Source organism: Zea mays, chromosome 1, assembly GCF_902167145.1.
Source record: "Zea mays cultivar B73 chromosome 1, Zm-B73-REFERENCE-NAM-5.0, whole genome shotgun sequence".
Taxonomy (NCBI): domain Eukaryota; kingdom Viridiplantae; phylum Streptophyta; class Magnoliopsida; order Poales; family Poaceae; genus Zea; species Zea mays.
The window spans coordinates 194929189-194998778 of NC_050096.1; the positions used below are offsets into that span (position 1 = coordinate 194929189).

At 46.1% G+C, this 69590-nt stretch overlaps 5 protein-coding genes and 1 long non-coding RNA gene across 23 annotated transcripts; 3 read left to right on the forward strand and 3 right to left on the reverse strand.

Annotated features, from left to right (window-relative positions):
* Positions 1–8534: 8534 nt before the first annotated feature.
* On the forward strand, positions 8535–13130 carry LOC103642440 (probable mitochondrial adenine nucleotide transporter BTL1). The gene is made up of 5 exons (XM_008665715.3): positions 8535–9006; positions 10752–10846; positions 11586–11919; positions 12132–12369; positions 12518–13130. Exons 1-5 carry the CDS (start codon positions 8782–8784, stop codon positions 12766–12768), a joined length of 1143 nt encoding a protein of 380 aa, XP_008663937.1. The 5' UTR covers positions 8535–8781; the 3' UTR covers positions 12769–13130.
* A 112-nt stretch (positions 13131–13242) lies between these two features.
* Positions 13243–16160, forward strand: LOC118476096 (exocyst complex component EXO70I). The gene is made up of 2 exons (XM_035964206.1): positions 13243–14619; positions 14717–16160. Exons 1-2 carry the CDS (start codon positions 13720–13722, stop codon positions 16016–16018), a joined length of 2202 nt encoding a protein of 733 aa, XP_035820099.1. The 5' UTR covers positions 13243–13719; the 3' UTR covers positions 16019–16160.
* A 1365-nt stretch (positions 16161–17525) lies between these two features.
* On the reverse strand, positions 17526–28857 carry LOC100193145 (uncharacterized). Of its 16 annotated transcripts, none has more exons than XM_035960590.1 (11): positions 28288–28806; positions 27648–27788; positions 25145–25760; positions 22088–23496; positions 21841–21982; positions 21599–21706; positions 18946–19158; positions 18758–18868; positions 18441–18635; positions 17993–18164; positions 17526–17900 (listed from the first exon to the last, which is right to left on the reverse strand). In XM_035960590.1, exons 3-11 carry the CDS (start codon positions 25754–25756, stop codon positions 17878–17880), a joined length of 2985 nt encoding a protein of 994 aa, XP_035816483.1. In that variant the 5' UTR covers positions 25757–25760; positions 27648–27788; positions 28288–28806; the 3' UTR covers positions 17526–17877. The 16 variants fall into 16 exon arrangements, 15 of the variants coding, with proteins under 15 accessions (XP_035816483.1, XP_035816461.1, XP_035816412.1 ...); XM_035960568.1 differs by having other exon boundaries at positions 17526–17915; XM_035960519.1 differs by having other exon boundaries at positions 17526–17915; positions 18432–18635.
* A 1302-nt stretch (positions 28858–30159) lies between these two features.
* LOC103642450 (uncharacterized) lies at positions 30160–31289 on the forward strand. The gene is made up of 2 exons (XR_560735.3): positions 30160–30705; positions 30807–31289. It is a non-coding gene; the product is annotated as an uncharacterized lncRNA (long non-coding RNA).
* A 1852-nt stretch (positions 31290–33141) lies between these two features.
* LOC103642456 (protein ROLLING AND ERECT LEAF 2) lies at positions 33142–39229 on the reverse strand. Of its 3 annotated transcripts, XM_020546613.2 has the most exons (7): positions 37493–38389; positions 37214–37389; positions 36508–36590; positions 35035–36414; positions 34729–34946; positions 34431–34654; positions 33142–34035 (listed from the first exon to the last, which is right to left on the reverse strand). In XM_020546613.2, the coding sequence occupies exons 4-7, from the start codon at positions 36353–36355 to the stop codon at positions 33432–33434; spliced, it is 2367 nt and encodes a 788-aa protein (XP_020402202.1). In that variant the 5' UTR covers positions 36356–36414; positions 36508–36590; positions 37214–37389; positions 37493–38389; the 3' UTR covers positions 33142–33431. The 3 variants fall into 3 exon arrangements, with proteins under 3 accessions (XP_020402202.1, XP_020402201.1, XP_020402203.1); XM_020546612.3 differs by lacking the exons at positions 37214–37389; positions 37493–38389 and adding an exon at positions 38934–39229; XM_020546614.2 differs by lacking the exons at positions 37214–37389; positions 37493–38389 and adding an exon at positions 38654–38838.
* A 9616-nt stretch (positions 39230–48845) lies between these two features.
* Positions 48846–53472, reverse strand: LOC100276101 (uncharacterized). The gene is made up of 5 exons (NM_001374096.1): positions 53108–53472; positions 52397–53018; positions 51239–51646; positions 49595–49794; positions 48846–49300 (listed from the first exon to the last, which is right to left on the reverse strand). Exons 2-5 carry the CDS (start codon positions 52881–52883, stop codon positions 49055–49057), a joined length of 1341 nt encoding a protein of 446 aa, NP_001361025.1. The 5' UTR covers positions 52884–53018; positions 53108–53472; the 3' UTR covers positions 48846–49054.
* Between the last annotated feature and the right edge of the window lie 16118 nt (positions 53473–69590).

Below are 69590 nucleotides of genomic sequence, written 5' to 3' on the forward strand. Positions count from 1 at the left end.
AACTGTATTCCGAAGCTATACAATTTCAATGTCACTTTTTCAAAGCATCCCTTCGAAGGTTGAGAGTGTCCCCTTCTCTTGCCAAATGCGATATGATGTATGATGCTTATGCTATGCAAAATGATGTGATGATGTTATGTTATGCATGTGACATTTGTTCCGAAGATACACATAAAATATATTCGTAAGCTCTGCATTCCCTTAGGAACGTCTTTGGAGCTTCTTCGTCTTTTACTTAGACGGCATCAGCGTTGACTTTTCGCTGTAAGCCTCCCTTAGGAGCTTCTTCGTCTTTTACTTAGACGGTATCAGCGTTGACTTTTCGCTGTAAGCCTCCCTTAGGAGCTTCTTCGTCTTTTACTTAGACGGTATCAGCGTTGATTTTTCGCTGTAGGCTCTGCATTCCTTTAGGAACGACTTCTGAGCAGAAAACTTACGCTGCGCTCCCTTTGGAACGACTTTTTGTGACTTTATAAACTTACTCTGCGTTCCTTAGAACGACTTTTTGTTACTCCGAAGGATTTTTAGTCCGAAGGTCCTTCTTGGTAACGGAAGAAATTTTAGGCTTCGGCAACTTAGGCCTGTGAATCAAATAAATTTTTCTCGTGGAAACAACGAAATTATTACATGGAAACTATCAATGTTTTTTGCTTCACAGAAAATAAAACTGAATAGAAAAGACTGCTATCAAAGGTAGGATATGTCAATAAATGTGCTTCGACTCTGGCACAGTGCTGTTGACTGTGCGAGCTTCGGACTGTTCTCTGAAGTCCCTCTGCTGTGGAGCGTATTGACTCCCTTCTGGCTGTTGACCTTGCTGCAATGGAGGTGGAGGCGGAAGCTGCTGCCAGGAAGCTTGAGGTTGACTTGCCGAAGCTACAGAAGCCGCAGGGTGGTTGTCTATGTATTGTGGGACATAAGGCGGATGAAACGAAGCAGTATGCATAACCTGCTTCGACTGAGCTTGTTGAGATGCAGCTTCGGCTAGTTCCTTTTGCTTCTGGATTGTAACATGGCACGTCCTAGTGGTGTGGCCCTTGCCCTCTCCACAGAATAGGCAAAACAGTCTCCTTGGCTGATCTCCGAATCTTCCGCCGAAGCCCCTGGCGCCTCTGCCTCTTGGAGCTGGTGGCCGAAAGGAAGTTTGTTGTTGCCCCGAAGCCTGTGAGGAGCACTGCGGCCTGTTTTGCTGACTCCCCTTATCATCATTCTGAGTGCTGTGAATGGAACGGACATGCCTCGGGTAGTATCTTCCTCCGAAGCCCCTGGTCATCTCAGAAAATCTGAAGGCCTCCTCCCTTCTTTGGCGAAAGTCATTGTCAGCACGAATGTACTCATCCATCTTTTGGAGCAATTTCTCCAAGGTCTGAGGAGGCTTCCGAGCAAAGTATTGAGCTGCAGGTCCAGGACGAAGCCCTTTGATCATGGCTTCGATAACGATTTCATTGGGCACCGTTGGTGCCTGCGCCCTCAATCGTAAGAACCTTCGGACATACGCCTGAAGGTATTCTTCGTGATCCTGAATACACTGGAAGAGGGCTTGAGCTGTAACCGGCTTCGTTTGAAATCCTTGAAAGCTGGTCAGTAACATATCCTTCAGCTTCTGCCATGAAGTGATTGTTCCTGGCCGAAGGGAGGAATACCAGGTCTGAGCAACATTCCTGACGGCCATGACGAAAGACTTCGCCATGATTGCAGCGTTGCCCCCGTACGAAGACACTGTTGCTTCGTAGCTCATCAAGAATTGCTTCGGGTCGGAGTGGCCGTCAAACATGGGGAGCTGGGGTGGCTTATAGGATGGAGGCCAAGGAGTAGCCTGCAGCTCAGCAGACAGAGGAGAAGCATCATCAAAAACAAAATTTCCCTGATGGAAATTATCATACCAGTCGTCTTCGTTGACGAAGCCCTCCTGATGAAGGTCTTTCTGATGAGGCCTTCTGTTCTGCTCATCGTGAGTGAGATGGCGAACTTCCTCAGAAGCTTCGTCAATTTGCCTTTGCAACTCAGCTAGGCGGGCCATCTTCTCCTTCTTCCTCTGCACTTGTTGATGTAGCATCTCCATCTCTCTGATTTCTTGGTCTAGCTCTTCTTCCTCAAGCGTCGGGCTAACAGCTTTTCTCTTCTGGCTTCTGGCCTCCCGAAGAGAGACGGTCTCCTGGTTGTGGTCCAGCGGTTGTAGTGCTGCAGCCCCAGCCGCTGAAGCTTTCTTCGGCGCCATAGCGAAGGTCTATAGCTTCCGAAGGTGTTCACGAAGACTCGAAGTGGAAGTGAGTTCACCGGAGGTGGGCGCCAATGTTGGGGACTTGTTCTCAAATGCTATGAGTTAAGAACAAGGCAACACAGAAAATGTTAAACATTAAGATCCTTCGTCCTTCGAAGCATTATTTCCCTTAGGATATAACGATCTCCGGACGAAGGTCATGAAGGATTAACCTTCATCCCTACAATATACATTAGTAAAAGACGAAGCATATGAAACATAAAAGATAACGTGAATAATCATATAACATTATTCATTTAACTTTATTAACTCATCATAAAGAAATAGAAACAATATTGAATTATAAATGTACCTTCGGCTTGGAAGGAGATGAAAATACAAGTGTGACACAAAAGCAAATGCCAAGTCAGCGTGAACAGTACGGGGGTACTGTTCACCTATTTATAGGCACGGGGTACAACCCATACAAAATTACATACATGCCCTTTACATTTGGTGATAATTCTATATCATTCTATCGAGGTCTAAATGGCCTTTTCATCTTTAAGTCGGTTCCCCTTTCTGCGAACATGCCGAAGCTTTCCTGCTTCACAGCTTCGGCACTGTGTCAACCTTCGTATCTTTTGAGCTTCTCCCTTTCTGATTCAAGTCCGAAGATACCTGTTCACACATTATACTCCAGAAACATTGTTAAATCATGTTTTTGAGGACCTTCGGAAGCCGAAGGCCCCCAACAAGTGCCAAAAGTAAAGGCGAAGAAGCTCCAAAGTCGTTCCTAAGGGAATGCAGAGCTTACAGCGAAAAGTCAACGCTGATTCCGCCAAAAGTAAAGGCGAAGAAGCTCCAAAGTCGTTCCTAAGGGAATGCAGAGCTTACAGCGAAAAGTCAACGCTGATTCCGCCAAAAGTAAAGGCGAAGAAGCTCCAAAGTCGTTCCTAAGGGGATGCAGAGCTGAGGTGTGATTAAGGAAATAATGGCTATGAGTATGGCTTGAGGTGTGATTGTTTGGCCATTCATTTGCACATCGCATTACATCATAACATTTGCATTCATAAACATTCATCCAGGCATATGTAGGATAATCATCTTCATGGCATAAGCGGTTGCTTCGGCAAATAAAAAAAAGAGAGAGAAAAAAAGGAGGGGAAGAAAGAGCTTCGTGTATAAAAAGGAGAGCTTCGGAAAGAAGGAAAATGTTGTTTTCTATGCTTCGTTGCGTACGAAAAGAAGGGAAGGTGTTTTTTCGCTTTCGGCTCAAAAAAGAAAATTTCGTCCACATCAAAGCATTTCTCATACATCAATGGAAGGATAAGGATATATTACAAGGTATGAACAGAATTCATTAAAGACAAGTTTTAGTTACATTTACAAAAGTTATCTCAAAAGTTTCTCAAGTACTGCCTACAGTCTACTGTTTAATCTCCAAAGAGTTTCAGCTTCGGCGTCATTTTTTAATCATCGGCTTCGGCTTCGTCATCCTACATGAATAAGGTCGTTGTAAGTCAAAATTGAGCTTGCAAGAAAAGGTAAGCACAAGGTATGGTTTCTTACAGGTTCAAGGTGGCTACGAGCTTCGTCTCCAGCCTTTTCTCGCCCACCTTTTGTCCATATCATTTTTACAAATCTATTAGAGATACTTCGGGCGAGATCAGGAATGTCATCCAGGATTGATGGTGATAAAGTGAAATTTGGCCTATTGACATTTTTTTCATGATCGCAGCCAGCTTTCAGGAAGGCTGCAGCAGTGCCTCGAGAAGCCACCCAGGCACAGAAGTCACCGTGCCCAGCTATGACTTCGTCGAGCTCGTCAATCTCACCCTCAATATGTTCGAAGGTCTTCGGTAAATCTTCAGCTGAGGGGACGAATTTTTCACTGCTGGCTCCAACTGAGTGAAAATTTTTCTTAATCGATGAATGCATTTGTTGCTAAATTCCAGACATTTTTCTTGAAGGCCTGTCAATAGTTTTCTCAAATCCGAATTTTGTTGAGCTTCGGCTTCAAGTTTTGCATTAAGATCTTGCTTTTCTCGTTCGAACTGTTCAGACTGGCGGAGAAGCTTCGTGTTCAGTTCTGTTATTTTTGCTTCAGCTTCCGCCAATGAACCTTCGGTTGCCTGGAGCTCAAAGTTCTTTTTCTCGATAACATCTGATTGCTCCTTTATTTTGCTTTCCAAATTTTCAATTATAACTTCGTGTTTCTTGTCTTCAAAATCTTGCTGCATTTTCAAGGCTTTGCTCAATAGCATACTCTGCACGGAAACAACCTTCGTCAGACATGTTCTCATTATTAGAAACAATAAAAGTTAAGGGAAAAATAGTTCACCTTGAAATTGGAATAAAATAAGCTACCAACGATATGCTGTCGTCGGTAGCGGCTGATGTCTGTTTCTAGCTTCGGAAATCCGATACTCTTTGACAGAGTACCGATAACTTTAGCCCCAGTTTGATCTCGAATACAATCTAATTTTTCGTCATCAATGCCTCCGAAGAGGAGTGCTCCAGGTTTGTATCCGCAGGATTTTGCATATTCTCTAAGCTCTTCTCTTTCAGCTTTTGACAGTTTTTCTCCAACTAAATTCTGGAATATGAACGCTTCGTTCTCTGAAGCTTCATCAGCAATTTCTTTCCCTTTCTCCGACGCTGCGGTCGCGGCCTCTTCGGCGGCGGTGGTAGCTTCTTCTGCAGCCATGTCTAGCGGTATTTTGTCAATGTGTGCGATTGTGCTCTCCAGGTTCAAATCTTCAGCTGAGGCAGCTTCGGCAGCTGCGACCTCCGAAGGTACAATTTCAATATCTGTCCCTTCCGCAGCCGCTGGTGTTTTCTGAGCTGAAGCTCTTGGCGGTGTCTTGTCAATTACTTCTGTCACAGTGATAATTCTTTGTCTTTTCGCTTTGATTATTTTCTTCGATTTTTCGGGCTCCTTGTCCTTCTGAAAAAACTTTGTCAGTCGGGGCCTCAGTGGACTTAGCTTCGCAGGTAAGGATTCAGTCATTACCTTCAAAATTTCCTCAACGTCAGCGACAGAGGGTGATGCGGGGGTTTCTTCGTCAGATATTTTATGCTTCGGAGAAGATGCTTTCTTCCTCTTCGGAATTTTCTTCTTTAATAGTTCTTTTTCGTCTTCATTTAAGGCTTCAGTTATCCTCTTCCTTTTTTGGCCTCCGGCACCTTTGTTCAGATTTTCGTAATCAGGGTATTCGAAACCCAGGGCGTCCAGCACTCGGTTTAGTCTTCGCTTCGGACGGGTGCCGAAGGCTGCGGTCATCAACTGATCTTCTTTTTTAGAATAATTGCCAAGTATTTCATTGCACATCGCTTCAATCGTTTCCAGCCACTCTTGGCAAGGTGTTTTAAAGTATTTCTTAAACTTGAAGTAGTAAGGTAAACGTACAAGTTCACCTTCTTTCTTTTCCCCCTGTAGCTTCGGCATTTCCCATTCTTTTAAACTGGGAAAAATTTTGAAAGCCAAAAACTCTTAAACCAGGTCCCTTGTGCTGATATGCTCTGCAATAATTCTGAATTCATTCATTGCTTGTTGCGTTGGACCTTCGGGTGTCATATTGCAGCGAGGTCGGGTTTCTCCGAAGATTAATTCGAGTGGACTTTGCACAAGTTTTTCCTTGTCGTCATCAACCTTAACATAGAACCACTCTGATTTCCAGCCTGCTGCCCATTTGCTTCGGTAGCTAATTACAGGAAACTTTGTAGATTTCCGATAGGCGAAGTTATAGCAACCAAAATTGTCGTGCAATCCATCATTTCTAGCCTTCGTTTGATAATGCAACTCGTGAACCCGGCAAAAGCTGTCCGCAAATGGTTCCACTGCTTGGCTTCGGAGTGCCCAGATATAAACAATAAGTCTGACGATAGCGTTAGGGGTCAGCTGGTGAAAATAGATACCGAACCTCTTCAGTACCTCTGCAATAATCCCATGTAGGGGGAATCTTAATCCAGCTTTTAGAAAGCTTTTGAAAATAACAATTTCATCCTTCTCCGGCTTTGGGGTAGTCTCTTCTCCCCCGAAGCGCAATAGCTTCTTCTGATTTTCAGTAAAAAAGCCCGATTTTACCATCTTGGACAGATCAGCCTTCGAAACAGTAGATTTCCCGAAGTCCAAATGGCTGGGTTTGCTTGGCATAGCAATGCGATAATCATCTTCGGGATCAGTTTCCTCAATATCTTCTTCCTCTGCTTCAGCGATTACTTGTTCTGCATCTTCACTAGGAATCTTTTCCGAAGTCACTAGCCCGGATCGTTGCATGGCTTCGGAAATGGGGACAGTCTCCGAAGCTTCAGTTTCGTCCCCCTCACGTTCAACCCTGGCGGTAGAGCGCACTCTGGCCATTTAATTATGAACTTGTGGAACTTTAATACTTTCTTCCTCCGAAGCAGGTTTCAAACAGGAGCTTCGTTCGATTCCGACAGACAAGCTTCGGCGACGGTTAAAAATTTTGGCAGCAAAACAGTGCAAATAGCAATGAATGCTGTGGTAACTTCACACCTACTCGTCTGTTTATATAGTGCTGCAGGTAAGAAGGCGAAGCGCCAGGATTTTTACACCAGGCGGACACCCGCTCGCACTCGCTGCGTGGTGGACCGCAGAGACCGAACAGTAACTCTGAAAGGTGGGGCCGCTACACGCTGAGAAATTGAATCGTTTCTCGACAACGAGCTCAGGGAAGGTGTTTTTTAGACCTTCGGCGCTCCGAAGTTTAAGAGACTTTTTTCACGGATCAAGCTCGTTACGAAAAACGATCTAGCACCGCGAAAGGGGCTACTGTTGGGCCTGTGCTTCGTCGCCGAAGGTCTTCTAGGAAGAAGCGGCCTTCGGCTGAAGCTGTTTGTATAAGATGGCCGAAGGTCCCTCTTCATGAAGCTTCAGTATTACAAACCGACTTAAAGATAGAATGACCTTTTAGTCCATAAAGGTCTGAGTCAATGTTGTAAACTTTTATAAGGGGCATACTTGTAATCCCTCACAGGCTGCGCCCTGTGCCTATAAATAGTGAACAATATTCCCTTACTGTTCACGGATTTCTAGTAACTGCAATCGCATATTCTGGAATTCAGCCTTTTGTCAAGGCAGAGGTATTATTGTATTCAATGATTGGATATATTAAGAAAATATAATATAATTCGTCCATGACTTGTTTATCTCTTTTGTACCTTTTATTTTATGTCATCTTGCAATATCTATTGAAATCTTAGTACGAAGATCTAAACTTCGTAATTTTACTCTCATCAACCTTCGTCCAAGACCCATTATCCTCAAGGGAATAATGTTTCAGGGACGAAGGACGTTGACATTTAACATTTTATGTTGCCTTGTTCTTAATTCATAGCACTTGAGAACGAGTCTCCAACAGTACTATTGTTCATAATTTGCTTGTAATATGATTTTTATCAACTATAAATCCATCGATAAAACGAATTAATACTTGTTATGATGCTATATTCCAAATCAAGTAAGTATCTGAATGTGAATCTGAATTCGAACTATCCGTTTTGTATTCGTATCCGGTAGTATTCGTATTCAAATTAAAATATAGTAAATAGTGATATTCGGATTTGTTTTCATGCATATCCGATCCGAATCCATCCCTACACTCGGGTCAGGTTAAATGTCAGATCCTGCATCGTTTGGTATGACTCGTGCCTTCTGATTGGATGGGCCGGGTCGGAGGCTTTTTCAGAATTGGATCGGGTTTTTTTGATTTTCGATCATATTGAGTAAAAAAATCATGGGTCATTCCTGATACATAGATTTTTACTAGTAAAAAAAATATGGTTCATATCTGACCGTCGCATTGTTAGGTCGAACTAGATCGGGTTTTTTAGGTGTATCGATCGGATGACCATGACTAGGTCTATCCTCACCTTCTCGCCTCTTGCTCCCGTCTCTGTGAGTATGACCAAGAATATGAACCACGTCACCGCCGGTCCTTCTCAAGGAAAGAAAAAGGCCACGACCAAGGCAATACGTGTTTTTTTTTTCAAGCGTGCTAAACACGCACCGGAAACTCCCAAAGCTCCGGGAAAGCAAATGTCCGCCGTTTATTTACGCACACCAACAGCGCGTGAGAAAACACAAACAGCATGAATCAAAGTGCAAAATCCTCAAAGAAAGCAGATTTCGAAACCGTTTCAAATTATACACAAGAAAATGAGGCAAAAAATAAAGAGAGATAAGTATCGAATAAATACCCCCAGGGCCCCACCCAGCCTCCCCTCTCTCTCCTCCCTCTCCTACGTTACAGATTTACACGTGCGCTGTCGTTGTATAGTACGCTACGCCCCGTGAAGCCGTTGGCGTCGCATCTGAGCGCTTTTACGCAGAGAATCCCTTCTTCGGCGCCCGTCACCACCCTTTTTCTCCTCCTCCCTCGCTCCTGCCTTCCCTACAAAAGCCGCGACAACCGGCGGGGACGAGGAGGAGACCGCCCGACCCCGACCCCCCCCGATTGCGCTTGCCCCCCCCCCCCCCCCCCCCCCCCCCCATCCCGTTCGGCGCATTCGCGTTCCGCCGCACCCGCGTGGAGGCCGGGCCGGAGCAGCCAGCCATGGGCGTGGATGAGGCGGGGCGCGCCGCCGGCAGGAATCTCACGCTGGCAAGCATCGGCTTCGCGGACGTCCGCGTGGGCGCTGCCGTGCCCGGGGGCGCCGGGTACAAGGACGGCCTGCTCGTCGTGGGGCTGCCCGTGCCCAAGGACGACGGCCTCGACGCCGCCGCCCGGGTCGTCCGGGACCTCGCCACCAGGCTGCCCGACGTAGGCGCCGCCGCTAGGGTGAGTAACTGCTCTGCTCTGGTCTGCAGATCTCGGCTTCGTGCTTGGTATTATGATCTGGAATCTGGATGGATGGGGCGTGTTATGAGTGTGACGGTGGCTTAGTCAGTTTTAACTGACCATGTGGGTGTGGATTGGATTGGTTTGGGCACACCGCAGACGGGGCACAGACGCGGGACCTTTGCTTTGCCGTTCAGAGCGTGGGTGCCTGTTTGCTGAATTGCTCGCATGAGGATAGGATTTGTGGGCGATTGGGATTTTTTGAAATCAGCCTTGCTGTAAAGGCAATACTTTTATTGTTATTATTATTCATTCATTCATTCATTGTTGTGACCTGATGCATATCTGTGGATGATTCAATCGGCAAACGGCCCCTCGTGCTTGAAGGTTGTTGTTGTTGCTCCGATCTAGTAACTGTTTGCTGCAGAGGTTTCAGACTACCACACTTATTAGATCTATTAAAATATTGCAACCAACATGTTGGTAGCTTACTTCGAATCCTTATCCAGGGATCTTCGTATACAGATATATCAAAGTCACCTCATTATCTATTTCAATAGTAGTTGATTAGCTGGCTGTTTAACAGTTGGTGGTTGTTGGCAAGTTCGGTACTGGCTTGCGGTCTAGGCGGGCATCCCAAACTGTTGCTTTGTAACTCGTTGAGATGAAATGTATAGTTAATTCAGATCGGTGTTTTCTTTTTGTCCATATAGATCAGATGAGGTCAAGGAATTCTACTGGTAAGATTATGTTGGTGTGTGCATGGGTCCCATTGCCATCTGCCTCGTGTCCCATGCCTGCTGGATGTTTTTTTGTACTTATCTTAGGTAGATATTTCTTCAGAAATAGACCTGGTGCTGACTGCTGACCGGTTGAAAGCTATAGATGCACTGTAGGCGTAGGAAGCTTCCGACAGATGCTGCCGTTTTGTATCATTAGCTATTTTTCAATTTCATTGAAGCAAGTAGCTGTTTTGGGTGCTGATTGCTTCCACAATTTTATTTCCACCACGTTTGTGTGATATGTTCCTTCCAAAAAAGACAATATATTTTGTCCTTCAGAAGTCAGAACTCAGTATTTTTCCTTGTTTTAAACTTTTTATGCATCTACCATGTATACCTGTCTTTTAGTTAAGTCACCTTGTTTTTCCTTTCCCTGTCCACTTCCAACTTCCAAGTTGGACTAATATTGATAAGCAACTACAATCCAACCTTCCCAGCTTTTTGTGATGTTGCCTAGGAACTTTCATGCCACCAGCTAGGCAACCGCAACCCAATGAGCTGCAGTGTAAATGTGTAATCATTAGTCATTCACAGTTTTGTTCACTTGGTCAGAGTTACGGACTGAGGATGTTTCCTAAAGAAAGAAAATAGTGCAATTTGGATTAGGTTTTGACAAAATGCATGAAGTAATAGGTTCATAATAGCTTTGGTCAGCATTCACCAAGTTACCTGGGAATGCACAAGTGCCTATGTCTTACTAATAAAACGACAAGTGATGTTCATTAGCTTTGTTGCTTTCATTGTAAATCAAAAGGAATAATAATGATGATAGCTGTATATTGTATGTGAGTTTATTTTTTCCATCTTCTCTATTGCATTTTCTACCCCGATAAACACTTGCAGATGCTTAGGATTATTTCAGAGTTGGAACTTCTTGAAAATAGAGTTCCTTATGAGTTTTCAAATATTGCTAATTGCTGAAGGAGTTATGAGACATTGATCTAAGACTTGTATCTAATGCAGACTTTTCTGAGGAATAGAGAAGTTGCAGAATTCGTGAGTGGAGCATTGGCTGGTGCAATGACTAAGGCTGTTCTTGCTCCCTTAGAAACTATCAGGTAGTTGTCATATTTTGCTCTCCAGATTTGTCTATTCATAATCCTAAGTTTGGTGTCTTGCTATTTCAAAATATATTAGTTTGGATGCATGAGAAAGTTCCTAGAAGGGCAAGCCCGGTGCAGTTGTGAGAGCTGTCTCACTAAGTTACTAGGTCACGGATTTGAAGTAGCTTCTCCGTATTTGCAAGGGGAGGGTTGTCTTGGTTTATCCTTTCCCCCACACGACACTCATGTGGGAACCTCTGGCACTGGGTCTGCATGATAAAGTTCGTCGCCCACACTAGGAAATGAGTTTGTTTACAATTTTTAATGATCTGGCAAAGCCCCTACTGAAATTTATTGACAAAAGAAAAGAGAGAAATCGAGTTTGAACCAACAACAAAAACAATGAGGTCCCAGACCTCATAGCACCGAGTATCAGGAGGCAAAGAAAGAAAGAGAGACACTCCAGAGGAAGGAACAAAAACAACAGGAGGAACTAAAGAAACTACAGAGGAGGGTTCTGATCTTCTTTTAACTCTGCCGATTATATTATGATGGTACTAATATATATCTTTCAATGAAGTGATACCCACTTGCTATTCTAACTGCAGTAATTTACTACACCAAGCACACTTAGCTAAATAATATACAATTATTTTGCTGTATGTTGCCATTGATTCAGATAAATATCAAAAGTGCTCTTTCTACTTATAAAAGAGTATCTACAAGTAATCTGATATGCTTTGATCAATTTCAGGACAAGAATGGTTGTAGGGGTAGGATCAAAACATATTTTTGGTAGCTTTGTGGAGATTGTTGAACATAATGGCTGGCAAGGACTCTGGGCAGGTAATACAATAAATATGCTCCGGATTATCCCAACTCAAGCAATTGAGCTCGGGACATTTGAATGTGTCAAAAGGAGTATGGCCTCGGCACAAGAGAAATGGAAAGAGGAAGGATGCCCAAAGATACAACTCGGCGATTTGAAAATTCAGTTGCCATTTCACTTACTATCGCCGATTGCGATTGGAGGTGCGGCAGCTGGAATAGCTAGCACTTTGGTGTGTCATCCTCTTGAGGTTCTTAAGGTACTTCAGAGCTAAATCCGCATCTTGAATATCTGTGGGCACTATTCATGGAATGTTAGGTTCATTTTCCTTACTTTCTTTTTGGGGTCTGGTTTATATTTCTGACTTCTATTGCCTATTCCAAATAAATGGCAAACCAGCAAACTTCACAGAAATTTGTGAGGCCTCTTATTTAGTTAATCGATTACTTTTTGCTGTTCTTCGTGTCGCAGGATCGCATGACTGTCAACCGTGAGGCTTATCCTAGTATTGCCATTGCCTTCAGCAAGATCTACCGAACTGATGGCATTGGTGGTCTTTATGCTGGCCTCTGCCCAACGTTGGTTGGCATGCTTCCATATAGCACATGCTACTATTTCATGTACGAGACCATCAAGACTAACTACTGCCGTGCGCACAAAAAGAAATCTTTGAGCCGTCCTGAGCTGCTGGTTATCGGGGCTCTTTCAGGTTAGATTCAGTTGCACGTAAAGTGTTACTTCGTTTCAATTTGTTAGCCAATATGCAATTCACCAAACTTCTTGAAACAGACTAGGAAGTGTGTTATATTCCACGTCGGCTGTCCTGTCTCACAGTTGTTTGAATTTGAACCTTCTAGGTCTAACTGCAAGCACGATCAGCTTCCCTCTTGAAGTGGCAAGGAAGCGCCTTATGGTAGGATCCCTGCAAGGGAAGTGCCCACCCCACATGATCGCGGCGTTAGCCGAGGTGATCCAAGAGGAGGGTGCCAAGGGGCTTTTCCGAGGATGGGCGGCGAGCTCCCTGAAGGTCATGCCAACGTCCGGTGTCACCTGGATGTTTTACGAGGCATGGAAGGACCTTCTTTTGAGTTCACGGCTCCATGCGTAGCAGGAGCTTGAAGAAGTCGGGCTCTTGCATTGTCACAGAATAAATTTGTTGCGCTGTGTCGGATTTTCAACATTTTTTTCTTCTTAAAAAGTCGCACACATGCCAACCATTTAGGAGAGAAGAAGGCCATCTTGTGCTGGTTGCACCCTTGATTAGCAGCACTAGCCAATTGGCCTTCGCTGACCTGGGATTATCTAACTACTAGCAACTCTGAGCAGACTCAACCTGGACTGGGTATGCATTGGCCCCAGGCATCGTTGTTGCGAAATTTGTCTACTAATGAAAAACAAGGACTATTCATGAACCTTTTGTCACTGAATGTTGCATGTTTTGTATGTGTGGGGCATTTATCCGGTTCTTAATGAGTCTCAATGTTACACAATATTATACATCTACTGGTCCAAAAACGAGTGTTGTTGTGGGAAATGTGCAAATAGACTTTGTTCTAATTTCTCATACGAGAACTATATTAGCATTTGTGTATGCTACACCCTCAGTGTTCCAATTATAGTTCAGTTATGTTTTGTACTAAGTCAAACTTATCAAGAGTTAGTCAAGTTTTAGAAAAATATGTGCCAGCATCTACAAGTTTGAAAAGATGCACTAGCAGGACATATTTCATGGAGTGGTTAACAAAAAAGGTATTGTAGACGTTGAAGCATTTCATGGAGAGGTATTGTTTGACTACTAAGACACATGTTACTGTTACTCTATAATACAAGAAGTCCTGGCTGTCAAGTAAATCAGACCAAATTTGCTTTGGTTGCATTATTTTCGTGCCAGCTATTTGCTGCAAAATTCCAGAACCTTGTGTATCGAACCACAGTTGTACATCTCCAAATTACTACTAGTACTCTGCAACAACGCGGTGCAATCTCCAAAGATGGGCATTTGTCCTAAGTGGCCGCTAAGCTCCAAGATTTTTGCTTTTACAAAGCTTCGTCGCAACCAATGGTGAGAGAGACATGCAGTGGCTACACAAGGCAGGCGCGCGACAGTCGTGAGAGAGGCATCGTCACACGCGTGTTTACCTCAGGCTCAAACACCGGCCGGCCGCCGGCCATGTGCCCCGACGCGTCAACGCCGGCGACCAAAGATGCCGATGCCGGCACCGACACCACTATTGTTCTTGCGAAGCTTCATGCTTCGCGAGCCGCCATCGTCTCGGTGCTTTCCGCCGCGGCTGAGGCTGAGGTCGAAATCGACGCCATCGGTGACCGCCTTGATGAGCTCCTGTCCAGCGCCTCGCCGTCGTCCTCCCACCACCTCCAGTCCCAAGCCGTGGCGGCACGCGCGCTGAGCGCGCGCATCGACCGCGCCGTCGCGCCGGCCGATCCCCTCCTCGCGGAGTTCCGCCGCGTGTCCGCGCTCGCCGAGGACGCCGCGCCACCGGCCAACCCGGGCGACGCCGAAAGCGCGGTGGCGTTCGTCGACCGCGTGGACCAGCTGCGGGACGCCATCGAGGAGGTGGTGGCGCGCGGCGAAGAGGCCGTCCGGAGGGTGGAGGAGGCGGTCGGCTTCCTAGGCAGGACCAAGGCAGCCGGCCGAGGCCGCGTCCGGAGGCTGACCGAGGCCGCCGCGGCGCTGCGCGCGGTGTACGAGACGGAAGCCGAGGAGATGCGCTTCGAGGGCCCGCTGGACGATGCTCTCCTCGGCCTCCAGGAGCTCTTCGAGGCGCTGCTCCTCAGGCTGAAGCACCCGGCGCCCGTGGACGACGACGTCGCCGGCGCCGAGGATGACACGGCCGGGCACGAGCTGGGCACTGACGACGAAGTGGAGGCCGCCGCAAGGATGGCCAAAACGCTCGCCGCCAACGACTGTTTGGACATCTGCCTTGACATCTACGTCAAGGTGATTCGTTTTCTCTAACCTCTACTACAGCTAGCCTTGTCGTGACAGACAGTTGCGATGTGAGTAACCGAAATAACTGTGGGGTGACGTCACTCAGACGAGGTACAGGAGAGCAGCCAAGGCGATGATGCGGCTCAACCCGGCGTACCTCAAGTCGTACACGCCGGAGGAGATCGACGCAATGGAGTGGGAGTCGCTGGAGTCGGCCATGGCGCTATGGAGCCCGCATTTCCACGTGGCTATCGCCTCCGTGCTCGCCGCGGAGAGCCGGCTCTGCGAGCGCGTGCTCGAGCCCCTGCCGCCGGCGGTCTGGCCCGAGTGCTTTGCGAAGATCGCCGCCCGCATCGTCGCGGCGTTCTTCCGCTTCGCGGACGGCGTGGCCGCCGCGGCGCGCGAGCCGCAGAGGCTGTTCAAGCTGCTCGACATGCTCGACGCGGTGGTCCGGGAGCGGGAGCGCCTGGACGAGCTCTTCTCCAGCGGGTCGGCCACGCTGGTCGCCATCCGCGAGCGCACGCGCGAGGTGGAGCGCGCGCTGGGGCGCACCGCGGCCGGCGTGTTCTTCGAGTTCGGTCTCCGCATCGAGACGCTTTACGTCACCGGCGCCGGTGCCGACGCCGGGCACGTGCCCAAGGTCGTGCGGTACGCCGTGAACTACCTCAAGTGCCTAGCGTCCGACGACTACCGCGCGCTCATGGACACCGCGCTGCGCGCGGATCTAGAGCGCGGCGACGAGGAGGACGCGGGCGAAGGCGGCGACCGCGCCCCGCTCGCCGAGGCGGCGGCGAGCGTGCTGGAGGCGCTGCACCGGCACGTCGAGGCGGCGCGCCGGGTATGCCCGGACACGGTGGCGTCGCACGTCATGGCCATGAACGCGTACTGGTACATCTACATGCGCGCCCGGGGCACGGAGCTGGCGAAGCTGGTGGGCGAGGACACCATGCGGCGCCGGTACAAGGCGGCGGCCGAGGAGGCGGCGTGGGAGTACCAGGACGCGGTGTGGACCCCGCTGGTCCGGCTCATCAGCGGCAGCAGCTCCGGGGCGCCGAAGACCTGGCCGCCGGACGATGCGCAGGAGAAGGCGGCGGCGTTCGCTGGCAAGCTCGAGGAGCGGGTGAGGCGGCACGGGGCCGAGTACAAGATACCGGACGGCGACCTCCGGGGACAGATCAAGATCGCGGCGGCCAAGGCGGTGCGCGGCGCGTACGCCGGGTTCTTGAAGGCAAACGACAAGGCCCTGGCTGGCTGCCGGAAACAACTGCTGCCGCTGGACATCATCGAGGGAATGGTTGGGCGCGTGTTCGACGAAATGAGCGATGGAACCGCCGGCAGCGTCGGCCGGGCGAGGAGCCGGCGGGAGTCCAGGAGCAGCGGCAATCTGGAGGGCTTCTTCGGCGTCTAAAAATAGCGAAATGCATGCTTCAGTTCTGTTATTGCAAAAAACGTTGTGTTAAATCTTCAAAGCCAATTGGATCTATCAAAATCTATTTTATCGCAGTATGTACTTGAAACTAGATAAATTTAAAAGGTTGGAAATATATTTCTGAAATTTGTATTACTATTATATTTATTGTTGGCCGAAGTTAAACTAGGGGCTAAATTTGTATGGATCCACCCAACTATAGAGATAATTAAAAAATGACAAAGAGAAAGAGTCTTCTACCAAAAGGAGGCTCTCTAATAAGCTCTTACTAAAAAAGAGGGAGGAGCTCCTAAAAAAACAGCAGCCAGGAGACAAAAAAAATGAGCTTCTACCGACTCATCTCCCATATTTTTCTCTTCGTCGACGATGAAAGCTACAAGAAAAGCTATATTTCCAATCAAATATGTTGTTTTTTTCTAGAGCTATTTCTAAAAATAAAGAGGGAGTTGTTTTCTTAGAGAATCAAGAGAGGGCTGAAACTGGCAGAGGAAGAGTCTTACCAATTGGGACCTAATTTTCACTCTCTAAATTATCATTTGGAGCACCGTTTGCATAAAAATCACTTTTTATATATTTTCAATCTCCAATAGTCTTTTTATATCTGGAGAGTCATTCATATTTTCTATATATAGCTAGCGAGAAATCCGGAATAGAAGGTGTCTATATTTAGATAGCTATTTAGATAAGCTATTTTAAGTTTTTTTACAAAAAAACTCTATTCATATAGAATAGGAAGAATATAAAAGCGACTCTTGGAGTTACTCTAATTAGGTATAACATAAAAATATAATTAATGAAAAATGATAATCTAAAATTATCATAAAAAGTTAGAATATTATTTTATTATCATAAACAATATTATTTTATTATATAAATTTGATTGAATTTGAGATATTTTGACTTTCTAAAAAAGTTAGAATAATATAATTTATGGTAGAGATGGTAGCTAATAACTATCCGCTAAAAGCTGAATAGTAGGTAACACGTTAGCCAGCTAACTATTGATTGTGTATCTAATATTATGACATATAAGTAGATTTCATACTATGACACATCAGTTTTATCTGTATCCAATTTTATGACACGTTAGTAGATTTCATAATTTGTAATATTGTGATACATCAATAGATTTGTTGATTTGGCAGTTTATTATAAAAGGAGAGATAAGGAGACTTTTTATAAAGGTTCATCGGCATAAAATCTACTTTCAGAATTAACAATGAAAAGACTGACATAACATCAACTGACAAAGCATCGTAACACTCACTGGCCTTAGCTACATGGGATCCATACACAGTCCGTAATTTTTCTGTTGACATTAAAAGAAAATATGATATTTTTATAAAATAGACAGTTCAATCCCAGCAGACATTTTGTAAAAAAAAAAAATAGCGCAGCTCATCTCCATGCCCGCTTACAAAGGTGCACAACCTTTCCTTTTTCATCAAATCGGCAGATGGTCCCATGGCCATGTAGAAAACGCAACTTGAACTGAACGAGAGATATCACACGTAATCAGGACAACATATGAACATTCCAAGGCATAGTTAATATGTATCACATACAAAGCATAGCACTAAACTTTTTCTGCACACACCTAACCAACCACTATTATCCAGTAAACAGATACACTGATGCACACCACTACCCTTCTGTTCTAGAACCTGAAGACTATCCCTGAACAGAGTCACACCTATACAATCTTCGACGACAGCTTTGTTAGTCTGTTCTGAAGCGCCAGAGTTAGACTTGATCCGTTTTGCTTTCTTCGTCACTGACGGAATGAGCAAAAGAGCAGGACACCCTCCAGCCTATGAAGAATTAGGCGGCGGTTCGTTTCAAGAACCTGACTCGGCAGTTCCTGAAAGGGTGACAACTGAAGATTGGTCATGGCTGTGTGGCCAACAGCTTCGGAGAATCTTGGTGCAACTGCTGGTGGATGATGGAACTTACCGTCGCCACAGAGCTGCTCGACTCGGCTTACGATGTGCTTGCCGTATGTGTACTTCCTCAATGCTTGCATATGATCCTTTACGCGGCTGAGCAGAAGCTCCCGCTGATCCTCGTTGCAAGTTTCAAGTATCTTCTGGACCACGTAATTAGCATACTGGTCCTTCATCATTGCCTGATTGAATATAAAAGGTGATTAGGAAATATAAACTAACATCAACACAGGAAGAAATAAGTTTACAGAGATCCCATGTCTTGGTAATCCATAGGATTCGCAGCTCCCAGAAAGCTGGAATAGCAGAACTGAGATACTCATGGTGTTATCTGATTGGCTGTACCGAACTGAGATCAGGTCCCCATGTCCTAGCCCTACCTTCCAGAACCCCGACCCGTTTGGCAAAGAGAGGAAGGGATAATGGAGGGAACACTTTTACTACACTACCAAACAGACCAATAAATTGTTGTTGCCCTCTGTCTGCTCCACAATCCGTCTGATCAGAAGATCCCGCTCCGCAATATCACCATGTTGAAAACACTTCTCTATCACATTTGATGCATATTTATTTTGGCTCATGGTAACAACCTGCCCGGCCAATTTAGTAATAATTTGGCTCCTCTCATGAGCTTTTCCTCTTTCTAGAACATGCTGCAAAAAGAAACAGAGAACAGTAAGCTGCCAAGCGAGGCAGAGACAAATCAAGCATTGGAAGGGTCGTGGGAGAAACGGTGTCAAAGGATCCACTACATCAATTTACAAAGAAATTTTACCTGTGTAACATAGTTGCCATACTGATCCTGCGCAAGGATGCACACCCACTGTAATATCTCGTCTATTATGCACTGGCCTTGTGAGTTACCACCGCAGTGCTCCAAGATTCTCTGCACCGAATGATATTCATTGAAGAATGCACCATAATCCATCATGAAATTCTAACAGATTTTTACTGTAAAATCACCTGAATTACACGGCAGCCATATGGATGCATTGAAAGGCTAGTAACTTGTCCCTGAAAAGCAGACACTACAAAACCAATATGTTCTGTGGGGACACACTCAATGCACTTCTGTATAACGTGATTTCCATTTTGATCACGGACACATCGCATAATATGACCATCAAGCTCATGAACTAGATCTATTTTCTGGTCAAGTTCCATAACTTCCAGAGCCTACATGTTTGGAGAGAGAAGTTACTGGAAGCAATAATCAATAATGATAGATGTAGTTGCTCACATTAAGCTAGATGATATCAAGAATCACACGAGAAACTAAGTTTTAAGTTGCTTGCGCTGCATCACCAGCCCCACAGTATCATTAGCAGACTAACAGAAATGACTAAGTACATAAAAGAGGTCACTGTTTCATATCATAGCTACTTTCCCCCTCGGAATGACATAGCGATTACGAAAATATACCCCTCTAAGGCTATGACCACCAAATCGTGCATATGGCTGTGCAAAACACTGTTTTGTATTGTTTACAGAGTGGAGTTTGAAATAAGAGACAGGGATGAGTAACTAACAATGACATGAAGTGAATGGTGGATATTGTGATAGAACTCTGATGCTTTTTTGCAATAATAGAAGGGAAAAAAGTTATGTATGGAGACAGAGACTAGCAATGAAAAATATTGATCAGTAGAATATAAACTAAAAGGAATGGATCCCACAGATACTTGTGACAGTACTAAACACTACATGTTTCAAATGCTCACTCTAGTACTGCAGGTGTTTTCATAACTGTAATACTAACACTGCACATGCACTCAAATCAGAAGGACATCTCACAAATGGCACTCATTTTACAAAGACTGAAGCCATCAACAACTGGCACATGTAATTAGTACCACTGAAGACATCTAACACTTTATTCATCAGCTAATCTTAAAGCCAAGCAGCTTTTGAAGTAATTGGAGACTTCCAACTTCCAAGCATCACATGTTGATGAAAAACAAAATGATATGTACAAACAGAACTGAGAAATAGAAAGTCTTGCATAACATATTCTGTATTTCCATAATCATTACAAAAGATGTGCCTGTTACATTAAAAAAACAACAAAAGATGCGCTTGGGTCCTAACTTACCTTAGATTCTCATCTAGGTTCATAAACTCTCGAAGTGAGAATCTGGGTCCTTCAACTTTAAAATGCTTCACTTCAGGTCCAAATAGGGACCTATAGATGTCCAAACGGGCCACCCGGCACGGACCCGGTCCGAACCCGTTTCGGCCCGGTACGGATAGGGCCGGGCCAGGCACGGCCCGTTGATGCTTCGGGCCGGGTCGTGCTGGCCCACGTGCCTAGCGACATGCCCAAACCCGGCACGCACAGGGATAAATCGTGCCGGGCCGGCCCGTTCGCCCGGTGGGCCTGAACGTACCGGGCCGGCCACTGGCCCGAACCAACAGTTTAACGGGGAGTACAATCCTTGACGTAAGACATGCATGAACCCAACTTGTAACTGTTTTTTTGGGTGATTAATTCCTGCTGAGCCACCAAGACCATGTCTGCTTGTTTTGTCAAACTTGCCAGCAACTCATTTCTGTCGCCGCCTCTAGGACGTGCTTGGGCTGATGATGGTGAAAAGAACATAAACGTTGGCCGGATTTCAGAGTACAAACAGACATCACAGCGCTTGCAGAACAAATAGCCGAGTGCTCGAAACGGTCCTGCTATTATTTAGACGAACACAAACGGCGAGGACAAAAGAAAACCACCTATTGATCGGCGCAGATAGAGTCAAGCAGCTGGGCCGTCCCCTCCCCGACCTCCACGTTCTCGATCTTCAGCCGCTGCCACATCCCAGGGAACTTCCCGACGGCGGCGTACGCCTGCACCAGCGGCTCGAACACCGACGCGCCCAGATCCTTCTGCACCTTCTTCAGAGCCCCCACATACCGGTCGGGAGGCGCAGATCCTGATGTCGAGGTCGGGAGTCCAGAGCCGGACAGCCGGACACCAGAGACGGACGCTACTGCGACGGGTTGTCGAAGGAGGAGGAGTGTAAAACGGCGGTGCCGCCGCCAGAGACCGAGGCAAGACCGCGAGAGGGATAGGCGATAGGGTTTGCGAGGCTGGTCACGACGGGTTGGCGGCTGTGTGTTTGTTTGTGACTTTGTGGCCGGGGTCACGCAAATTGGGCTGGGCCTGCGCGGCAGTGCGGCCTATGGGAGTGCGAGTGGGCTGGACCTGGACGCCTAGTGAATTTGGCTTGTTAAATACGCGGGCCGTCGTCGTGCCGACCCATATATCGTGCCGGGCCGGGCCAAAGCACGTGGGCCGTCGTAGCTGCCCATACCCGGCACGCTAAACGGGCCGTGCCGGCCCGGGCCCGTAACCAACCGTGCCGGGCCGTGTTTGGACCGGGCTAAATTCGTGCCGTGCCACGGGCCAAATGGGCGGCCCGCACTGTTTGGACATCTATATAGGGACCTGGTTTCACACTTGGAGTGAACAACTTAAAATGTTCAAAGAACCTAGAGCCTCACTTCAAAAGTTTGTGAACTTAGGTGAGAATCCTGAAAAGTTTTAAGAACCTAGGTGTGCTTTGCTCTTATTACGAATTAGTCACATCTGATTTAATTATATTAAACAAAGATTGAAGAGTACCTTCTGGATTACACGGCAGCCATACATCTGAAGACTCAAAGGCAAAACGTGACCAACAAGCTTGGTGGCAAGATCCCTCCTTTGCTCACGAGTTCCATGTTCAAAAAACTGCAGTGATTATGAACTCATGTTTACTGATTACAAGTTACAACGCATAACAATGTGAGATAAAATTACTAGACATGGTATGCAACATACAAACAATACTATGGGCCATGAGATTCACCCTTGCAACAACATACCTTTTGGATCACATAATTCCCAAAAACGTCAGTCATTAATGCTGAAGCATGAGGAAGAATCTCGGCAAACACAGATGTCTTCTCTTCGGCGGTGCAGTTTTCCAACTTCTGCTGGATGAATCGGCTACCATGTTGGTCAGCACTGAGATCAAGATCCATCCAAAATTAGCATACAAACTTTTGTTTCTAAACACGGATGTTAAGACAGGATATGGACTAAACCAACAATCAACACCAAAGAACTAACCTGTATTCAACTACACGGCCTGTGATGTCAGAAAGCTCAACCATGCGCGCTCTGTTGGACTTCAACTCTTCTAAGAAAGAGCAGGTCTTTGATTCATCAAACTTCTGTCTTGCTCGCTGCCCTTGAATTCCAGGGCTACCAGTGATGTTTCTTGAGGGGGGCAGAAATCCAGCAGAGTCGTTTCTCCTAACAGGAGGCAATACTCCAGGCAATGTTTGTCCCTGAAACACTGGACTAGTAGGATAAGTCATTGGCACTCCAATGTAGGATGAAATGCCTTGATAATTTGGAACAGTCCCTCCTCTTCTGGCTGTAGGAGAATTAGGAAAGCCAGTTATTGGCAGTGGAAGCCTCTGATCAGATGGATATGCAGATGCAGCTTGAGGTATCGTGTTTTGTGAATCAAAGCTTTCAGCTAAATTCCCAACAACAGTAAATCTTGGACCCATTGTATTGTATTGATTTCCTCCAGTATACTGAAATAAAGAGGGATGCTGAAAGAAATGAATGAAGTTCGGATCGGGAATGGATGGCTGCATACCAGGCTCAAATTGTCCGTATACTTTACATGACTGCATAAAATCTGTTCCCCCTGTAAGATTCCCTGCTGGAAGAAATCCAGATGGCCTGCCACTAAAGCTTGGAGTCATAGAACTGTCAAGAGGTGTAGCAAGAGGACCTTGGGGAGCATAGCCAGCCATAAACGGTGGCAAAATAGAACCACTTACAGCATAACCCCCAGTTCCAATTGAGGTTGGAAAAGCATTAGCAGGGTGCAAATTCTGATAATAAGGGTTCCCAAAAGAATTTGGTGTATAGAAAGGTGTTGTCATACTAGGTTGTGGTAAATTTTGGTGGATGTCAGGCAACTTGAGCTGAGCATGAGACAAGTTATCAACAAAAGGTACATGAGGAGGATGGGGTCCTTGAGTAGTCAATTGAATAGGATCACCTTGGGCTGGTAAAAAGGAACCATACTGCTGCAAGACATTGTCCTGCCACCTCTGCTTGGCAGGTGAGGATGTATGGACATCCAAACTTAACTTCAAATTCTTCATAATGGAGTCCACATTATCAACTTCAGTAACAGCTGCGCCACTGCCAAGCACAACATTTCCATGTTTGGTGTCAGCAGCAGCCTTTTCTTGCTCAAAAGTTTGCGTACCAGTTTTGCTACCAGGATATGATGAACTGGAAAGGGGTGGCGATGAAAGGTCATTGTTAACATTACTTTTCAGTGGGCCTTTTGGTGTCCAAGAGTTCAAATCCGATTGCTTCAAAGCATCAAATGACAAACTCTTTAACAAATTTATGTCAGAATATACAGGCATAGAATCACCAGTGTTGCTATTTGAAGGATTAGAAGATGAACTATCAGGCGAAGAAGCAACACTCTGTTGAAACCTCTCCTAAGAAAATATTAAAAAGATTATGAGACCATTTGTGACAGTCAATAGAAAACCAAAAACATCAATTCAAACTTCATTTGTAAGTGCAAAAGGTAAAAGAATGAAGTAAGAATCAAGAAGGAACAAGCAAATACAGTAAGACTAAATCACATACTACACAAAGCTTTTTGCTAGGAGTGTGTTTTTGCTAGGAGTTTTTGGTTTCAGCTGCTGGGACAGGTCAACTTGTCTGCCTTTGCTCCTATGGTGGGAGAAGCTAAAACGACGGAATGGTGGAGCGGAATCAGTGAGCAGTTGCAGGGGATTGCTAAAAAAGGGCTCAATTCCTTGATTACCCTTGGGCTTTGGACTCTCTGGAACCATAGAAATGGGTGTGTTTTTGACAGAGTTACACCCAGTCTGGAGGGTGCTATTAGAAGAGCTGAAGAAGAAATTATTATATGGAAATTTGCGGGGGCCATACATCTTGCCCTTATTACAGCTCCCATTCCAGGTGTCCTTTAGGGCTCTAGTAGAGAGTTCAGTAGCTAACTTCATAAGGGAAGGATGTTTTTTGAGTCTAGGCTGTGGGGGCAGGTTGGCCTTGATTATTTTCTTTCTTCTCCTTTTTCTTCTTTATTTATTTTTTCTGTTGTGTTTGTATTTGTTCTAATTTTAGACCCTTCTTAATTCAATGATACGCAGCTCTCCTGCGTGTTCGAAAAAAAACATACTACACAAAGCACAAATGTTGCAACACTCCAGATCTCTTTCAAAAGTTAAACACTAATAATCTGTAGCAATTGCTTTTGGAAAGCAATTTTGTTGTACAGTTTTTACTTTTCACATAGGTTTACTAATTATAATAGCTGTTATAGTAGAATGTAAAACTAGACAATTTGATACAACAAATTCAGTGGCTTCATAATAAGGTAACCATCACACAAGTATATTGAAAAATGAAAAGTTAGGCCCTGTTTGGAACCTCTAGAGCTAATTGTTAGCTGGGTTAAGCCAGCTAATCTGCTAATGAACTAATTGTTGGCTGTGAGTTAGCTAACAATTAGCTGGGGGTGTTTAGAACCCCTACAGGTAATTCAGAGCCTTAATATCTTATTTCAAGTTCAAGCAAGTAAGGCCATAGCATTCCTGCTCATTCATATACCCCTAAAGCAAATCATAAGTTGGATATGATCAAAATATAATCCACGTCACTATGCCAATATTTTTTATAAGGTGTCAACATACCGCATGTTTCAGAACCACAATTTCTGAATTTTCTCTGGCACATATAACTACAGATTGAATTCATGCAAAAGTCCAAAGCAAAAAAAAATCGGTACATATAACAACTCTATCCGTTCTTTTTTACATGTCACATTAGTTTTGTCCTAAGTCAAACGTTGCTACCTTTGACCATCCATTTCAAAACATCCTTACAGTTTCACAATACATGAATTATATAATGTGAAAGTATTTCCTAAAGTGGATCTAAAAACATAAATCTTATGTCATGAACCTACATAGTTTTTTAAAATTAATGGACAAAGATATAAATGTTTGACTTGAGACAACTAATATGACATGTAAACAAAAACAGAGGGAGTATGAAGGTAGGATGCAATGGCTCTGACAAAAAAGGATTAAGTAATCCGTGTCGAGCACTCACCAGCATAAAATCCTGGCTCTGAAAGTTGGATGCACTGGAGACAATCTGGGCATCCTCCACTGAACTTGAATCCAATCTTGGAGATTTATCATCCTCAGGTTCTTCTTTGTGAGTTGACAACATAGATCGAGGAACGTATATTGAGCCTTTGCTGCTGTTATCTTGGGAGACCATCCTCCACTCTTTAGCCTTGCCAACACGGTTCATTAATCGGCGACTCTCCCTTGAAATAAGTGGCGGAGGGAGCCTTGGATTCAGATTCACCTTGGAGCCATAATACTCAAAATATGCTGGATCAGCACGTAGTTGCTCCTCAGATTTGGAACTGTCAGTTATGTTATCCAAGGTTGTCAAACTAGCTTCAAAGCTCCCACTCTGCTGATCAATGAGATGGCCAAGAGCAGCAAGAGATCCTTCCATGCTAGGCGGTGCGCTTCCACTACGATTTGGAACAGATTTGTTCCAGCCCCCATAAACCCCAGTGTCATTATCCACAAATCCCAAGTCTTCCCCTGATAAGGCACCTGCTGAAGAGCCAAATGCACCAAATCCCTTACTCCAGTCCCTAGCCCCCGTCCCACCAATCAATCGGAAAGCACTCTCAGTAGCCATTAGACTGCAGAGAAAGAAATTTGGTTAGTAAGTGTTCATCAAATGATAAGATATAAAAAGAGCACATTCTCTGTTACTTCCTCAAGAAGAATATTGAAGCTTAAATGTTTGCCAATGTAACAAGTAAAAAGAATCAGTGTAAAGTAAATGCTTTCTAGATTTAATGCTAGTGGTCCATGTATTCGATAAAGAGACAAGCTAACAGAAAAATATACAAGGGTAACAAAATATGCTGCTTTGTCCAGATAGTACCATACATGCAGAACTTTGACAGTATGGGGTGTCAATTTAAATATAGAAACATAGCAGTAAATCTCAATGTAAATGGCAAGTTGCAAAGTGAGCCAGTGATTTGGTCAGGCATTTGCTAGCATCTAGCGCCACAACTACAGTTGCAACAATGACTCAGATAAGGCACAAAAAGATAAGACTTTGGGTGTAATCAATTAATCATGCTCATATCCATCGAGCAGCACAAAGCCGATGTCACTGCATACCTCAGCAATTTGACACCTCCTAGTTGGTCACCTGATCTAATGGGGAAAAAATAAAAATCCAATGCAAGATCAAATGATTTAGCAATTGGACTGATTCCCCAAGAGAAAGAACACTTTTTTCCACAAACAAACCAACAATACAGTCCAAAAGCAGAAGAAAATCAGAAGAGTAAGTAAATTCAGGAACACGCACAAGCCCAATCGAAAAGCTGGAACTCAATCCTACGATTCCACCAATGGGAACCCTTAAAATTGCAACAATGCATGCATCCCTCTCGCGCGATGGCAATTTGCCAACACTCAAGTAGTCAAAATTCTCCCCCAAAAATCAAGCAAACACAAGCAAGCCAAGCATTACACCTCTGCACCGGCCAACAGAGGAGATACGAAGCACGGAGAGGGAAAGGTGTAACCTTGGCGCGTCCAAGCCAGCCGGCTGGCCCGAAACCCTAGGCGACCAAGCACCAGTGACACCTCCACCTGCAGTCATCGTGCTGAAGCTCTCCCCACAAAAAAACATCATCCCTTTCTCCATGGGCACCAACCACCTTGGCCTTATCCGCCATCTCTCTGCCAGGAGGTTTCCTTTGCTCCACCGCCACCACCGCTTTACTTTTTTTCCCTTTTTTCTACTTGCTGCAGACGACGATGGACCAGAGGGCGGATCGGTCACTTATAGAAGCCTCAAAATGGCTGTGCAGGCATGTTTGACTGGATATGACCACAGCAGCGTGCTTTGGGGATTTGGTGCAAGAGGCGATGTGCGGCAGGGATGGAATAGACAGGATCATAAAGCGTCAGTTGCGTATGCAGAGATTGGGGTGCAATTTAACCTTTCCTTTGAAAAATAAAAAGTGTTCCGGTGTTTTCTTAAGGAAGGAATAGACCTTTGAGATGGCAAAGGTCTTGCTAAAGGTCAATATAATCCATAATAAGGTCCTGTTTGGAAGCAACCTAGTTTTTAAGAAACTAGTTTTTATGATAACAGAAGGGGGAAAGAATTATGTCATTTTTGTTCTTTCATCTAGACATGCTTGTTTAGTACTGCAGATTTTATTGTTTGTAATGAGCCAAAATGAATGTTCTTCATAATAATAAGACACTGGTTATCTATTGACTAATATGCTAGTAAAACACCCTCTATTGCTTTCTCAGCTGATTATTGCAGTCTACTTTTTAGTGCAACAACAATAAGTTTATCAAGCAAATGCACTATAGATTCACTTCAAACAGTTCATGTCAGATAAGCATACAGAAAAAGAAATGTACAGAAAGGGTAATGTTACTTGGGCCTCGTAAGTAAATACTCTCCGTTCTTTTTTATTTGTCGCAGTTTAGTTCAAAAATAAACTAACGGACAAACAAATATAAATATTCGAGAAAAGAGGTAGTACCATATTCGCCAAATTTTAATGGCTCAGGACCTCAGAACAATGTAGAAACATAGCAGTAGAATCTCAATTGGTGTATGCAACTGACAAATGGACAAGCTGCCAAAGTGAGCCAGCCATTTGACATAGCATCTAGCGCCACAACTGCAGTTACATCTGAGATAAGGCAGTAAAACAACAAGATTTTGGAGTGTAATCAATCATGCACATATCCATCGAATTGAACACCGGCCTCGTCCCCTGCCTACCTCAGCAATACAACACCTCTCATTCCCCTCCACACAATATAGTGGAGGGAAAAACATTTTTTTCATACGAGTTGAAACACGAGCTAGCCGGTGGACTGGTCCCCAAGCACAAAACCAGATGAAACACCGTGAGAAAGACCAAATTGAGGAAGCCCGTAAACATTCCCGCGAGGAAGCCCCTCGCCCCCAACTCTAGAATCACAGCAACGCACGCATTCCTCTCGCGCAAAGCCAAAGGTGACTTGCCAGCACTCGAGCAGCCAAGGTTCCCGCCACAGCCCAAAATACCACCCCAAAAAAATGCAGCAGACGCAAGCGCGCAAGCAGCTCGCCGCGACACAGGTCAACCGGGGAAGTGACGCAACAGGGAGAAAGAGAGAAGGGAAAGGCGCGACCTTGCGGCCTCCGAGCAAGCCGGCCGGCAGCCCAAAACCCTAGGCGGGCGAGCAAGTCCACCAGCAGGCCTCGTCCTCCTCCGCCGGAGCTAGGCCCGCGACAAAGCCCCCCACTTTCTCGGGAGCCGGAGCCTCCAACCGCGTCGGGCGTCGGCCTTATCCACACCTTTGGGAAACACTTCTTCACTCGGGAAGCTTTTCCTTCGCTCCCACCTCTCTTCCACCTCTCCCCCGCGGACGTTTTTCCCTTTTTCTTTTGGCGAATGGCGACTCGGTGGAGAAGACGATGGCGACGGACGGTTGAATGGGTGCGTGCGGCCGTACCGATCGGGTGGTGGTTTCTAAAACCCTCGGCCTCGGACCGCCCTGCTGCCTGCTGCTGGGCTGTGGGCGACCGCCGCGGCGTGCTTTGGGGTTCGTGCCGGGTGGCGATGTGCGGCGGGGATGGAGGCGAGGCGGCGTCGCTCTGCCGTTCTGCGTGCGGGGACCTAGGCCGGCAGGGGTTCTGCGCCACTTTTGCTACGCGTACACCGGAGATTGTGGACGCGCCGCTTTAAGCCTTCCTTTGGCAAAGAGAGGTGGGGTCGTGGGGAATGTCATGAACAGTGCTGGGAATTGGGCTGGGCCGGCCAGCCCGGCCCAAGCCCATCGTGGTTCGTACCAAACGGGTTCGGGGTTAGGAAAGTCCAAATAACTTTTGGGTCATAACGTATCAGTCCGAAATGTAAAAACGGTGGCCCAGTCTAGCCCTAAACCAAGTCGTGCCTTTGTTGGGTCGTGCCGGTCCAAGCCTAGCGCGTATATCTGACCACATAAAATCAAAATATTACAACCATATAAAGTTCATAGCTTACTAAATTAAACATATTAAACAATTTTAGCATCATTTAACCATTTAAACTCTAAATATAACACCAATATAAAGTCGATATCTTATTAAATTCAAGAAATTAAACAGATTGGGCTTAATTGGGCCGTGCCGGCCCAAGCCCGGTCCATCTATGCGGACCGTGCCAGGGGGCCGACGGGCCGGAATTTGAGGCCCGACCCAGGCTCATCTTCGGGCCATGCTAGCCTGACTCATATTATTTTGTGTCGGGCCATGCTTTGGGCTCATATTTTCGGACCATGCTCGTGCTAACCCAAAAAACCCGGCCCATATTCCCATCACTAGTCATGAACCCAGATTTATGCATATGTTTTTGCTTTATATCTCATATTTATTTTTGCTTCATATCTCATAGAATTTTCGTATATGTTATCTCATTCAATTTTTTTATTTTCTTTTATTTTTCATCGATGGACCAATTTTAGATTTTTGTGGCATAGTTTCTTCTAGTATTTTCAACCACTTTTGTGCTGACTGAAAATTCTCGGTGGTAACTCATATCTCAGGCATTCATAATAGAATGAAAACAGTATACACTAAACCAATTTTTTGGCGTAATAATGTAGTAGAACCTGGCATAAGGAAAAGCATTTAGCCATAATCCACGGATGAAAAAAAAGTTTATGCCATGTATCGTGGTGTAGTTTTCATAGGTGAGCATGTATGGCTTAGGTCATGTTTGGAAGCAATCTAGTTTTTAAGAAACAATTTATATTTTTTAACTAGGATAGGTCAGCTTATTGGTTTTTAATAAACTGATAATCTAATTTCTATAAACTGAGTCATAAATCGGTATGTTTTGAACCACATCAATTTATATAAACCAGTTTTAAAAAAACTGGGTGCTTCCAAACTGGAACTTAGCTTACGTCTTTGACCATTATTTTGTCACGAATATATATGGAATCTTTGGTCTACTGATTAGAGGGTGTTTGTTTCTTTAGTCACTCTTATGAACTTTACCAAGTAGCAACTAAACTTTAGGCCATAAAATTTCTATTTGGAAGAACTCATTTACGCCTTGTTTATTTTCCTTCATGATTATATAATTTAGTTTATGAATTATATAAGCACCTAATGATATGTTCATAGATTATTATAATCTAGATATTTAGATTATATAATCCATTTATTAACATGTGTTATTTGTTTGTCTCTTAAATGTTAGATTATACTCTCTCTATGTTTTTTATTTGACGTTTTGTAGTTTGTTTTTGTACTTCAAATATAAATAATAGAGGTATTATCTCTACAACTATTAAGAACCAAATGTAGACTGCCCCCGCCCTGCAACCGCCGCTCCGCTGCCCGCCGCTTCTCCCACACGCCGCCCTGCAACTGCCTCCCGCTTCTCCCGCAAGCCACCTCCCGCATCCCCCGCCGCGAAACCCCCGCCGCCCACACGCACGCCAGCCGCCGCGATGCACGCACGCGCCAAACACTCCCCCCGCGCTCGCCCGTTTGGAAGACGCTTTATTGAATCATCATGATGCCGACGATGCAAGCGTAGCGATTGCCAAACTTATGAGGTGGGTACTCGCTTCAGATTAGAGCCGCAGCCACAGTTTGATTACTACGAAACGCAGCTTTTTACTCGCTTGCTGATATGAAACTCTTGTTTATTTCCCAGGTTGTCGTACTTACTGACTCGGCTGCATGTGTAAGGAAATTCAAACGTATCTTTGAGCAAACATGCTGAGTTCGATTGGAGTTCGTTGACCAAGCAGGCAACCTTGGATTTCGCTTTGTAATGGATATTATAAAAAAACATCCAAAAAAAGAGGGCAGTCATTTCTGAATTTTATCTTTTTGCTGAATGTTCAAGTCATTAGAAGGAAGCAGTCCCAATCGTGCCACTTCCACTTGGAAGCTAGCATTTTCTATCCGGGTTGGTAGCTGATTGGTGGTTGTGACCAAACTTGACTATACTCAACACCGGTGATCCTCGTTTGCTGCAGCATCTCTAGCATTTCGTTTTTCCAGCCCCGAGAAATGCTCTATTGCTTTGTAATTGAAGAGTGGAGAAATGTTAATCTCGATCTTTAGTGCTGCTCGCCTGCTATGGCGCGTGGAACTAAGTTCAGTTAAACCCAGCTATGGGTATTCTTTACCATGAAATATTTCATCTCTTTTATTGAGATTGAGAGAACATACGTACACCTCTCATCAGCTTTGTTGATGGAATGTTCTATGTTTCGTCGGGACGGTTAAGAGTAGAACTGTAGAAGATCCTTTTCGGTTGTACGACTCACGTAACACAAACACGGTATTTGTCTAGAAATGGTAGGAAATTCTTCTTTTTTTTTGCGGATATGTTGGGGAGGTTTATATCGCAAATGAACAGAACATGGAACCCAGCAATCCTAATCTGTACTAACTATTAAGACCGGAATGTAGACTGCCCCCGCCCTGCAACCGCCGCTCCGTTGCGGCACATTCCTTTGACATGGCGCACTGATCTCGTTGCCTCATCCTATGGCAGCTTTATGGTATGTTGAATTACTATCCCCTAGAACTACAAGCCTTCAATGTCTCTAGCTGATTACCCATCACTTCCTGCTCCCATGTATGTGCAGATGGGTTGTACTTGATAGAGGTTGATCGTATCCTGCATCCTAGAGGTTATTGGATTTTATCTGGACCCCTAATCAACTGGAAGAAACACCTAATCAACTGGAAGAAACACTGGAAGGGGTGGCACAGGACTAAAGAGGACCTGGATGCAGAGCAGAAAGCCATTGAGGCAGTTGTCAGGAGCCTCTTCTGGAAGAAGATCAAGGAGGAGGGCGACATTGCTATCTAGCGGAAAGCCAATTAATCACATTCATTGCAAGGCCATCCACAAAGTTATCAAGTCACCACCCTTCTGTTCTAACAAAAACCCAGATGCTGCCTGCTACATACAGCATCATGCTAACCATTTTCAGTTTGATTCGTGGTACTCTATGGTAAATCAGTAACCTTATTCATGCGATCAATTTTAGGTACGACAAGATAGAAGCTTGCATAACTCCAGTGCTAGATTAGGTCACCGCGCATAGCAGGGTATTTTCATGATCAAGCACCAACTAACTAATCATTTTGTTGAATATTTTATATACCGTTGCAAAGCACGGGCACCTAACTATAACAATATAACACATATATACATAAGTTATTGTGTTATTATACGGTTCCGTTGCAACGCACGGGCACTCATCTAGTAATCTAAATGGTAAACAAATAGGGTTTGACACTATTTGACGCTTCAGACAAACTACCTCTTCCGGGGACATATCGACCCTTTTTTTATGATGTTATACCATAACCATAAGGATAAGGGAAATTGTTATCCTGAATAGAAGTAATAGGATGTGCTTTTATTTTTCTTATTTTCGTTTTGCAATTTATTTTTTAAGGGCTTATTCACTTGGGGTGGATTGAAGGGGATTAGATGAAATTAAATGATTTACTAACTAAAATTGAATAGAAAGATATTTAATCTTCTTGGTCATCTTCAATCTTTATTCGGACATGTATAACCATATTTAATACTCCGTCTTTTCAGAGATTTCAAGTGATTAAATAAAAATACAAGATGCAGATTCTTCACGAAGAGCTCGTCTATACACGTATTGTTTGTTAGCTATATGTATGATCAAAATATTTATGATTATATCATATCGTCTCTTAGTAGTACTTTGTATTTTAAAAACCGATCCAAAGTCTTTAAATTGTACATGTCCTATATATGACTCTACACTACACGTATTGTATTGTTTTTTACAATATTTATAATCAAAATACTCATGGTTATCATACCGTCTCTTAGCAGTATCTTGTACTTTGAAAATCGACCTAAAGTCTCTAGATTATACATGTCCTTAGACCGAATAAGGTCTAACGGGTGATCAGCTAAAAGAGCTTTATAAGGATCTCGTTGTATGTGGTTTTACGTGGTTTTTTCTTAAAAAAACAAAAAGAGATGAATCTACAACAGTGCTCGCGTTCTCTCCTTGGGATAATACCACAGACGCTGAACCTATAATCAATCAGTAGCAAGCATAGATAGCCTTGTACTCCCTCCGTTTCTTTTTATTTGTCGCTGGATAGTGTAATTTTGCACTATCCAGCGACAAATAAAAAGAAACGGAGGGAGTAATAGCATTCTTACCAATCACAAGACTACACATTTAACTGCATGCTTAATTTCATCTCCTACTCATCGTTACCACAAGGTGAGCCACTCCAACAAATCAACTGCCGCAGCATTTTCCTAGCGTTGCAGTTGCCCCATGCCGTTCTCCTTCCCGCGCTCCGGCGCACGCGCCGCGGCGATCACAGCTGTGACAGCCGCGTCGTAGCTGTCCGCAGACGCCGCCGCGAACTCCGCCATGGCGTCAGTGACCGCCGCCATGCCAGCACACAGCACCCGCCCAGCCATGCCCTCCATCCCGGTGGCCGCGCCTGAGCACACCGACCCGACACCAGCCACGAAGAAGTCCAACCCGTCTATCACTCGTGCCTCGGTGGCCGTGTCAGCCGCGCGCCCACATTCCATGCACACTAGGAACGCCGGCGGCAGCGGGTGGCTGGGCCGCGCCGCGCTGCCGATGCCGAGGCATCGTCGCGCCCACGCGGCCAGCGCGCGCGCGTAGGCGCGCTGCGCAAACAGCCATGTCTCTAGGGCTCCTCGCCAGGCCTGGATCTCGGATTCCAGTGCCAAGGCAGCCGGAGGGGGAGTTGCGGCCTCCAGCGGACCAAGGGAGATAGCCGTGGCGGCCGAGGGGTGGTGCTGGAGGAAGAGAAGTTTGGCGTCCTCGATGGTGCGCTTCTGAGCTTTGTGGCGTTCAGCCATGGCGCGCCACATCCGCGATAGCCTGCATGCATAACACAAGGTCAGTTCCAGTTCTGAGTATGTAAGATTATAGGCTGTTATTTTCCCTTGATATTGCTTATCAAATTTTCAGTGTAAAACGCTAATGTCTAAGGTATACTGTACGCTCAGCTATTAAGAAAGCACATTCCTTCAGATCACAAGTTGTTCATCTTACATTAGCTGAAAACTTAAACGACGTCAATAGTAATCTTCAAGTAACAGAAGTTGGGCACACTCTTAACTGGATGCATTTAGTCTTGATTATGGACGTTTTTCGACAATTAACTTTATTTCTTACTTATGTGGTTTCAAAGGGGAAAAAAGAATCATTTGCAAGTGATAATGGTATGTACAAAGTTCTCATTTGCAAAATCCCTAGGGTGAACAGAACCATACCCTTGAATCAACTCCATAAGCTGAGGATGCAGCTCCTCATCCCTTAGAATTTCAATCCTCCTTGATACTGACTGAACTGTGTGTATTGACACCTTCAGCCGAGTATGCAAGCTTCTCAATGCTGCACAAGTCTTATCAACAGAGGTAGGTTCTTCGCCTTTCACATCTTGGTTCCTCAAATGTGTCAGCCTCTTCTCATACTCGATTCTTAACCGCTCACCTGCCTGCAAGTGACCAAAACAATTATGGCTTTTCCATGCATTTGTCTACTGGTGTAAGCCCCTGACAAAGATCATACCTTTACTTCTTTGTATAATTTCTTCTCCCATGTATAGAGTCTATCCAAGGTAGAGTGGTGACTTCCAGACATGGTACTGCAAGATTCTTCAGAGTAGCAGCTGCTAGTCTCATTGTCAAAGAGATCATCTATTGAGCTAGAGGGAGCAAGAAGGAAACGAGATGATGATGAACGGGATGACGCAGAACGCAAAAGTGCAACTGGGTTCAGCATCTTCGCTGCAATACACAATTGACAAGCAATGTTCAGTAAGTGTCAAATCTGGATCTTTAAGAGTAATTTCAGTGTGGATCATAAAAACAGTACCAGAAAGATCGTTTGAGGTTGAGTACTGAGCTCTACTTGCCTCCAACATTACTGAGATTTCCCGAGCAGCGTCACATATCCCCGAGAACTGACAGTCGATGTCCTTCATGGCCTCAACCAAGCTTGCTGGCCTTCGATTCAGATATACTGTGAAACCAGGAGTTTCTTCTGCATTTGCTACTCTGTTTCTCATCAACTCTTTCTTGTGTGCCTTTATCTCAAGTTCTACTGTCTTGCAAGGTTCTGGTGCTTCAGTACACTGAATACCTTTGGATTCAAATCCCTTTGTTTCTTGCTTCATATTGGCATCGAAATTCACATTAGAAACCATACACTCATCTGAATGCTCACATTCCTCGCCATCGTCTTCATCATCGTCTTCATCATCATCTGCATTGTCGTGCTCTTCTTTTTCCTCTTTTCTGTCCATCTGTACACGCTCTTGACACTCATCATCTTCCTCTTCAAGTTCTGGGATTCCTTCCTCCTCTCGTACCCGTTGTAACCTCGCGAGTTCATCATCAGTGACCACATTGTCATAGCTACTCCGAGGGCGGGGATATGTAAAGCTGTCCAATGATGAGAATGGGTTCCAGAAGAAGTCCCACGGTGATGCTTCCTGCTCCTGGGGTGACGGAGGTGGGTAGCTTGTGTCATATGGCACGTGATATGAATTTCTCAGTGGCTCCTGGGGTGATGGTGGTGGGTAGCTTGGCCTGTCATAAGATGCATAATAAGAAGTCCTCATTGTCTCCTGGGTTGATGGAGGTGCATAGCTTGGCCTGTCATAAGGCATGCAATAGGAAGAATTTCTAACTGTTTCCTGGTCCAATGGAGGTGGGTAGCTTGGCCTGTTATAAGGTGGCGGGTAGTATGAAGACGATCTCACTGGTGAAGAGGGTGTTGGTAGGAATCTATCCACCATGACACTGTCGTTGTCCATAGGGTAATTTGACTCGACACGGACTGTTTCCACCGGACGTGGGTGCTCCTCAATGGACACTGATGGGTTAGGCCCTGACCTCAGGTACCTTGAAACATGAATAGTTCTCTTCTCATATGAACCATAAGGCAGACCAAGCATCTCTGGCTTCTGTTGCTTGATAGGGGAGATGAATGTATCGAAGATTAGCTCATGGTGATCATCTCCGGCAACAAACCGTTGGAGAGCCACCGAAACACGCTTCAGGGACTCAATGTAAGCAATGTGGGAAGATGCAAATCGGTTGCGCTGCTCCAGTGCCTGCTTGATCAAGTCCCTTCTGTCCCGGCACATCTTGACAGCCTCCTCATCTTCTAACCTGGAAGCAGCACATCCCATCTCTCCAAAGCCTTGTATAGTGTTCAAGAACCAGTCATGCTTGTATCATAATCTTTGAGCTTGATCGTGAGAAGAAAAAATGACAGATTGTTACAGAAAAGTTTCAGCATCAGGAAACCAGGTATTGCTTTATCCATCGCTGTGGAAATTACCTAAAACTGTAGAAAGGTCACTTGTTGAAGCAAGAATACTGCTGTTGAAGCCAGCGGATGGGGGGATGACCTGGACCACAATCCTACAACAACAACAAAACCTTTTAGTCCCAAGTAAGTTAGAGTAGACTAAAGTTGAAACGCAACAGAAGCTACAAATCAAGATTTGGTCATGTGGATATTTGTTTTCAGTTTGCTCCTAATCAAGGTTAAATCTGTGGGTATATTCTATCATTTCAGGTTTTCTTTTACTGTCGCTTCCTATGTCTTCCCTTGTATCTCTTGCCATCTCGCCTTAGAATTCCACTATACACTAATGTCTCTAGAAGTCTTTGTTAGACATGTTCAAATCATCTCAATTGGTGTTGGACAAGCTTTTCTTCAATCAGTGCTACCCCTGCCTATCACGCATATTATCATTTCAGACTCGATTCCTTCTGGTATGACCACAAAAGTATGTTTCGAAGAGTTCATAAACAACAAGCATGTTCCAAAGTGTTCATAAACAACATTGATGACGTGAAATGATCATATACAATAAGCTTACTACATGTATCAGCAGAGAACTAAAGCATATGTGATCCATGTGCAAGTCGAAAACCATAAAGGATAGATTCAATGCCAAAGACTCCTATATGAGTGGGGTCTAGAGAAGAGATAAACCGAGACAAGTTTTTCCTGCAAATGCGGAGAGGCTGTTTCAAACCTGTGACTTGGTGACTTGTTGAGACAGCTGCACCAGGTTTCAAGAACCATGAGAGGATGACTACTTGGCCACTTATATCAAGCCCTGAAACTATCATTCCCAAAAGTGGAATGAAAGCTACAAGACATCAGAAAGACGATCCTTTTTGCAAACGAAATGCCCCACTGCAACATGCCCTACACCGCAACCAAATTGTTTTCTCCTTATTGAAGAGGACTAAGGAAGCATGAAAGTGAAGAATATCGTCCTTGGCACAGCAAGAGATGAAGGGGGGCCTACCTTCTGCTACTTGCGTAATGGTGGTCACAGTAAACGGACTCGACAATTAAACTAAATTCAGTTCAGGACACTGAGATGCTGGGCGAGGACAGCGCCTTGAAAACTAGCAGTGCTGGTACAATCCCACATTTTGTTTCAGGGACAAATAATGTCACCATTAATGTATTTAAACCATAGGCAGACACGAAAGGCAATAAAATAGAAAGATATCGTCGTATAGGTGAAATCAGGGATCAGCCGCTGAAGATTTTAACAGTAAAACGAGAGCAGGATTGTAAGCCTTGGACACTGTACAAACTGGTGGACCTGGATGGAGTAATCGTGTACAACTTTGTCTCTATGCAGTCGGCGAAAGTAAACATAAAAACACACAAAATGCAGGTAAAGCCCCAAATTCTGGTGGTAATTTATAGCTAATAACAACTTTGTCTCTTTGCACACTGAGAGAGAGAGAGAGAGAGAGAGGTCACGGGCTCTTTGTAGCTCAGGAACGAAACTGATTCAGAGAAAGGGAACTGCTAGGAATCCAAAGCGGGTTCAGTTTCTCTTGATAGTCTGAGAAGAAAAATGGGGGTGGAGCGGGAAGTTCTACGAAACTCCTGTTCGCGCTGAAAATCTCGATCTTTTAACAGATCGGATCATCAGAGAAGGGCCGTTGTATGCCGCGAGGTGGAACCGTGAACTCAGCTGAGAATGAAAGTGCAAGTGCACGCATGTCTGTCTTACTCTTAACGCATCACACAGTCCATGCTGAAGCAGGGAGAGCTGAAATCGATTTATTGAAAGGTCTGATCCCACAATAATCCGAAAACCCACAGCGCATTCCTGACGAACACCAAAGGTAGGCACGACGAGGGACCAGCTGGTGAAGGAGACGCGAGGGAAAAAAACAGGAGAAAGACGGGGGGGGGGGGGGGGGGGGGGGGGGGGGGGGGGGGGGGGGGAAAGAGAGAAAAATGTAGCCGTGAACAACCCCCCCTCTCGCCAATTGCCAAATCAAAGACCGAACGGCGACAGGCACAATGTAAGAGAGGAAAGGGGAGAAGGGAGGCCGAGTGAGCAGGAACAGGCAGAGGCGGGCATGATTGTGAAGTGCCAAGGAAGCAAAGGCGACGAGGAACGGTCGAACGGAGGATGAAACAGAGGGGAGGGCGGGCGTACCGACTACCGAGAGAAGAGGAACCAGGGAAGGGACGGACGGCGCACACGTTCTTGAAGCGCTGAAAAGGACGCGCGCAATTCTTAAAGATCGGGAGCAGCTAGCTCCTCTACAAGAACGAACCCATTCCTCCCGCCTCTCTCTCTCTCTCTCTCTACCCGCTTTGGCGTTCCACAGATTTGTCGCCCCGGCCGCATCGATTGCGAGCATTAATTTAACAGAACGAAAGGTGCGATGCGTGTGTGCATTTTCGCATTAGAATAAGAATCGGAGGTAGTATACCTGAGAGAGAGGGAGTGAGGGAGACGGCCTTCTCTTTTCCAGGAGGCTGCTGCTGCTGCTGCTGAGTGTGTGAAGTGTGAACAAGACGGAGTCTTTGTGCAACTGCAGTCTGCAGAGGTGGGAGAGAGAGAGAGAGTGTGTGGAGTGGATTGGAGTGGCATAGCAGGGAAACGAAGTAGAGAGAGAGAGAGAGGCTACAACGGTCAAAATGACGGGAGGAGAAATCACCGGCGATGAGAGAGGGAGGGAGTTGAGAGAAGAGAGAGAGTGTGTGTGTGTGAGAGAGAGAGATGTGTGTGTGAAAGCAGACGCTACTGGAGGGTAGGCCAGCCAGATGCTATGCGAAACTGAATTCAGGCGTGGCCCCACATTTCTTTGTTACTAGTAGTATTTTTCTTCCCAATAATACCTCACTCGTTATTTTCTTTTTCGTCCTTTCACCAATGATTTTCTCTCTGCAAATGTTTCAGGCGTCATGGGCCTACATTGGGCCTGTTTGTTTCGGCTTCTGGCAGCTTCTGGTCACCAAAAGCTGCTGCGGACTGCCAAACGCTCAGCTTTTCAGACAGCTTCTATAAAATTCGTTGGGGCAAAAACCATCCAAAATCAACATAAACACATAATCAGTTGAGTCGTTGTGATAGTAGTAATCCGTCACTTTCTAGATCCTGAGCCCTATGAACAACTTTATCTTCCTCCACACGTAATCGTAATGATACTCAGATTCTCCTCACAGCCAGATTCTCCCCACAGCTAGATTTTCAGAAAAGCTGATCAGAAAAAAGCTGAACCAAACAGGCCCATTTTCTTTCTTAGTACTAGCATATACATTTTTTTTCTTCATGGAAATTGGTCTATGAAGGATGAAGCACATTCCAAGCAACTTAAGACCCGTTTGAATCCGCCTAACTAGCTATTAGTCGCCTTGACGAGAGAAAAAATAGGTAATTATTAGCTAATTAGTAGGTAAGACGTTAGCTGCCTTGTTAGCTGGAGCTCAAATTTGTAGTGTTCTGTGGTTAAGACGTTAGCGGCGACGGCGTAGGTAAACCGGAACCGGCATTAGTTAATTTATTTCTTCAAAAGATCAGCATTAGTTAGTTTTTTATGCTATATGGATTACAAGGATGACAGTAGGGCCTCATCGAGAAATAGCCCCCATCATCGTCACACGATGAAATTTTTTCCCGTGGATATTCTCGTGAACGTTTGCGGGAGATATTTCTTCCTCATCTCCGTTCACCGCGGGAATAAATCTGTGACGGGAATCCCATAACCACTTAAATTATAATTAGGACATACTTTCTTTGTTATTAATGCACACCGTTGTCACTTATACACATTGTCAAATGTAAGAAAACTTTATATGTACATCAAAATGAATACATTTGTATAATAAATGGTCTCTTGATAAGATAATATTTAGTTTTATCAACAATTATTACGTAGAAATATCGTCACATATAAGTTTAACTGGTCCCGCGAGAACAGGGATGGAAATGCTTCCCCGTCCCCGTTTACCTATCAGGGGGGGGGGGGGGGAGTTTTTCTCCATTTGCATCCCCAAGAAACTTTCACATAGTCATCTTCTAATGGATGGATTCCCCATAGAAAATTAGAGATAGGGCTCGTTGCCATCCCAATGGATCCAAATTGTGGCTTTGCATAAGGAATGAAACTACTTTTACAACATGTTTATTTGTTGATAATTTTTTATCCCTGTAAGGGCTAATTTGGAAATACTATTTTTTCAAGAAATTTTTATTTTTTCTAAGAGAAATTAGTTTTTTTAGAAAAATAAGAATTTCTTAGAAAAATGAGTTCTCAAACTAGCTCTAAGGGTTTTTTTTTTCTCTACCTGACTCTCTCTCTCTCTGCAAAGGAGCATTCTTGTGTTCGTTAGATTAAAAAATCTCTTTCCTTTCTCGTTGGTCCGCGATGATTTATTACGTGGCACGTGCGCATGTGTATGCGACAAAGTTTCCTACGCTAGATGATAAGAAGATGAGGTGTGGCGAAAACTTGGACCGTTCGGAGAGTCCAAAAAACAGGGTTCTGAAAACTTTGGCATGCTGCTTACCAAACTGTTTTTTCTTTTCTTTTTGGGTCCATGGCATTCGACCTCACCAGAGAAGGAGAAATCTCCCACGCCAGGAAGCTTCACTTCACCCCCTATCCTTCGCGTCCAAAACAGATGCCTTTTCGATTCATTTTCAGCTCGGTTTTTTGTTTTTTTTCACGGTTTTCTGAATTCAGTTTGGCCGTCAGCCGGCCCGTTATGCGTGACCTTCATGCATGTCGCGCTAGACGCTTCACAAAGATCTCATTCTCATGTGCTCCGGGGGACGGTCAGGGGGACAATCAAGCAAGTTCTTGTTTGCAAGTACCCAGTTTTTAAAAAATAGTTTATAGAAATTAAGATGGTTCCAAATATATCAGTTTATATTTTATTTTATAAAAATTAGATTGTCAGTTTTTTAAAAACCAATAAGCTAATATTTCCTAGCTAAAAGATAAAAATCAGTTTCCTAAAAACTAGATTCCTTCCAAAGGAAGACCTTAGTTACACCAAGAAACGCTTTTTAAAACGCAGAGAGAGAGAGCGCGCGTGAAAAAAAGAGAAGAACCTTTTGAAAATCAAAACAAACGAAAACCTTTTCCTTCACACCAAAAGACGAATTTATTTCTTGAGTGGATATGCCTTGGAGCTATAGATGTTCAATCAGGTCGTCCGACCTGACCCAGTTTCATTCACGGGTCGTGTCGTACTGGCCTACAGGCCCATGAACGAGACCTAGGCACGTCTCGTTGGCATGTTTATCATGTCAAGCCAGTTTGTGGACGAGAGACCTATACTAGACCGTCATGTTTAAATAGCAAAAAATGCTAAAATGTGTAAAAATAGGGATATTAACCATGGTTGTTAGTTTTAAATAAAAAGTTTATCTACATCCACTTAACCAACAAGACACATGTATTTTTATGTTTTGTACCTTTTATAATCATATGTAATATAGATGATTATATTAACAAAAATAAGAAAATATAAAAACTGGTTAGGTCAGGTTGAGCCCACCGTGCCGCATCTTAGACCAAACATGACCCCGTAGTCATGTCGAGTCGTGTTCATGCCAAACCAAAACCGTGACAGTTTACGGCTTACCGAGAGGTCCATCCGTTTAGACATCTATAGTGAATCTTACCGAGCCACTATGTATGCAGCTTGCTCAAGCTATGTGGCCTAGCTAGTACGGTAGTACCCCACAAAGGGCACAAGCACCGAGCCTGAGAGATGGATGCAATTGCAAGCAAAAGACCACGAAAAAAGGATTGGGACAATAGATGCCCGGCTCGATCTTTTTAAGGCACTGCTCAAATTCTGACGAAGGTTCGTCAGATGCCCTTGCTGCACTGAGTGGGTGTAGGCTTGGATTAACCTGGAGGCTGGAGCAAGAGGGTTCACAATCTCATGTTCTTTGTGCGCAGACGTGTCCAAGGTCTGCGCAAAGCAGTCAGTCACAACAAGTTAATTTTATACGTACCGGTCATATCTTAAAATACAATTACTCATCAAGGCTTCTAAATATTTTGTTACTTGATACGTAGAACTAGCAGCGCGTAGGGGGCGAGGGCTCGCCCGGTTGCCCCCTTGCTGGGTCCACCACTGACTCATACTCATATTTAATCTACACTCTACAAATGATACAATATACAGTACAAAATAGTGTTTTAGGTGACCTGTTGGACACGGTCTAAGCAGACGCCAGAAAGAAGACGCCTTTTTGGGCTTATTCGTTTGACTCTTAATCTAAATGGATTGAGTTGGTTTAAATCCTAAACAAATAAAAATAACTGTACAAGGCTTTAGCGTGTTTTGGCTGGGCTATTTGCTGGAGCCTAGAGGAGGCTCCCTAGTTTTAGAGGTCTTCGATGAACAGGATCTACAAAGTCAGCGTCCTTAAAATGTCTACCTAATTAAACCTTTTTTGATTATTTCTATACCGCATTGACTGAAAATAATTAGAAAAAATTATGAACATTTTTTATCTGATGTGGACTTAAACTCACTCGATCCTCCGAACGGGCCGGTTTATTCGAACAGAGCAAATGGGGTAGATTATGCTGAGCGTTTTTTGGCAAGGAAGACGAGCTAGCTATGACTAGGGGTGGTAATAGATTACGATCCAAATGCTTATTCACAAAATGTTAGAGCTTAAAATAAATTTTAATAAAAAATGAAAAGAAATAGGATCCGATTGTAATACATATCATCTTTAAATCTTATAGTGTAAAATTGAGAGCATATTGTCACCCCTGGCTAAGAGGCTGTACAAAGCAGGTCTGAAAAGGACGTCTTGTACTCTTGTATGGACGGAGAGGGGGCATGCGTGAGAATTTTCAAAAAAGATAAAGCATGGTTTGTTAACCTCCGCCTCTCTCTCTCTCTCTCTCTCTCTCTCTGAGACGATAAAAGCAAAAGACATTGAAAGATTCGTGCATGCTCTTCATTTTTTTTATTGTTCTACACACCTTTTGCCCATGCCTTTATCCCGAGCTCAGCTGCTTCGTGCTCTCGATCCCATAGCACGCAGACTTGTGGTTGTGGCAAAACTTTAGCCCCTTTGGATGAGAACCCACCAGCTCTTCATGCCGATCATCTTTGTTTGGACAGACAGTGATTTGTTAGGGGGGCAAACGATGATCTATGTCCCCTTCCGTTTCATTGGGATCGAACCTGATCTTCCTCTACTGAACAAACCAATCATTCAGTAAAAATTCTGGGTATTTTTATTTTTCTTGAACGAGGGGGGAGCAAAAACCTTACCTAATATATTTAGCTTTTGAAGCCTGGGAACACTACCCTAAAAAGGACAAAGAGATTATAATCGTGAGAGGGTGAGGGAGAGTCATCCATGCCAAGCAAGAGTTTGATTGGATTCAATAGTTTTCAGTCTACAAGCCCACAGAGGGTTACAGTTAGGGAGGAGACTCCTGCCTGAAGATATAGTTGTTACGCCTCTTTCACAAGTGTCAGCAGTAGAGCACAACGAATGTGGGGAAGTAATTTGGGAGAAGGTCGCAAGGTCGAGGGCGGTGGTGTAGATTGAAGTAGTTGAGGTTCTCGTTGATCTAGATCCCCACAGCGTGCTAGAAATCACGAGTGATGGGGCAGTGCGGGAGGATATGCGACGTCGTTTCCCGACCGGTGGAGCATATCCCACATGAGTCATCCAGATGGTGCCTTTCCTCAGTAGGTTCCTCCGAGTATGAAGTTTATCTCTCAAGGCCAAACAAAAGAAAGAATTTGATCTCAGGGGACACTGCTATTCCAGACGAAGCCAGGGGTGGGTGAGTCTTCATGAAGCCCCCGGAGACAGCCAAGAGTAGAGATTATTGGTGTGTAAGCGCCCGACGGAATCAACAACGAAGCAATGGCGCTCGTCGGGAGAGGTGTTGAGATGAACCGCATAATGAGCATTCTGGAGGGAGGCTAGCTTCAAGGCTACGTGGGAGGGCAGGTGACCATTCAAAGAAGTAGCCAGTCCCCTCTCGAGGAGATTAGATACCGTGACAGAGTCATCCATGGCTTGAGCAAAGATAGTTAGGTAGAGGGTGGCAAAATTCTCGCTGTCATGCCAAGCATCAAGGCAGAAGGCAGTGTTGCGGCCATCTCCCACCACGCAGGTCATGACGGCTCGGTAGAGGTGGAGCACCTTCCTAAGATGTTCCAGTGATCTCCCTAGAGAGCCCCCTTAGGGCGTGTTTGGTGTGGCGTCTAAGCCGTCACACGGTGCCACACTTTTAAGCCATAGGTGTGGCGCCCAAATCGCCCGCCACACATGTGGCTTAAAAGTGTGGCGCTGTGTGGCGGCTTAGGCGCCACACCAAACACGCCCTTAGATTCGCCATGCAAGTAAAGACCCTCGACCCAAGTTGCCCACGATGAAGTCGTCGAGGTGTATAATATACAACAGCAGGCAGGTGTTTTGAGCCTCGATATTTTTGACTTCCAGACCACCCTGATGACACTGGCTGCAGACAGTGAACCAAGGGACGAGGCATTTGGCACCAGTCGTCTGAGCTGAGCTAGCCAGAGGAAGCCTCTTTGCTTCTTATCAATTTTGGCAATCGCTCGTGCGCGGGCAGGAGAGTTTCACAACTCACGTTGTAGTTAACTTGGCCATCCAGGAGTGAGTTGGAATGGTTCGCTAATTTGTACAGACTCGATAAGCTGAGCTGGAACAGTCCCTGCCTTCGATCCCGACTAACCGAACACGCCCTCGTGCTAAGGGCATCTCCAACAATGTAACCTAAAAAATGCTCTATAATTTAAAAACGGGCATATTTTATAGAATTTAGGGCATCAACAAAACATACAACTACAACACTAAAGTCTCAAATCTAGATTATAGGACAACGCACTACGACGTAGTATATTTGAGGCGACTGAGAGTGTGCCCTATAAATTTTTAACCAAATTTTATGAAAATGTAGCACCGTTGGAGTAGTTTTTTTCTACATAAAGTCTCATATTTTAATTTAAGGCACCAATTTAAGTTATTGTTGGAGATGCTCTAAACGCACACGTGAGCGTTTTTTCTATAATGATAAAGTGTCCAAGCACGGATTTGGTGAGCAAGAGCTTAGGCCCAGTTTGATGAGGGACTAAAGATTAGTCTCTATATTTTAGTCATATTTAGTCCTTAAATTACCAAACGGTAGGACTAAAACAGGGTTTAAACTGTTTTAGTCTCTAGTCTCTCAAGGGTGCATGACTAAAAGAGATTAAACCATATAAATTCCACTTTTTACCCCTCTTTTATTTCTGCTGCACTAATGGCGGAAAAATACTAAGGGGTATTTTAGTCCTCTTATGATTTATTTCATGCATTTTGAATACTATTAGTCACTTGAAACAAACATAGTAGGGACTAAAATTTAGTCTGCTAACTAAATTTTATCCCCTGGACTAAAGTAACTAAACGGCCCTTTAGTCAGGGCTTGATTTTGTCTGCATATGCAGTTGTGGAACTGAAAATGGCAAGGAGGCTAAAAGATTCAGATGCGCATGTTAAAACAAGACAAAACAAGATCTTTGGACAGGTCGTCAAGCCGTTTGCAGTTGCAGCAAGGTTTTAGCGGAGTACTAGTACGGTTGTGCCCACTGCCCACGTCTCTCTAACCGCAGCGCAACCCCTACGCAGCCCCCTCCCCTTGCATGCGGCGCGTAGGGGCACCCTATAGCCGCAGCGGTGCCCCCTACAGCGCCCCCTACGTGTCGGTCCCCTTCTCTCTCCCCCCAGATTTAGCGTGTCACTGTTCATCACCTTAAACACTGTGTTGTGGGTCCACGAGTAATTGTTAGTAGATAAAAAAATTGATAGTTGGTATAGAAAATGATATTTTATAGTGGTAGTGGGGTATAGGGGGAGTATTTAGGGGGAACCGCTGCGGGAGATGAAAAAATAGGGGAGAAAATAGGGGGAAAAAGTGATATAGGGGGAAAAATTTAGGGGTAACGGTTTCCCCCTATTTTCTCCCCTATTTTTTTATCTCCCGCAGCGGTTCCCCCTAAATACTCCCCCTATACCCCACTACCACTATAAAATATCATTTTCTATACCAACTATCAATTTTTTATCTACTAACAATTACTCGTGGACCCATAGTACAGTGTTGTAGGGAGTGAACAGTGAAACGCTAAATTGAGGAAGAGAGAGAAGAGGGCCGCCGACTAGAGGGCCATTTAGGGGAGGGCGCTGCAGCTGGTAGCGGTCACCTGTAGCCGCCATCCACGCGCAAGGGGAGGGGTAGAGTCATGCACTGCGGCCAGTCAATGTCCCTCCCTCATCGGATGCCTGCGGGCTGCAAAGGGGGTGTCGACCGAATGACAGTCGCCACCCCCCCCCCCCCCCCCCCCCCCCCCCCCCCGGTTGTATTCCACGTCCCATCAGTCAGTCAGACCAAGGCACTGCGCATCAAGTGAAAAATAAAGCCAGCAGAAGACACGAACGAATGAATGAATGATTGGTCGTTCTTGCCGTAGTTTACTGGCGCTGTACAGGGGGCCAGGGCTAACCTTAAACAGTACACTTGCGGCATGGTCGTTTTATGGTACCGTGGTGCATTTTCCTTGTGTGCATGTTTCAACAGCAGCTAGCTACTCGCTGTGCTGATGCCGTTGGACTAGACCAAACCACCCTCTTTAAAAACCAGATGATCTACTACTACCTGTTTGTCCGCACTGGAATAGAACCGTTCTTTCTGCAGCTGCTTCCTGGTACTAATCAAGGGCGCACTCGAGATGCAGATGCAGATTCAGATTCCTACTCTCTCTCTCTCTTCCGTCCGTCCAGGCTGCGTTGAGCGGACCAGATGCAAGGTGCAGCTGTTCGCCTTCACCGCCTCACATGACGTGCTGCTGCCAGCCAGCCAGCCAGCCTAGCCCTGGCGCTGAGCAGGCATTCACTCGCGGACCTGCGTCCACTTCCAATGGCAAAAGTTTCTTTGTTGGTTTGCAGTTGCAGCGCAGAAAAGAGAGAGAGAAAGAGAGGCCACATCAGCATCAGTTACTCTGCAGAGCTACCTGCACCTTCCCTGAAGAAAGTGACGGGCGCAGGAGCAAAGCTAGCTAGCGTTGCACCGACGAATAGGAATCCCAGTTGGGAGGTCGTTGGACGTTGGCAGATGCTACTCGCCGTCAGCGCGTCGTGGATCTCGAGACGTGAGAGGATGAGAGTCTCTCGTCTCCAATCCTAGTGCTGCTCTGGTCCAACATACACGGCGCGGTGCATGCAGGTGCGGCATGCAGCTCTCAAGCCTGGACCTGGATGGATACACATACACTAGCGCAGCACTACCAGCAGTAGTGTACTGCGCCGAGAGCACAGGCGAGGGCTTCACGCTGCCGTGTGGAGGTGGCGTTGGCAGACTCATCGTCGTCGGGGAAAAAAAGTGCTTCCTTTCGCTGTAATAATCTTCCTAAACCCTGATGAAAGTTTCTTCCTTTCTTTTTTTTTCTTCCATCCATCGAAAGTACTAGTGACTGTTAAGCACGCCGAAAGCATCCCTGCTTTGCATCAGCTACCGCATTTCGTTCTAGTGTGGATTTTAATGTGGTCCATGGCAAGTGAAGTGAAGCGGAATCTAAAGACGTAATAAAATCTGCACGTCGCGGTTTTATGGCACATAATGAATTGCAGGAAGCACAGTGAAGGTTCAGGTCGCCCACGCACACAAGCGCATTGATGCCCCCCGTTTCCCCCCTTCGCATTGATAGCCATCGCAGCAGCAGCAGTGTGACTGGCCAGCCTCCTCGGCTCCGTCTCCATTTGCTGCACTCATGGACTGTGGGCTGATCCACGATACTGTGAATTGCCGATGAAGCAGCACGGCACTAGACAGCGAAGCTGCCGCCTTTTTGAGGTGGTGATGGTCCCAAACACCTAACAGGAGTGAGTAGCCATGCCGTTCCCGTCGGGCCTCGGCGAGCTGCTGCTGATCGAGAGCCACCACGTCCGTGTCTCATGCTCACTCGTCGTCGCCGCCTTCTCTTTACTGGCCGGCCCCCGCACAGAGCTTCTGGACAAGGAGGCACTCGGTAGACCGCAGACAGAAGCTCTCGACACTAGCAGACTGACTGCGTGTCGTGAAAGGAAGACTCGACGATGACATGGGCACATGGCAGCAGCTGCTTTCTATCTAGTCTAGGTTCTAAAGTTGCATCATGGACTCGCAGCAGAGCCGGCCGCACGCCTGACGACCTGCATGGCATAGCTGCCCAAAAGAAGAAGAAAAAAAAGAGGAAAGGGACCAAAGGGGTTTCAGAAAACCTGTTGCCGGCGAAACGAAGCACGCTGCCTATGTTGCGTTGCATTGCATAAAACCCAGCTACGAACGCGCAGCAACATGTTTACTTTAAGCCCCTACTTTAGTATGGACATTTTCAATTCAGATCCAACCTAAAAGCATGTACATATATAGTCTGATAAGGTAGCCGAAAGGAATGGTACGAGCGGACACCCCTGGTGCCGCCACCACCGCCATGGCATGCCGAACTAACAAAGTAAGGGAGGTTCTCTGCTTACGCCCCCAGAGGCAGGCAGGAAGGGTGCGTCGGCCTAACAGGGGAAAAGGATGGGGGACCCGTCACGGCGTAGCCGGTTCTCGGTGAGGTCCACCTTGCTCATCTTCTCCTCGCACCACAGCAGCTGCTCCTTGCTCAGCTTCCCCATCCGGAGCACCCGCGACACGACCTTGATGTCGATCAGGGCGAACAGCAGCTGGACCTCCTCCATCGTGCCTGGCCAAGCCTTGCTCTTCCACCCTTTCCTCTTCTTCAGCAGCTCCTTCACCTTCGCCTCTTTCTGCGGGGTTTTCGATGCGATTCAAAAAAAAAAAAGAGTATAATACAGCTTACAGCACAAAAGGTCTGCCTCGGGGGGGTGATGTAATTACTACTCAGCAAAGACATTTGCAACTTACGCAGACTCAGCAACAACTGTGAACAGAATCAAATGCTAGGAAAGACGTGTCCTCCTTGCTACTAGGTGTTTCGGTGGGTGGGACCATAAGGATGGTACAGAAACGAACGATCGTGTAAACACGTTATGAAGGAGAGATTCATTATCAGTTGGCCCACAGGATAAGACTTGGCTTACCTTATCGAGTGAAGATTGCACTTGTTGAATTGAGCTCCCAGCGTGGCCATGACTAGCGCCCGTAAGAACACCGCTCTTTCTCTTGTCCTTCTTCAGGAAAAGGCGGAAAGTTAGGATAGACTCCTCCAGCAGTTTGATGAGATCAGGTGCGGAAATCGCTGGCTCCGTTTGATCTTCAGCGTTGCTTTTCCTATCTGTGACTGAATCCAGAGAACAGAAATGATAAGCAGAACAGTATTATCAAGCATGAACCATTCAGTTATGCAATACAAGCAGCTGGCCAAATATGTAGCACTAAAAACAGACATTAGCATGATATGGATTTGGAAACCTAGTACAGGGAATGGAGCTTACTTGTACGAATGAGTAACTAAACGACACACAATAAAATGAAACAGCAGTGTTTACTGTGCTGATGTACTCAGTAATTATTTCCTTACTGTAGAACAAAGTACAATCTAATGCGTGATTCGGTACGGGATTATAAGTACCTTGCATTAAACATATTGCAGCAGTAACTAGAAATAACTCATCAGTAATGTAGTCAAGCATTATGAAAGCACAGCACGGAGGCTCAACAAACCAGCTGTAGCTACTCACGAACTTCATAATCTAAATCTGTACCAACTACCAAGTAAGCTGACAGTACAGGTGTTGACAAAACAACAACAATTATAGTTCAGGACTTGCGCATGGCATACTTATCCATATTAAATTTGCAGATAAAAAGCTCTAAAACTAACGTATACCAATTGAGTTGTAGACTACTTGACCTTAATCGTATGAGTAATGAAACAAGCAGCTGTTAGTACCAAACGTACATACTCAAGTTACCATCTTCCTAAAAGAGATCGAATAATGGTACAAAACAAACCACTGCTAATGTTTCCCCACTGCTACATAAACATGAAACAGAAAAGAACCCAATACATCACTGGTCAGTGCTCACTGCTCATTAATATTGCCAATGTACAGCAGATTGAATTGGATTGTACCACGTGAAATATGTAGAGACTACAGACCACACAGTAACTAAACCTATTTATTGTAGTACTAGGCTAGTACAGGACATAAATTATGAATAACCAAGGGTTTAATCTGCATTACACTGAACGCGTCCAAAAGAAAATGCCCCTCGTGTACTGGCAATATCAGGACAGCTATTTTCCCTCAGTGTCATGATTGTACAGGATTCAAAATCAATTTTTACACCATTATCAAACAGGTTGAACTTCTGGAACCATTTTTTCATGTAGAAAAAAAAACAGGATTAGCTTAAGTGCAAAGAAAACAGGGACCATCGACATACCTAACAAACAATAAGCATTTGAGAGTTACAATCCATGATATCTCGTAATGAAATAATCCAAGACTAAGAGAAACAGTTCTAGTACAATTAATTGGAAAGCATTAGGCATTTGTTAAACGCCTGAACCACACCTGCTGTCATTTTGATTTCGAGAGCACAGTTCACATCTTAGTTTGAATTGAAGTTAATAACATGACAACATGAGTCTATAGAACCATAACCAACACTAAAGTTCAGTGGATATTCTAGATTCCACAGCCCACTGGAACACATTTTGATGGTATAGGCTACATTTATGATAAAAAAAGTCAGCAACATAACCCAAATAATCTTACCTTGAAAAGTGGGGACCTGAAGCAACTTTGACAACAAGCTGCGAGACCGTGCATATATCTCAACCCGGGTACCATGCTCAAATGGCTCATTTTCAATGAATCTCTGCAACAGGACCTGGAATTGTTGGAATGCTTGAGCAGCACAGCTGTAGGTTGTAGGATTATCAGGTTGTGCTGCAACAATAAGACTCAGGTGCACATAGGTGCAATGCAGAGCCTCCCAGCTTAATGAAACATGAGCAACATATGCAGTCTCAAGTGTCTGATGTGGATCATCTGCACTTTGCTGTTGTTGAAGTTGTTCACAATCTTCTGGGAGCTCATCCTTTCTTTTGAATGAGAGGCTGCGTAGAGTAGACGCCAATTTTGATGCTGATCTTGGAGACTTTTTTGGCGTGTTCAGTGACTCTACAGAGGTTTTTCCGAACCATCAGAATAGCTAAAGTATGCAGATGGGGTTATTTAAATATTTGAAAAATCATTGGCAGTCTAGCAAACAGCAGCAAAATGACAATGTCAAATCCATTAAGCAATAGTAAAGACAAAAGAAAAATTACGCTGCTAGAGCGGATACTAAATCCTGAATCCTGAAAGCAGTAAATAAAATATGCTGAAGAGAAACATAATATTTCACACCAAATACCACCTGAATCCAACACTGGTACATAGGTGCCCGACCTGACTACCCGAGTCACAAAAAAAAAATCTAGGACTCCAATATCTGAGTACTGCTAAGCACAAGATGACAACAGTGGTTGATTGTGTTTTTCTTGCCCATGCTAAGGTGTCTGATGCTACGGCTTCATTCTAAAAGAGGAAATGTTTGAGAAAGAATACAAGTGAAAATTGTGGGCATACCAAATTACGCATGCAACTACCATGGACCACTTGTTTCATCATTAAGCCTCTTTACAGTAGGGACCATATAAAATGCTAGCAAGTCGCCATGTTGACTATAATCTATAACAGTAGAATAGCAACAACTGGGCCTTGATAACTAAGAAGTATCCAAGACAAACATGCTAAATTATAGCATCAGACTAGGTACATGCATAATCACACGGCATCACATTACAACCAACTGCATGTGAGAAGCTACAACCAAGCATATAGGAGAACATCCATGATCCATAGTCAGCTGCATGATACATCTTTTACCTGGATCCTTCATGAGCTGCGCGATCATCTTATGAAACACCAGCATCCTCTCGCAGTACTTATCATACAGTGAATCAAACCCACACAGCGGGAAGCCATCGCCAACGCCCGTCTCCAGCCACTCCCTGGGGCTGCCCCCTTCCTCCTCCCCGCTGTCATCCTCGACCTCGGCACACTCCTCCTCAGGGATGAGCACCATGAAGCTGTTCTTCCTGAGCTCCTTGAGCCTCCGCTTCACCTCATTGGTGATGAAATCATCGTCGTCCTCATAGTCCTCCTCCTCCTCTTCTTCAACCACCCCATTGCCCGCGCCTGTACCCTCTGCCGCCGCCTCGGCATTGGTCCTCTCCCCAATGCCCGGCTTCAGCTCCTCCAGGCCCCGGGGGGTCAAACCCCCGGCGCTGTCGTCGTCGGATTCAACTGCCTCTCCCCCACCCCCGGCGCTCTTCTTCCCCTTCGCGAGCTTCTTAATCTTGAAGAAATCCATTAGCACGGTGTTGCCCGAGGCTATGGTAACCCCGAAGGCTCAAACAGACCCTCCCAAAAAGATCCCTCCTTTTTTCTTTTCCTTTTCGCCGATCCTTGATCCCAAAGTTGGCCGAGCAGCTTTGGTTTCCTTTTCCTGCAAACAGCACAGGAATCAGGGAGCGGACGGATAAAAGAAACCCTAAGAAATCGCGGGCTCGCGCCCGTGCTCGGCGGCCGAAATACCTCGAGAGAAGCGGTTACCCAGACGCCTGCAGCGGCTCGAATGCACGAGACCAGCCCAAGATCCGCCGAATCTGAGCCCAAGTCCCTCCGCCCTGGGGAAACCGGTTCACGGCTGCGACGGCGAGGCGGCGGCGGCGACCAGCATCTCCCCTGGATCGTGAGGTTCCCGGAGTGGTCGGCGCTGCGCAGCGCTGCTGGTTTCGTCGTCGCCTGGGACAGGGGGGGGGTCTAAAGACTGGTCAGAGCCGGAGGCGGAGTCGGCTCCTGGGGGCTCGCCGACTCTGGTCCGTTCGCCTCGTCGGTGTTTAAGCGGGCTCGAGGGTTTAAGCGGGGGAGCGACCGCCGCTTTGGGCTGTGGACTGTGGTTAGCGGTGGTGACTGTGGTTAGCGGGTGGTCACTCAGGTATAGAATAGAAGCACGAAGGGCACGAGTTGTGAGGGAAGGGGGGAGTGTGGAGTGCATCGGAGACCGCGTACGACGCGTGTCTCCGTCGCTGGTGTCCCTGCAGTGGGACCCGCTGCATCTGCATGGGTGGCTCTGGGCCGCATCGGAGGTGACGAGGCCCAGATAGACAAACAGAAGGGGCTAATGGAGGCCCGGTAAGCATCGGAGGAAATGAAACCAATATCTCGGTAGTACGAGCCATTGGCAAATGGCAACCAAACTTTCCGACACCGGCCCAGCGACATGTGTGTATTTCGACTAGAAAGTCTGCGTGCAGGGCGGTCGACAAACGTGTTTTATATCCACTATCTTTGGATTGTCATAACAAACATTTTTTCGTTTAAATTGGTGGATTCGAAATACATACATACCGGTACGAGTGATCAAAACATTACAGCTCCTCATATGAAATCATTAAGTTTCCATGCGTTCGCCAAGAATACACAAAGAAAAAATATACTGTATTTTTTTTGAAAGGTGGATGCACAATAATAAGGGGTTAGCTGTAGGTTAGCTGTATATAGCACTGCGTGAATAAGTTGCATGTGGCATGGGCAGTCCGTGACTCCGTGGCATATCTGCCATAGTACAATCTCCCACATCGGCAGCGTTAGAGCGTTAGATTAGGTCTAGTTCCGTTTGTTTCAACTTTTTTCTGATTCTATGGACTCTTAAACGTCTAATTTTTTACCTGTTTTATAGGATCGTTTTGAAAAAAAAACTATTTAAAATCAATGTAAGCACACAATCGATCGAAATGTCACGATAAAATCTATCACTTCTAAGATTCTAAATCGTACGGACCCTTCATACGTACGTACTTAGATCTGCTATACAGCCAAATTATTCTTACGACTAGATTCTCAGAAAGGCTAGTAAAAAAACTAAAACAAGCATGCCCTAGATTAGATTAGATGAGGGTGGTTTAGAGAGATTTGGAGTACATGATATGCATAGCAGGTCCGGCATAGGTTCCCGTTAAATTTAGACCCAAAAAAAAACTGCATTCCAAACTGTTCTTTAAATGCTAGTCAAAACGGGTAGTTGCCGCAGCATTTGTTTCAAAAGAGAGAGAGTACAAGTCTCTGTATAGTCCTCCACGTTTTTGACCTCAGTTATGGTCTCTCTCACATGTCTTAAAACCACGCTTTTGACCACAATTATCAAAGCTTCACTTCATATCCCCATTTCATGTCGCATCTATATTAGATGGTGTTTGGTTCGCATATTTGTAAAATGATGGATAACTGATAATGTTAAATTATATTTATTTAAGTTTAATTGTAATCAAATACCGCACTAGAAAGTATTGGTATATTTAAACTTATTACCGTTGGCACTTAAGCGTGGATTATTACCATAACTATTTACGTTACGTTTTATGAACCAAACGACTCCTTGATGCTTTCTAGATAGATTAAAGCGGTTTTGGTCTAAGGCAAAGTCCAATGGTATTGTTAGGTCTTGTTGCAACCTTTATAGCTAATAGGTACATGCTAAAATTAGCTGTAAAAGTCCAAACGCAGCTAGTTAAGACTATTCTCAAAGTATCATACTTCAATATCAAAAAATATCATATAGGATGAAAAGTATGATACAACTACATGATACACCCTCCACAATGTATAATATCATACATATATGTTTTAATTATTTAATTGATGTGATGGTTGATGGTGTGTCTATGAAAATAGACTCAAGCATTATTTTTATGTCATAACCTAAGATAGCATGTGAAACATTATCTTACTTAACATACAACTTCTCTCTACTATTAAATATCTTGCCACATCAGCAAAAAAAATCATATGTGGTGTCACATTAATGTGTATGATATTGTCCATTGCGAATAGCATAATACCCCAAACTAAATTTTATCTAACTCATAGCTAATTATTAGTTTATTATCTGACTAACTATTAGCTCTAGGATTTCAAAAAAGGCCTTAGTTATAATAACTTCAACTCTCAATACGACCATCGACGCTTGGAAAGATCATACTAACGAATGTTGTCATAAATGCTTCACTGAACGTATAACTAATGTTGGCCAATACTCTACATCACATAAGATCTATCTCAACTCTAGCTAAGATGTAGAGTCACGATGATCTATGTATTATAGGACTTGATCTCACGATCCCTCAATGAGCCCAGCCACATTTGCCCCATGGGCAAAACCATTGACCCTAGGATCTCTCCGGCCTTTAGGGCGTCCCATGCTTATGGAAATCTTCTAGTCCCTTAGGACCTTTGAGGCTTCACGATCTCTAAGGACCTCGTGACTCAGAGTCTTGATCAATCATATATAATCGGTCTTGCCCTAACAGGACAACTCCGAAAGGTACGACCCTAATATCATCTTCGACTCTACTATAGACGACCTCGCAATAGAGTCTTGATAAGGCTATCGTCCATCACAATATTTGTGATGGGTGATATTGTGGTCAATTATACACATTATTGTTATGATATAACCAACAGGCATACTCGAGGACCACTATATTTAATATGTGCCATAGTTCATGTAGCTACGCTTGAACATGCCAGTGTACCAACAAGCATTATGACATCCTCAACACTATGGCACGATCTAGGCATCTAGTGTGTACGACTCTACGATCTATCAAGATAGAAGTTGTTGGCTCTCTCCTCTTTCAACTATAAAAGGGGTGGATATTGAAAGTCGCCTAGAGGGGGGGTGAATAGGCAAATCTGAAATTTATAAACTTTAAGCATAACTACAAGCCGGATTAGCGTTAGAAATAAAGCCGAGTCCAAAAGAGAGGGCAAAAACAAATCACAAGCAAATAAAGCGGATGACACGGTGATTTGTTTTACCGAGGTTCGGTTCTTGCAAACCTACTCCCTGAGTTGGTCACAAAGACTGGGTCTCTTTCAACCCTTTCCCTCTCTCAAACGGTCACCTAGACCGAGTGAGCTTTTCTCCTTAATCAATTGGGTCACTTAGACCCCACAAGGACCACCACAACTTGGTGTCTCTTGCTTTGATTACAAAGGTGTTGAGAACAAGAATGGGGAAGAAGAAAGCACGATTGCAAACACCAAGCGACAAGAGCGACAAATAACACACAGATCACTCTCTCTCTCAAGTCACTAATCACTAATGATCACTTGTCTCAATTGTGGAACTTGGAGAGATTTGAAGCTTTGATTGTGTCTTTGAATGGATTGCTAGCTCTTGTATTAAATGTAGAGGATTAGAATGCTTGGGTGAAGTGAATGGAGGTGGTTGGAGTAGTATCTATAGCCCCCAACCACTTCCTAGTCGTTGCTCCAATTCTGCCAACCACAGATGGTCTACGCCCCTGGTCCGGACGGTCCGCCCCTGCACATCAACGGCTGAAAACGCAACTGTCGGGGACCATAATTAGGGGTACCCCCAAGACTCCTAATCTCAGCTGGTAACCCCCATCAGCACAAAGCTGCAAAGGCCTGATGGGCGCGATTCAGGTCAAGGCTCCATCCACTCAAGGGAAACGATCTCGCCTCGCCCGAGCCCAGCCTCGGGCAAAGGCAGCCGACCCAGGAGGATTCACATCTCGCCCGAGGGTCCCCTCAAGCAACGAACGCACCTTCGGCTCGCCCGAGGCCCAGGCTTCGCGGAGAAGCAACCTTGGCCAGATCGCCACGCCAACCGACCGTATCGCAGGAGCATTTAATGCAAGGATTGACCGACACCTTATCTTGACGCGTGCTCCTCAGTCGACAGGGCCGAAGTGACCGCAGTCACTTTGCCGCTCCACTGACCGACCTAACAGGAAAACAACGCTGCCTGCCCTGCTCCGACTGTTGTGCCACTCGACAGAGTGAGGCTGACAGCAGCTAAGTCCAGCCTCGGGCGCCATAGGAAACTCCGCCTCGCCCGACCCCAGAGCTCGGGCTCAACCTCGACGCCGGACGACGGACTCCGCCTCGCCCGACCCCAGGGCTCGGACTCAACCTCGACGCCGGATGACGGACTCCGCCTCGCCCGATCCCAGGGCTTGGACTCAACCCCGACCTCGGAAGGCGGTCTCCGCCTCGCCGGACCCCAGGGCTCGGACTCCACCTCGACCTCGGACGACGATCTCCGCCTCGCCCGACCCCCGGGCTCGGACTCAGCCTCGACCTCGGACGACGGTCTCCGCCTCGCCCGACCCCCAGGCCCGGACTCAGCCTCGACCTCGGAGGAGCCTCCGCCTCGCTCAACCTCGGGCTCGAATCGACCACGTCCCAGGGGGGGCCATCATTACCCTACCCATAGCTAGCTCAGGCTACGGGGAACAAGACTGGCGTCCCATCCGGCTCGCCCCGGTAAACAAGTAATGATGGCACCCCGCGTGCTCCATGACGACGACGGCTCTCAGCCCCTTACGGAAGCAAGGAGACGTCAGCAAGGATCCGACAGCCCCGACAGCTGTACTTCCACGGGGCTCAAGCGCTCCTCCGACGGCCACGACATCACATGAACAGGGCGCCAAAACCTCTCCGACAGCCATGACGGCACGTACATAGGGCTCTGGCTCCCCTTTGCTAGACACGTTAGCACATTGCTACACCCCCATTGTACACCTGGGCCCTCTCCTTACGTCTATAAAAGGAAGGTCCAGGGCTCCCATACGAGAAGGTTGGCCGCGCGGGAGAACGGGCCGACGCACAAGGCTCTCTCTCTCTCTCCCACGCGAACGCTTGTAACCCCCTACTGCAAGCGCATCCGCCTTGGGCGCAGGACAACATGAAGGCCACAGTTTCCCTTTACTGTTTCTCCCCCCTTTGTGTTCTGTCTCGCGCCGATCCATCTGGGCTGGGACACGCAGCGACAATTTACTCGTCGGTCCAGGGACCCCCCTGGGTCGAAACGCCGACAGTGGGCGAGCTAGGTAGGGGCCTGCTGCGTGTTGACGAACAGCTTCCCGTCAAGCTCCAGATGGGTAGTCTCCAGCAACCTCTCCAACCCAGGACGATGCTTCGTTTCGGGAGTCTTGAGTTCATGTCCCTCGACGACAGCTACGACATGATACTCCTTCCCCCGCCGTGCGACAACGACAATGGCAGCCGTCAGCCCGCCCGCCGGTGGCGGAATCGACGACGTCTTCCCCACGTGGCGGAAGAGCAACATCCGGGTCTGTCCCGTCACCTTCCCCGTCGACGGAGGAGGAGGCGGGGCAAGCATGGCCAAGCAGGAGGCAGCACCTCGTCGGCTGTCGAGCGAGTCAACGGCGCTGGCGCCCCAACGGGGGACACGTCGGGCATTGGCCTCGCGTCTGAGACGAAGACAAGCATCGTTTCCCCGCAACACGCCAACCCCAAGCAGACGGACGATGCCAGCACGCTCGCAAAGGACTTGCTGGGCGTTAGCCTCGTACCTGAAATGACGACGCAGTCCGTCCCTGACGCGACTTCGTCACCATCCGTCGATCAAGAGGTACCATCCGTTTCCCATCCCATGCCTTTTAGATTCAGCTGCAACCCACCAAGCGACCCCGCTTCGGTGGACGCTTTCATAAAGGCATGTCCAAACCCTCCGGGGTATCATGTGTGGTCAACCTGGGACCGACTGACGACCGTCTCGACCTGCGGGCCCCCGGGTTCTGAGGAAGATGACGAGCCCGACTCTGGTTGGGAATTCTCCGGGCTCGATAACCCCAGTGCCATGCGGGACTTCATGACCGCATGTGACTACTGCCACTCCGATCACCCCGATAGCAGCCACAGCCTCGGCAACAAGGACTGTGGCCCAAGTCGCGAATGCTTCCACGTCGATCTAGGGGGTCTCGACGAAGGAAAACATCTTGGTATGCCGAAGGACGACGATCCCCCTAGGCCTGCGCCTCGCGTTGACATCCTTCGGGAGCTAGCTGTGGTCCTAGTCCCTGCGGGGGGTCAGGACGCACAGCTCGAGCAAATCTGCGAGATGCAGGCCAGGCTCGACGAGGAAGCAGGACAACTTGTGCAGCTTCGGCAAAATATCGGACAGGAGTGGGCAGGCCGAGCACCGGCCGGAGAAGCGCGTCATCTGTCCCAGGACGTCTAGCACTGCATTGCCGACGATGCCAGGGCAAGGCTGCCCCCAACTTCCAGTGGGGTCGGCCAGAACCTGGCTGCAGCAGCGATACTACTCCGAGCGATGCCGGAACCATCCACCACCGAGGGGCAGCGTATCCAGGGAGAGCTCAAGAATCTCCTGGAAGATGCCGCGGTCCGACGGGTCGAGAGCTCTGCCTCCCGAAGGCAGGGGCACCCCCCGGAGCATCGCGCCGCGACTTCCCGATTCATGCGGGAAGCCTTGGTCCACACCGGACGTACACGGAACACAGCGCCTGTGGCCCCGGGTCGCCTCGGCAACGAGCACCACCGCCGCGACCGTCGAGCCCACCTCGACGAGAAGGTGCGCCGAGGCTACCACCCCAGGCGTGGGGGACGCTGCGACAGCGGGGAGGATCAGAGCCCCTCGCCCGAGCCACCCGGTCCGCAAGCTTTCAGCCGGGCCATACGACGGGCGCCGTTCCCGACCCGGTTCCGAACCCCGACTACCATCACCAAGTACTCGGGAGAGTCAAAGCCGGAACTGTGGCTCGCGGACCGACTGGCCTGCCAGCTGGGTGGAATGGATGATGACAACCTCATCATCCGCAACCTTCCCCTGTTCCTCTCCGACGCCGCCCGAGCCTGGCTGGAGCATCTGCCTCCTGCGCAGATCTCCAACTGGGACGACCTGGTCAAAGCCTTCGCCGGCAACTTCCAGGGCACGTACGTGCGTCCTGGGAACTCCTGGGATCTCTGAAGCTGCCGCCAGCAGCCGGGAGAATCCCTCCGGGACTACATCCGGCGATTTTTGAAGCAGCGCACCGAGCTGCCCAACATCACCGACTTGGATGTCATCGGCGCGTTCCTCGCCGGCACCACTTGCAGCGACCTGGTGATGTTGGGCATGGGGCGAACGCCTCGGCTCGGCACCACAAGCAAGAGCGCCGGGAGGTCTGCTCGGTAAAGGTGGCGACGCCAGTCTATATAGACTGGTCCGATAAGCCCATCACCTTCGACCAGGGCAACCACCCCAACCGCGTGCCGGGCCCGGGAAAGTACCCGCTCGTTGTCGATCCCGTCATCGGCAACATCAGGCTTACCAAGGTCCTCATGGACGGAGGCAGCAGCCTCAACATCATCTACGCTGAGACCCTCGGGCTCCTGCAGATCGATCTGTCCTCGATCCGGGCCAGCGCGACGCCCTTTCACGGGATCATCCCCGGGAACGCGTCCAACCCCTTGGACAACTCGATCTGCCCGTCTACTTCGGGACTCCCTCCAACTTCCGAAAGGAAACCCTCACGTTCGAGGTGGTCGGGTTCCGAGGAACCTACCACGTAGTACTGGGGAGACCATGCTACGCCAAGTTCATGGTCGTCCCCAACTACACCTACCTCAAGCTCAAGATGTCGGGCCCCAACGGGGTCATCACCGTCGGCTCCACGTACCGACACGCGTACGAATGCGACGTGGAGTGCGTGGAGTATGTCGAGGCCCTCGCCGAATCCGAGGCCCTCATCGCCGACCTGGAGAGCCTCTCCAAGGAGGCGCCAGATGCGAAGCGCCATGCCGACAACTTCGAGCTAGCTGAGACGGTTAAGTCCATCCTCCTCGACCCCAGCAACGACGCCTCCAAGCAGATCCGGATCGGCTCCGAGCTCGACCCCAAATAGGAAGCAGTTCTCGTCGACTTTCTCCGCGCGAACGCCGAGGTTTTTGCGTGGAGTCCCTCGGACATGGCTGGCATACCAAGGGAGGTCGCCGAGCACTCGCTGGATATCCGAGCTGGAGCCCGACCCGTGAAGCAGCCTCTGCGCCGATTCGACGAAGAAAAGCGCAGAGCCATAGGCGAGGAGATCCACAAGCTGATGGCTACAGGGTTCATCAAAGAGGTATTCCATCCCGAATGGCTTGCCAACCCTGTGCTTGTGAGAAAGAAAGGAGGGAAATGGCGGATGTGTGTAGACTACACTGGTCTAAACAAAGCATGTCCGAAAGTTCCCTACCCTCTGCCTCGCATCGATCAAATCGTGGATTCCACTGCTGGGTGCGAAACCCTGTCTTTCCTCGATGCCTACTCAGGGTATCACCAAATCAGGATGAAAGAGTCCGACTAGCTCGCGACTTCTTTCATCACACCCTTTGGCATGTACTGCTACGTTACTATGCCATTCGGTTTGAGGAATGCGGGTGCGACATACCAAAGGTGCATGAACCACGTGTTCGGAGAGCACATTGGCCGAACGGTCGAGGCTTACGTCGATGACATCGTAGTCAAGACAAGGAAGACCTCCGACCTCCTCTCCGACCTTGAAACGACATTCAAGTGTCTCAAGGCGAAAGGCGTAAAACTCAATCCCGAGAAGTGTGTCTTCGGAGTCCCCCGAGGCATGCTCCTGGGGTTCGTCGTCTCCGAGCGGGGCATCGAGGCCAACCCGGAGAAAATCATGGCCATCACCAACATGGGGCCCATCAAGGACTTGAAAGGAGTACAGAGGGTCATGGGATGCGTTGCGGCCCTGAGCTGTTTCATCTCGCGCCTCGGCAAAAGAGGCCTACCTCTGTACCGCCTCTTAAGGAAGACCGAGCGCTTCACTTGGACCCCCGAGGTCGAGGAAGCCCTCGGGAACCTAAAGGCGCTCCTTACAAGCGCGTCCATCTTGGTGCCCCCCGCTGCCGGAGAAGCCCTCTTGATCTACGTCGCCGCTACCACTCAGGTGGTCAGCGCCGCGATCGTGGTCGAGAGACGAGAAGAGGGGCATGCATTGCCCGTCCAGAGGCTGGTCTACTTCATCAGTGAAGTACTGTCCGAGACCAAAATCCGCTACCCACAAATCCAGAAGCTACTTGATAGTCGCCTAGAGGGGGGGGGGGGTGAATAGGGCGAAACTGAAATTTACAAATATAAACACAACTACAAGCCGGGTTAGCGTTAGAAATATACACGAGTCCGTGAGAGAGGGCGCAAAACAAATCGCAAGCAAATGAAGAGTGTGACATGCGGATTTGTTTTACCGAGGTTCGGTTCTCGCAAACCTACTCCCCGTTGAGGAGGCCACAAAGGCCGGGTCTCTTTCAACCCTTCCCTCTCTCAAACGGTCCCTCAGACCGAGTGAGCTTTCTCTTCTCAATCACTTGGAACACAAAGTTCCTACAAGGATCACCACAAGATTGGTGTCTCTTGCCTCAATTACAAGTGAGTTTGATCGCAATGAAAGAATCAAGAAAGCACGATTGGAAAAAGCCAAGCGACAAGAGCGACAAATAACACACGGATCACTTTCTCTCTCAAGTCACTAATCACTAATGATCTCTTTTCTCAATTGTGAAACTTGGAGAGATGGAGGCTTTAAATGTGTCTTGGAATGGATTGCTAGCTCTTGTATTGAATGTTGAAGGTTGGAATGCTTGGGTGTAGTGAATGGAGGTGGTTGGGGTTGTATTTATAGCCACCAACCACTTCCTAGCCGTTGCTCCATTCTGCCGACCGCGGACGGTCCGCCCGCCTGGCCCGGACGGTCCGCGCCTGTAGATCAACGGCTAAAAATGCAACGGTCAGCAGTAACGGCTATATCAACGGCTATATAGCATTTAATGCGTCGTCAGATGTCAGATAAAGCCAGTCGCGGACGGTCCGCCCGCCTGGCCCGGACGGTCCGCGAGGCCGCTATAATTCATTTCTCTGAACCCGTCACCTTCGGGTTTTTCGGTTTCTTCCCTACCGGACGGTCCGCGCTAGAGGTCGGACGGTCCGCGCGAGGTCTCAGACGGTCCGCTCTTTTCCTCCGAACGGTCCATAGTGCAGACTTGGATTTTTTGCATTGATTCTGTCCGAGTGTCATCCTCGTGTCGCGGACGGTCCGTCGCAAGGGCTCGGACGGTCCGCGCTTGGCCTGTTTTTCCAAAAAGCTTCTCCTGTTCGGAATAATCTACGGTATTCCGGACAGTCGATTTAGTATAGATGTAGATGAACCTTTGGCACCTGTAGAACATATAATCTAGAGCAAACTAGTTAGTCCAATTATTTGTGTTGTGCAATTCAACCACCAAAATCAATTAGGAAATAGGTGTAAGCCTAATTCCCTTTCAATCTCCCCCTTTTTGGTGATTGATGCCAACACAAACCAAAGCAAGTATAGAAGTGCATAATTGAACTAGTTTGCATAATGTCAGTGCAAAGGTTGCTTGGAATTGAGCCAATATAAATACCTATAAAGTATGCATGGATTGTTTCTTTATTTTTAACATTTTGGACCACGTTTGCACCACATGTTTTGCTTTTGCAAATTTTTGTAAATCCTTTTCAAAGTCCTTTTGCAAATAGTCAAAGGTAAATGAATAAGATTTTGAGAAGCAATTTTCAAGATTTGAAATTTTCTCCCCCTGTTTCAAATGCTTTTCTTTTGACTAAACAAAACTCCCCCTAAATGAGATCTTCCTCTTAGTGTTCAAGAGGGTTTTGATATATCATTTTGAAATACTACTTTCTCCCCCTTTTGAACACAATAGGAAAACTTATTGATAATATTCTTGGAAACACGAAGTTTTTGAAATGGGTGGTGCGGTCCTTTTGCTTTGGGCTCTTACTTTCTCCCCCTTTGGCATGAATCGCCAAAAACGGAATCATTAGAGCCCTAGACATACTTTATTCCCCTTTGGTCATAAATAAATGAGTTAAGATTATACCAGAGACGAAGTCCTTTTGCTTGGTGCTCATTCTTTCTCCCCCAAGAATGGAGAGTTGCTTGGAGTGACGGCGAAGGATGAGTTACGGAGTGGAAGCCTTTGTCTTCGCCGAAGACTCCAATTCCCTTTCAATATTCCTATGACTTGTTTGAAATTCACTTGAAAAACACATTAGTCATAGCATATGAAAGAGACATGATCAAAGGTATATAAATGAGCGATGTGTGCAAATTAGCAAAAGAAATTGCGCGAATCAAGAATATTGAGCTCATGCCTAAGTTTGTTAAAAGTTTGTTCATCAAGAGGCTTGGTAAATATATCGGCTAATTGATATTTAGTGTTAATGTAAGAAATCTCGATATCTCCCTTTTGTTGGTGATCCCTTAAAAAGTGATACCGAATGGCTATGTGTTTAGTGCGGCTATGCTCGACGGGATTATCCGCCATCTTGATTGCACTCTCATTATCACATAGCAAAGGGACTTTGGTTAATTTGTAACCGTAGTCCCGCAGGGTTTGCCTCATCCAAAGCAATTGCGCGCAACAATGTCCTACGGCAATGTACTCGGCTTCGGCGGTGGAAAGAGCCACCGAATTTTGCTTCTTTGAAGCCCAAGACACCAAGGATCTTCCCAAGAACTGGCAAGTCCCCGATGTGCTCTTCCTATTGATTTTGCACCCCGCCCAATCGGCATCCGAATAACCAATCAAATCAAATGTGGATCCCCTAGGGTACCAAAGCCCAAACTTAGGAGTATAAGCCAAATATCTCAAGATTCGTTTCACGGCCGTAAGGTGAGCTTCCTTAGGGTCGGCTTGGAATCTTGCACACATGCATACGGAAAGCATAATATCCGGTCGAGATGCACATAAATAGAGTAAAGAACCTATCATCGACCGGTATACCTTTTGATCCACGGACTTACCTCCCGTGTCGAGGTCGAGATGCCCATTAGTTCCCATGGGTGTCTTGATGGGCTTAGCATCCTTCATTCCAAACTTGTTTAGAATGTCTTGAGTATACTTCGTTTGGCTAATGAAGGTGCCCTCTTGGAGTTGCTTCACTTGAAATCCCAAGAAATACTTCAACTCCCCCATCATAGATATCTCAAACTTTTGTGTCATGATCCTACTAAACTCTTCACATGTAGACTCGTTAGTAGACCCAAATATAATATCATCAACATAAATTTGGCATACAAACAAGTCATTTTCAAGAGTTTTAGTAAAGAGTGTAGGATCGGCCTTTCCGACTTTGAAGCCATTAGCAATAAGGAAATCTCTAAGGCATTCATACCATGCTCTTGGGGCTTGCTTGAGCCCATAAAGCGCCTTAGAGAGCTTATAGACATGGTTAGGGTACTCACTGTCTTCAAAGCCGGGAGGTTGCTCAACATAGACCTCTTCCTTGATTGGTCCATTGAGGAAGGCACTTTTCACGTCCATTTGGTAAAGCTTGAAGCCATGGTAAGTAGCATAGGCTAATAATATACGAATTGACTCAAGCCTGGCTACGGGTGCATAGGTTTCACCGAAATCCAAACCTTCGACTTGAGAGTATCCTTTGGCCACAAGTCGAGCTTTGTTCCTTGTCACCACACCATGCTCATCTTGCTTGTTGCGGAATACCCATTTGGTTCCTACAACATTTTGATTAGGACGTGGAACTAAATGCCATACCTCATTCCTAGTGAAGTTGTTGAGCTCCTCTTGCATCGCCACCACCCAATCCGAATCTCGTAGTGCTTCCTCTACCCTGTGTGGCTCAATAGAGGAAACAAACGAGTAATGTTCACAAAAATGTGCAACACGAGATCTAGTGGTTACCCCCTTATGAATGTCGCCGAGGATGGTGTCGATGGGGTGATCTCGTTGAATTGCTTGGTGGACTCTTGGGTGTGGCGGCCTTGGTTCTTCATCCTCCTTGTCTTGATCATTTGCATCTCCCCCTTGATCATTGCCGTCATCTTGAGGTGGCTCATTTGCTTGATCTTCTACTTCATCAACTTGAGCTTCATCCTCATTTTGAGTTGGTGGAGATGCTTGCATGGAGGAGGATGGTTGATCTTGTGCATTTGGAGGCTCTTTGGATTCCTTAGGACACACATCCCCAATGGACATGTTCCTTAGCGCGACGCATGGGGCCTCTTCAATACCTATCTCATCAAGATCAACTTGCTCTGCTTGAGAGCCGTTAGTCTCATCAAACACAACGTCACAAGAAACTTCAACTTGTCCGGATGACTTGTTAAAGACTCTATATGCCCTTGTGTTTGAGTCATATCCTAGTAAAAAGTCTTCTACAGTCTTAGGAGCAAATTTAGATTTTCTACCTCTTTTAACAAGAATAAAGCATTTGCTACCAAAGACTCTAAAATATGAAATGTTGGGCTTTTTACCGGTTAGGAGTTCATACGATGTCTTCTTGAGGATTCGGTGAAGATATAACCGGTTGATGGCATAGCAGGCGGTGTTGACCGCCTCGGCCCAAAACCGATCCGAAGTCTTGTACTCATCAAGCATGGTCCTTGCCATGTCCAATAGAGTTCGATTCTTCCTCTCCACTACACCATTTTGTTGTGGCGTGTAGGGAGAAGAGAACTCATGCTTGATGCCCTCCTCCTCAAGAAAGCCTTCGATTTGAGAGTTCTTGAACTCCGTCCTGTTGTCGCTTCTAATTTTCTTGATCCTTAAGCCGAACTCGTTTTGAGCCCGTCTCAAGAATCCCTTTAAGGTTTCTTGGGTTTGAGATTTTTCCTGTAAAAAGAACACCCAAGTGAAGCGAGAATAATCATCCACTATTACAAGACAATACTTACTCCCGCCGATGCTTATGTAAGCAATCGGTCCGAATAGATCCATGTGGAGTAGCTCAAGCGGCCTGTTGGTCGTCATGATGTTCTTGTGTGGATGATGAGCACCAACTTGCTTTCCTGCTTGGCATGCGCTACAAACCCTGTCTTTCTCAAAATGAACATTTGTTAGTCCTAAAATGTGTTCTCCCTTTAGAAGCTTGTGAAGATTCTTCATCCCAACATGTGCTAGTCGGCGATGCCAGAGCCAGCCCATGTTAGTCTTAGCAATTAAGCATGTGTCGAGTTCAGCTCTATCAAAATCTACTAAGTATAGCTGACCCTCTAACACACCCTTAAATGCTATTGAATCATCACTTCTTCTAAAGACAGTGACACCTACATCAGTAAAGAGACAGTTGTAGCCCATTTTGCATAATTGAGATATAGAAAGCAAATTGTAATCTAAAGAATCTACAAGAAAAACATTGGAAATAGAATGGTCAGGAGATATAGCTATTTTACCAAGACCTTTGACCAAACCTTGATTTCCATCCCCGAATGTGATAGCTCGTTGGGGATCTTGGTTTTTCTCGTAGGAGGAGAACATCTTCTTCTCCCCTGTCATGTGGTTTGTGCACCCGCTGTCGAGTATCCAACTTGAGCCCCGGATGCATAAACCTACAAAACAAGTTTAGTTCTTGACTTTAGGTACCCAAATGGTTTTGGGTCCTTTGGTATTAGACACAAGAACTTTGGGTACCCAAACACAAGTCTTTGACCCCTTGTGCTTGCCCCCAACATATTTGGCAACTACTTTGCTGGATTTGTTAGTCAACACATAAGATGCATCAAAAGTTTTAAATGAAAGACTATGTTCATTTGATGCATTAGGAATTTTCTTCTTAGGCAACTTAGCATGGGTTGGTTGCCTAGAGCTAGATGTCTCACTCTTATACATAAAAGCATGGTTAGAACCAGAGTGAGACTTCCTAGAATGAACTTTCCTAATTTTGTCCTCGGGATAACCGACAGGGTATAAAATGTAACCCTCGTTATCCTGAGGCATGGGAGCCTTGCCCTTAACGAAGTTGGACAGTTTCTTAGGAGGGGCATTAAGTTTGACATTGTCTCCCCTTTGGAAGCCAATGCCATCTTTGATGCCAGGGCGTCTCCCATTATAAAGCATGCTACGAGCAAATTTAAAATTTTCATTCTCTAAGTTATGCTCGACAATTTTAGCATCTAATTTTGCTATGTGATCATTTTGTTGTTTAATTAAAGACATGTGATCATGAATATCATTAATATCAACATCTCTACATCTAGTACAAATGGAAACATGCTCAATACTAGATATAGAAGATTTGCATGAATTAAGTTCAACGATCTTAGCACGCAATATATCATTATTATCTCTAAGATCGGAAATTGTAACATTGCAAACATCTAATTCTTTAGCCTTAGCAATTAAATTTTCATTTTCTACTCTAAGGCTAGCGAGAGAAATGTTTAATTCTTCAATCCTAGCAAGCAAATCATCATTATTATCTCTAGGATTAGAAATCGAAACATTACAAACATGTGAATCAACCTTAGCATTTAAACTAGCATTTTCATGTCTAAGGTTGTCAATCATCTCATGGCAAGTGCTTAGCTCACTAGATAGTTTTTGACATTTTTCTACTTCTAGAGCGTAAGCATTTTTGACCTTAACATGCTTTTTGTTTTCCTTGATTAGGAAGTCCTCTTGGGAGTCCAAGAGGTCATCCTTTTCATGGATGACACTAATTAGCTCATTTAATTTTTCCTTTTGTTCCATGTTAAGGTTGGCAAAAAGAACGCGCAAGTTATCCTCCTCATTGCTAGCATCATCCTCATCACTAGAGGTTTCATATTTAGTGGAGGATCTTGATTTTACCTTCTTCTTTTTGCCGTCCTTTGCCATGAGGCACTTGTGGCCGACGTTGGGGAAGAGGAGTCCCTTGGTGACGGCGATGTTGGCGGCGTCCTCGTCGGAGGAGGAGTCGGTGGAGCTCTCGTCGGAGTCCCACTCGCGGCACACGTGGGCATCGCCGCCCCTCTTCTTGTGATACCTCTTCTTTTCTTTCCTCTTTCCCTTCTTGTCGTTATCCCTGTCACTGTCACTTGATAATGGACATTTGGCGATAAAGTGACCGGGCTTACCACACTTGTAGCAAACCTTCTTGGAACGGGATTTGTAATCCTTCCCCTTCCGTTGCTTGAGGATTTGGCGAAAGCTTTTGATGATTAAAGCCATCTCCCCATTGTCGAGCTTGGAGGCGTCAATTGGTTGTCTATTTGGTGTAGACTCCTCCTTCTTCTCCTCCGTCGCCTTAAATGCCACTGGTTGTGCTTCGGACGTGGAGGGTTCGTCAAGCTCGTTGATCTTCTTGGAGCCTTTGATCATGCATTCAAAGCTCACAAAATTCCCGATAACTTCCTCGGGGGTCATTTGAGTATATCTAGGATTACCACGAATTAATTGAACTTGAGTGGGGTTAAGAAAA

Coding starts and splice junctions, on each gene's coding strand:
- LOC103642440 (XM_008665715.3), top strand. CDS start 8,782: ATGGGCGTGGATGAGGCGGGGCGCGCCGCCGGCAGGAATCTCACGCTG. Junction 9,007..10,751: donor ACGTAGGCGCCGCCGCTAGG/GTGAGTAACTGC, acceptor TATCTAATGCAG/ACTTTTCTGAGGAATAGAGA. Junction 11,920..12,131: donor ATCCTCTTGAGGTTCTTAAG/GTACTTCAGAGC, acceptor TTCGTGTCGCAG/GATCGCATGACTGTCAACCG.
- LOC118476096 (XM_035964206.1), top strand. CDS start 13,720: ATGGTGAGAGAGACATGCAGTGGCTACACAAGGCAGGCGCGCGACAGT. Junction 14,620..14,716: donor GCCTTGACATCTACGTCAAG/GTGATTCGTTTT, acceptor GACGTCACTCAG/ACGAGGTACAGGAGAGCAGC.
- LOC100193145 (XM_035960433.1), bottom strand. CDS start 26,788: ATGGAGAAAGGGATGATGTTTTTTTGTGGGGAGAGCTTCAGCACGATG. Junction 21,983..22,087: donor GGCCGTGTAGTTGAATACAG/GTTAGTTCTTTG, acceptor TCTTGATCTCAG/TGCTGACCAACATGGTAGCC. Junction 17,916..17,992: donor CGAGCAGCTCTGTGGCGACG/GTAAGTTCCATC, acceptor ACCAATCTTCAG/TTGTCACCCTTTCAGGAACT.
- LOC103642456 (XM_020546612.3), bottom strand. CDS start 36,355: ATGGGATGTGCTGCTTCCAGGTTAGAAGATGAGGAGGCTGTCAAGATG. Junction 34,947..35,034: donor AACCTCAAACGATCTTTCTG/GTACTGTTTTTA, acceptor TGTGTATTGCAG/CGAAGATGCTGAACCCAGTT. Junction 34,036..34,430: donor CTTATGGAGTTGATTCAAGG/GTATGGTTCTGT, acceptor TTATGCATGCAG/GCTATCGCGGATGTGGCGCG.
- LOC100276101 (NM_001374096.1), bottom strand. CDS start 52,883: ATGGATTTCTTCAAGATTAAGAAGCTCGCGAAGGGGAAGAAGAGCGCC. Junction 51,647..52,396: donor GCAGCTCATGAAGGATCCAG/GTAAAAGATGTA, acceptor AAACCTCTGTAG/AGTCACTGAACACGCCAAAA. Junction 49,301..49,594: donor TGCAATCTTCACTCGATAAG/GTAAGCCAAGTC, acceptor AAAACCCCGCAG/AAAGAGGCGAAGGTGAAGGA.